General features: G+C 42.0%; 5 protein-coding genes across 8 annotated transcripts in view; 2 read left to right on the top strand and 3 right to left on the bottom strand.

Annotated features, from left to right (window-relative positions):
• Window positions 1–755, top strand: part of RWDD1 (RWD domain containing 1) — a 9,786-nt gene extending 9,031 nt beyond the window's left edge. For both annotated transcript variants that reach the window (XM_042796074.1, XM_032992882.2), the window contains exon 7: window positions 219–755. In XM_042796074.1, the coding sequence (XP_042652008.1) occupies window positions 219–331 (113 nt within the window). In that variant the 3' untranslated portion in view covers window positions 332–755. The remainder of the gene's footprint in view (window positions 1–218) is intronic.
• A 5,453-nt stretch (window positions 756–6,208) lies between these two features.
• Window positions 6,209–17,063, bottom strand: LOC104355665 (amine sulfotransferase). Its single transcript, XM_032992874.2, has 7 exons — window positions 16,999–17,063; window positions 13,160–13,329; window positions 11,533–11,741; window positions 9,411–9,537; window positions 8,726–8,820; window positions 7,638–7,818; window positions 6,209–6,829 (listed from the first exon to the last, which is right to left on the bottom strand). The coding sequence occupies exons 2-7, from the start codon at window positions 13,296–13,298 to the stop codon at window positions 6,705–6,707; spliced, it is 876 nt and encodes a 291-aa protein (XP_032848765.2). The 5' UTR covers window positions 13,299–13,329; window positions 16,999–17,063; the 3' UTR covers window positions 6,209–6,704.
• A 13,192-nt stretch (window positions 17,064–30,255) lies between these two features.
• On the bottom strand, window positions 30,256–40,060 carry ZUP1 (zinc finger containing ubiquitin peptidase 1). Of its 2 annotated transcripts, none has more exons than XM_042796108.1 (9): window positions 39,719–40,060; window positions 37,692–37,808; window positions 36,635–36,744; window positions 35,716–35,884; window positions 34,086–34,274; window positions 33,608–33,776; window positions 32,798–32,949; window positions 32,187–32,407; window positions 30,256–31,081 (listed from the first exon to the last, which is right to left on the bottom strand). In XM_042796108.1, exons 1-9 carry the CDS (start codon window positions 39,987–39,989, stop codon window positions 31,034–31,036), a joined length of 1,446 nt encoding a protein of 481 aa, XP_042652042.1. In that variant the 5' UTR covers window positions 39,990–40,060; the 3' UTR covers window positions 30,256–31,033. The 2 variants fall into 2 exon arrangements, with proteins under 2 accessions (XP_042652042.1, XP_042652043.1); XM_042796109.1 differs by having other exon boundaries at window positions 39,984–40,059.
• Window positions 40,061–40,184: 124 nt separating this feature from the next.
• KPNA5 (karyopherin subunit alpha 5) lies at window positions 40,185–61,737 on the top strand. 2 transcript variants are annotated; one of them, XM_032992856.2, is made up of 14 exons: window positions 40,185–40,323; window positions 42,462–42,595; window positions 44,856–44,957; window positions 45,038–45,137; window positions 45,888–45,982; window positions 46,813–46,944; window positions 47,846–47,934; window positions 49,120–49,219; window positions 50,868–51,031; window positions 52,097–52,175; window positions 53,141–53,266; window positions 54,382–54,509; window positions 56,124–56,302; window positions 58,003–61,737. In XM_032992856.2, exons 1-14 carry the CDS (start codon window positions 40,320–40,322, stop codon window positions 58,188–58,190), a joined length of 1,620 nt encoding a protein of 539 aa, XP_032848747.1. In that variant the 5' UTR covers window positions 40,185–40,319; the 3' UTR covers window positions 58,191–61,737. The 2 variants fall into 2 exon arrangements, with proteins under 2 accessions (XP_032848747.1, XP_032848748.1); XM_032992857.2 differs by lacking the exon at window positions 40,185–40,323 and adding an exon at window positions 43,178–43,291 and having other exon boundaries at window positions 42,482–42,595.
• On the bottom strand, window positions 61,729–66,052 carry FAM162B (family with sequence similarity 162 member B). Its single transcript, XM_042795856.1, has 4 exons — window positions 65,861–66,052; window positions 65,397–65,508; window positions 62,462–62,570; window positions 61,729–62,266 (listed from the first exon to the last, which is right to left on the bottom strand). The coding sequence occupies exons 1-4, from the start codon at window positions 65,985–65,987 to the stop codon at window positions 62,168–62,170; spliced, it is 447 nt and encodes a 148-aa protein (XP_042651790.1). The 5' UTR covers window positions 65,988–66,052; the 3' UTR covers window positions 61,729–62,167.
• Window positions 66,053–69,872: the final 3,820 nt, after the last annotated feature.

The following is a 69,872-nucleotide window of genomic DNA, read 5'->3' as shown; positions in this document are numbered from 1 at the left end:
CTTGAATGCGTTTTGATTTGAGTAAAAAAAGCTTCACTTCAGCTGTAAAAAGATAAAAATATGGCCTTTCATTTTCCATATGTATTTGATATGTAAAAAGCCAAGTAAGTTCACAGCTAACTACATTGAAGAACGAATATCAAAGTGTTGTGTATTTTGTCGTTCAGGTACTGGCTTTCTACTTGCATGAAAATAAATTCTTTTTCTGTCCTTTGCAGCTGGAAACAGCGTGGAGGTTGATGAATCTTTATTCCAAGAAATGGATGATTTAGAGTTGGAGGATGAAGAGGATGACCCTGACTACAACCCTGTTAATTTAGATAGTGATTAGACTTTTTTTGGACTGGCTCTGTCATCAGTATGGACATATGTAAGGAGAGAGGGGCAGGCAGGGAAGCCACAGCATCTGTGGTTTTAGTAATGTGTATTTTTTCTTTTTTTCCAAAGAAAAAAAAATATTTTAAATCCAGGAGAATGGTCTTCTGATGACTACCTTCACAAATAAATTTACTTTAATATTTCAAATTAAAAATTTGAGGAATATTGATCTGTCTGAAAATGCTACTTTATTTTCTCTTATTTTTTCCTTCCCACTTCTGTACTTATCCTTTGAAGAGATGTGACAACAAACAAGGTGGAAGGATATTACAGCAAGTGCTAAACACCCCTGCATCTGAAGGCTGAGCAGCTCTTCTGCTGTTTTCCACCTGGGACATACAGGGGCCGCTTTGGTGAATAAAAGGGATCACATACTATGCAGGGTTGTTTTTTTTTTCTTCTTTGTTTATTCTTCTGTGGAGTTCTATAACACTTCAGGTCAGTTCTGGTGCCCCAACCTATCAGCTGTAGATAGGCAGCAGTTGTCACCTTTTAATAAGGCATAGCCTTGTTAAAGTTTAATGGAAACTATTTCAGTACTACTAGAGTAAAATCTTTTGCTGCAGTGGAGGATAATAGTTTCAGAATGACTAGTTGAAGTCCATAGGAAAAAAAAATCAAAAGGAGCTGAAGTCCTCTTAAAAAGTTTGGTTGATTTGTTCAGAGAGGGTTGTGTGGTTGCTTTTTTTGGTTTTGTTTTTGTTTTTTTGAACTTGTGCATCAATGAACTTCCATTAAAAAAAGACAAAACAAACAAATAAACAACACTCTAGGAAAATTATTTTGCTTTTGGCAACAGACTATGTCAAAACACTATCAATGGAGTGCATATTACAGTACCAAGATTTATAGAGTGCTTATAGATTTGAATGTAATGGGTGTTTTAGGAGTACCTTGTGGCACCCTAGAAAGGCTAGCACGACGTACCGTAAAGCTACTCATCAACTTGAGGGTGTTAACCATCCCCTCCCACCTCCAAAAATACCCAAAACGCTGCGAGAACTGTAGTGTTTAAACGTGCTGTGTTTGAGGCTGCTTCAGCTAGCGGGATGACGGTATGGGTGAAGGCTTCAAAAGAACCAACAGGCACCTCAGTGGTTAAACACTGTGCTGAATTTTAAAATACTGGTGGTAGACTGCCTTGACTGTGGCAGCTTCAGCCTTTGAAGAGGGTTGCACTGAAGTATCACAATGCTTAGAGGAATAATGAATTTATGAATTTTAATATTTGGAAGTTCTGTATTCAAAATGAGAAATATAATTCTGGAAATAATTTGATGGTATCTAAGATTCTCTGCTCGTATCACTCAGGAACATCTGTCTAGGATGATCTCCTTTAATGTGCTTCAGTAGTCTTTCCGTATTCAAAATGAATGAGTTTCTAGTGGATAGAAGTAAATGTTCAAGTACCCTGTAAATATTTTTATAAATTAACCACGTGCCTCTGTTCCAACTGTCCTCTATTTGATCTTTTTAATTTTGGCTACTGAGAACTCTAGACAAGCACCTAGGTTTCAATGGTCATTGATGTTTCCAAGCAATAAGCAGGATCTGTGTTCCAGCAGAGTTACCAAATACATTAATTAGCTCACAGTTTTTCAGTATGATAGCAAATCTGACTTTTCCAAAGAATACGGTTGGATTGAAAGCTTCGTCGTGACTACATTCAGCTTCCTCTGTAATTGCTAGGATGCTTGAATTTCCTCTTCAGCCCTGAACTTAATTGGTTTCTAGTTTGTCTCAATTCAGCTGCAGAAAAAACATTTAACTCGTAAAGCTGCTTTCCATTTTCGGCTATGTACGTTTAAAACTGGCATTTTTTCCTAAAAGGAGTGAGTGAGTTCTCTTCAAACCTGGACTGAATCCAAGAATGCTGTGCAAAATGTGGTAATCTGAGAAAATTTTCCAAGTGGGTCACTAACAAGAATCATTGATGTATGAAAAAATGTTTCTCGTTAATGGTATTTCTAGAGGAATGAGATTTTTCTAGTCTATTTTCACACCAATATATTTATTGGTTTTCATGCAGAGGATGTGTAGCTTAAAAATGTTAAAACAATGTCAAACAAGTTAAAATATGAAAATGTGTTTTCACTGTTACATCTTCTATTTCAAAGCAGAGGAAATAATGAGGGTTGAAGTGACAAAAAGTTGCATGAATTCTGTTCCTCCAAGTCTTTGGAACAAGTTTTAGTGATTCAATCGGAACTTCAGGTTTGTTTAGCTTTGTTAGCAATTAACATCTGTGAAATAAAAGGGAATTTGACTGAGAGTAAGTTTGGCTACGTTTGCGTGTTTTAGTTTGCTGAGGTAAGGCTTTTTTTGTTGGAAGGAGTTTAGGTATTTAAAGTTTACTCACGCACTTTGGATGAGATTGAAGTCTAATTCATATTAATCTAATGAAAGTCCATTGACAAACTTTGATGGAATTTTCGTAATTCAAAATCATGGTGCTGACAACCTTGCTTGTATCTTGCTTTTAACTCCCAAAGTCCGAAGCGTACACTGATGCATGCAGGGAGATTATTATCCGCTGCAAACTGTGGTATGGGGACAGGCAATTCAGTTTTGATCATGCTGAGCTTCTTGAATAGTTGATGCCTGACCTCTGATTTTAATGAATGCAGAGGATGGTGCCCACCACATCAGGATGCTGCAGGAGTGCAATCTCAGGCACGCTGCAAAGCCTAGGGGCTTCACATCCAGGTTTTGATTGCGTTACGATGTGCGTTAAAGCAAACAAAGCATAAGGGTCGTATATACGTGTTTTGGTTTGGGCTTTTTGCCTGCCTTATTTTGGCCAAAACTGGGAAGCTTGAAATACATTTGCTGCGGGGAGAATCGACTTCGGTCTTTCTCCTAGGAGACTGACAACCAGCAGGCTACCTGCAGTTTTGAAACTGGTTGCTGAAGTAAATTCAAATCTTGTTGGACCAGAGAGTAAACTGTGCCTGGATCCAAGATGCTGATCCCCTGGATCCTGAGAGGAGGAGCTGTCAAGTGAGCGCTCGCTCTCCCTCATGTGGCAGAATCTGACAGGGCCTGAAATACTACATTTCAGGTTCTATTTTGGTTTTTTTTTTTTTTTTTTTTAATTAGGCCTTCGGCGACTTGCAACTTGGCTTGGAGTAGGAGGTAGAGGGAGGAGGCTTTTCGGGTTCAATTCTTCGACACAATTGCTTTTATTGCCGTGAACTCACTTTTACCTTTTGCACTGGCACGTTCCTGCAATCTGCAGTGACAGAGTGAGCCGATCCCGTGGGGCCGTGGCTTACAGCGGAGCGTCAGGTGTACGTGGCTTTCGTTCCTGACTGCCTGTTGCTGGAAAAAAAGAGTGAAGGTCAAGGTCCTACCTGTGGTCAGGAGTTCTGCTTGGACTTAGGGCAAACTCAGCAAGAGGCCTGCGTTAGGCTTCTGACTTTGAACTAGTTTTACCTTTTCTGTGGCCAGGGTAAATATGTACAGGTGGAAAAGGTCAGTGGTCCCCTTGTTCAACGTCAGGGGATGCAGTGGTTACGTAAGTCACGTAAGGGTAGTTTTGGGGTTTTTTTTATTTTTTTTTTTTTTGTAACTTCTTTTTGTTGTATTGGGGACGCAAAGTTCCAGAACGAAAGATGACCTGGCTGTACAGTTGAAGGACGTGGATACGTTCTTCTTGTAGGCTCATTATATGAGGTCACCTTTGGCTAATGGAAGCAGCTACACAGTGCCTGAAGGAATTCTGCAGAGAAAAAAAAAGCAGGAGATGTGTCAGAAGGCTAAAATAGATGGACTGAAAATTAAAAGAAAGAGCTGGTCCCTTGGGACCGGTGAAAGAAGGAAACCAACAAAAAAAAAAAAAAAAAAGAGCAATTATGTGAACTGGAAGAATATTTTACATTTTAGAAGGGATTTATGGGAAATCCAAGGTAAGATGCTCTGTGTCTAATCACAATGATTATTTTGAATGTTTTTTTTAAATTAGAAGTTGTACCCTGCTGTGGCTGGTTGCTAGGGCGTTGGTTCAATAGCAACCAAAATCTGTCACCATCGTTGGATGATGATTACCTCGTACCAGGAGGCAGGGACGAGGGTCCAAAACTCGCCTTCCCCACCAGGGAAGTGCAGTTGGTACCTGAAAAAAAAAGTTGGAACAAAAGGTTTCCTCCTCAGATCACATCCTTTCCCTCTGCCCTCCTGACTGAGGCTGTGCTGAAAGGGACGGAAGATTATTGGAGGGGGAAAAAAAAATGCTAGAGATCTACCAGAGACTGAACAGTGCGTGCATGAGGAGCTGTCTTGGTTTGGGCCTGGTTGGCAGCCAACCACCATGCAGCGACTTTCTCTCCCTTCTCTTCTGGCAATGAGAAGGGACAGAGAGCCAGGCTTGGGGTTCGAGATAGGACTGGGATGGGGGAAAATCCCCCTTTATGGTCATGAGCAAAAGGCAGACTCGTTAGGGGAAGGAAAAAAGAACATACATTTATTACAGACACTAACAACACATAACAGAGTAGGTCAGTGAGAAGCATTGCCACATCTTGAGAACACCTTCCCCCATCCCTCCCTTCTTCCCGGGCTCAGCTCTGCTCCCGATATCTCTACCTCCTCCCCCAGGGGCGCAGGGGCAGGGAATGGGGGGTGCAGGCAGTGCTGCCACTCCCTTCATGTTCGGTGAGGGGAGTGTCCAAAACTTGTTCCCCCCTGCTCCATCGTGGTCCCCCTCTCACAGGAGACAGTCCTCCACAAACTTTCTCTGACATGAGTCCCTCCCACAGGCCGCAGCGTTCCCCACACTGCTCCGTCATGGGTCACTAACTCCCTCCGACTGGATTCCCTCCCACGGCTGCAGCCCTTCCCGAGCTGCTCCGGCGTGGGACTCCCCCGCATGCTGCAATCCTCCCAGCACTGAATTACAGCAGCGGGGCTGCTGCTTCCCATGAGACCCCGGCCTTCTTCGGGCACAGCACCTTGATCAACCAGGTGAAAAACCACAGGTCATAAATCAATGTCTGCTCCACCGTAGATCTCCATGGGTGGCGGGGGGGGGCTGCCCTGCCGTCTCCCCACAGGATACAGGGGGGTCTCTGCTCCGGCACACCTCCCCCCTCCTTTCTTCCTCCATTCCCCCACTGACCTTGGTGTTCACTCAGCTGCCTCAACTCCTCACCAGTCCCCCTGCCCGTCACCACGTTCCTTCTTAAATACGTTATTGCAGCGGCGCAGCTGATGGGCTCAGTTTTGGTGCAGAAGTGGAGCTGGGGGAGCTTCGAGAAGCTTCTCCCAGGGGGCTGCCCCGATAGCCCCCTCCCCTGCTACCAAAAAACCCCACCACTCACTCACCCCAGGACAGGAGGAAAGGAACTACAGCGCTAGTTTGTGAATAATTTCAATGAATAGAGTTGAGAAATGTGCAAGAGTTGGGCCTCCCTTTGTAAGCAGCATAAAAGGCGTTAACATCCACAAAGGCAAATCTGTCGTAGACCAGATGCATGCCGCGTTGTTGAACTTGCAAATATTTTTTGAGTTGTTGATAGACAAAAATCTCGAGATACGTGTCTCTACTTACCTTCTCGGGGGAAGCCTAGGGGCAAGCCGCTGCATGGGGTTGAATCATGGGCGGGTTCATCATGACATTGTCAATGAATATATGAGGAATGACATAATCATAGATAGCTGGTAGGATTTAGCATCTGGCAAGTGTGGTAGAGTGGATGTTCACTTAAAAACTTCTGTGACTGTGGCTTGTGTTTTTTCTCAATATTTCAAGCAGCAAATTGGCAGACGTGACCTCGACAACCCGAACAGACAGTGCAATGAAGTGTTCCAGTCAATAAACAACACCAGATTATGCAACATAAAGGTCACTTTAATAGCAAATGGTCGAGTACTGGTGTTTAACAAGGAAATGGGAATTCAAACATATCAAAGCGTAATCTTACCTAGGAAGGTCAGTCTTACTTCTGGTCTGGACATTGAAGGTTCTATCAAAAGAAGCCTCACAAAATGCACAAATGGAACGTTTTCCAGAAAGATTTTAGCAACACCAATCTATCCTCACTTGGTTGTCTACAATTAAAGCCACTAATAATAATAATAAAAAATAAAAGCACATATGAAGAAAGGAAGTCAGATTACTAAGTTAGTTAATTAATAGACCTGGCATATTTACAAACAGGAAGGTGTTGTAATTGAATAACTTTGTCAGACAATTCACATTCTGTGACTGAGTTGTCATCATTATTATTTCTAGAACATAGCTGAAAACAGAGGTATTTTCTTCTTCCAGAACTCCACGTGTGTCCATCCAGTATAAACACCAAAGGATGATGAACCTCGAAACCAGCCTACATTTCATCGTTAATATCCCAGATGAATTTGATGGGCAGGGTCTTGATTTTCTCTCCAAGAACATTGTCAAACCTTTCATTCTGTGCCACTGTCATGAGGTTTTTCCAGTCTCCAACGGTGCCTGAGGAAAGAGGCAGCAAAAGGAGCTGAGAAGCAGAACGTGCACCTCGGTGAAGCCCACTGCAGACGGTGAGTGCTAGACCTGGGAAGCAATTCCTGGCTCCCTCGGCACCTCCCCGTTGCTGGCCTGCCGAGTGAGGCTCTGGGTGCTCTTTTGGGAGCACGGATCCAAATCTAGGTGCTGTGAATAAAACACAGCGTAGACCTGTAATCCTGACTCCTCGTGAAGTTACTAAAGGCATTTGTTCTGGTTTTTTACTGGTTCCTCTGGGATCAAAGAGGAAATTATGAAAAGCAACACCGGTTGTTTTTCTCTCAGGGCACCACTCTCTTTAATCTTTTGAGGTCTCCTCCTACACTGAACGTTAGGACATCATAGCAATGCCCAGGAGCCCAGGGATGTCAGGTATGGGCTCAGAGGGTAGGTGGTCAAGAAGGTCTATGCTCACAGAATTAAGGTGACTCTTGCCGTGAAAAGAAACAGTTAAAAAAAAAAACCAAACCAAACCAAACCAAACCAACACTATTTATCCCTGCCTCTGTACAACCTTTAAATCCTTTCCTGTATCTGACAGGGCTGTTACAAGCACATTACAATGAGTAAGTCATTACCTTTTTATCATCCATAGGAAAATACGGTGGAATCACCCGTGCCACAGCAATAAAACTGCTCTTACAGATTTAATTTGCCCCTAACCTGAAGTCTTCCTCTGAAAATGGGCCGTTCCAGCTGCGACTAAAAACCCTCGGTTCATATCACACCAAGAAATGTGGGGTTAGAGAGCTGCATTGGACTGCTTGCACTTTACCTTTCCGTAGAAAACTACCCTTGTCTTTGTCTATGATGTCATCTGGAAGGTTCTCATAGTTTGCCCTGGGATCTTTCCTCATGTTCTCAAATGTAGCTTGTCTCACAACACTGTCCACTTCTTCTTCGCTCAGCTTCCTGTCCAGGAAGTCGCAGATCTTTAGCACAGCGCTTCTGAGGTCCTGCAATAACATCACTTTTTGAAGAGCCCTGATGATCCAAAGAGCCAAATGCACGCAGCAGTGGAATACGGGACAATAAAGGACGTGCATTTGGGTGCAGAACGGACCATCGTTTTTATGTGAGCATAGTCTTTCTTGCTCGCATCAGTTGAATACAGGGAAGCAGTGATGCTGTAGCTCACTGCCACAGCGTGCACTTGGCGATGGGGAATTCTCTGTTCTGCTCCCCGTGTTGCAAACCCAGACCGGAGCTGGCGTTAGAGCCCTGGCAGCGTCACCCCCGGGATGGTGCCTGTCGCCGTGAAGGCACTCAGCCCGTGGGGGCTTTGTCAGTCTTGTTGTCCTAGCAAGGGGCTCGACCTGAGCAACCCCAGGCTCCAAAATCTGAGGGACCAGTGCGGTGGCATGTGACGCGGGCTGTGCTGCCGTGGCCAGGGCACGCCGGCGAGGAGAAGGGCGATCACCCCAGCGAAACAACAAGCCGCACAGAGGCGTGGGGCAGCCACCAAGCAGGCAACTGCTGGTCAGCAACCTGAGAGCTCGTCAAGTACTTTAAAACCTGCCTCTTAGGCACTTCTGTCCTTCAGTGGAACTGTCCTTACGAGCTCAGCATTCACGTCGAAGATACTTGCAGAAGTCTTGTTCTGCACTATTTCAGAAAGGTTTCTTTGGGGTGGCAGTGAAGATAACCACTGCCATATTGGATGGTGTTTTACCTAATAATTGTCTAGTAGTTGATAAGACCTTGAACGAGAGGGAGACAAATTACTTCATCCTCTCAGAAGGCTCAATTTGAATGTACTTTACAATGGATTGAGCACTTTCCAATACAAAGTGTAACTATCAAGAGCTGTCTGAAAATGCACTCAATATAGGAAGAGAATATCGTGATACTAATTGACCTCACCTTTTTCATTTCTTCAAAGGTAAGGAAGAGTATATTGAAGTCCTCTGCATGACTGTACCAGCCTGCAACGTGATCCAGCCACGAACTGGCAAGTACTTAGCAAGGGACATCATCGAAGCAAAGAAAATAAAGAGAAATACTATTAACAGCTAGCAGTACAACAGTAAAATTATCAGTCTCCTGGGTCTTTGAAAGGATTTTTAAAAATAATATTTTTTGATAATTTGAAGGATGTATGCTCCCAGTCTTTGTGACAGTTCTCCAACCTAATGTGACAAATCCCCATTTGTTTCTAGTCATCTGAACTAATACTGGCAGCAGCAAAAAAACCTATTTCTCTATCTTTGCTGTACCGTGTCTATTCTTATGGGTTCGGCTCCGCTAACCAAGTGCAGAAAGTGTTAAGAGATTTTCAGTCATAATGGTTATATTCTGAATCAGCATCCCATTCAGATAAAATAAGCAGCTTGCATGCTGTTGGGGAGCAGCAAAGCCATGACTACGCTACTCCCTTTGGACCAGCTTTCATCAGAAAAAGATGTCAAGCTCAGCCTCTGCAGCTTTGGATTCAGGTTACTGCATAGCTGAGGATCCTGGTAATTGATATTTCGTGATATAATTAATCTCCATTCAATCTCAGGCCATGGAATAGGATTCGGGCTCCTTAGTAAAAAAGATATCATACCTTTGCCAGCTAAAAATCTCTCCATAAAAATGTTGAAATCTGGTACTTCCTCGAGTGAGGATATGAACTTGGAGAAGTGATAGAAAGAAACCATAACATCCTTAGGGTTCCTGGTAATGTAAATAACCTGCAAAACAATAAGAAGACTAGTCTCTGAGATACGAAAGGACTCCATTACCCTGACCATCAGTGCATTTTTCCATACAGGTCCCATGAAAAATGCGTGAAAACCATTTGAAGGTGACAACCGCACGAGGTAAATTCTGGATAATGTAGTGCTGTCAATTTGTTGATAGGTGGTACTCCTGTAGCTGCAGCCGTTCAGTGCCAGCAGCTAACTCTCTTAGCAGGATCAGTGTTACGGGCTTCAGGGATACTGCTCACTTGTGCAAGGCAGTCAGGTTGTAACAACACCACCAGAAAACCATTAGGTTGGTTCAGCTTCGCATTTCTGCGTACGGTCATGATGAAATGGAGAATTTCTTGTAAATCCCAGCTTTGGTAGTGTTGACAGCATCAGTACTCTGTGACCTCAACTCCTGGCCTGTGGTGCTGGTGCCAGAGGCATCACGCAGACAGATTTTGAATGGCACATGAGTGGGAGCCCCGGCATCTTAAAAGAAGGAGCTGTTATGGGCAGGGGTTATTTTTGGCTCCTGCTGACTCCTGACCACACGAGAGCTGCTGCCTCAGGCAGAGACCAGGCACCACCAGTGAGATGGGCAGCCTTCTGCCTCTCAGCTGGCAGTGTGTGCCAGCTTCTACTCAGTTTCTGCTCCTTAACACTCAGACTCTAATTAGGAAGAGAAAACAGAGCTTGGCATATCACCCTTACAAGGTTGAAAAAGGTTTGCAGGGAGACACAGAAGAATCGTGATCTCAGACTGCCTTTCTAACTGGGTAAAATGACTACGTTTGATTCCTCCTTAATTGAAAATTTATCTGATTATCTTCAGCACGACCAGAACCATTATTTCCAAGGTGTATAAAATAAGGATTCCTAAACACACCGCAGGAAACTGAATAAACACCTAGTTCAAAAGCTCTGACGTGAAATCACAGAAGAAGTTACTCTGTGGCTTGATACAAACTATGACCAACCTGAGTGACGTATTCAAGCAAACACAGACCCACCCCCTGAATATTTTTCTGAAGTCACATTAATTTCCCTATTTTCTGACATGTGTGTCCTTGTGTGATTTGGGGGCAATTTTCTCATGCTTTGGGCGTCATTTGGATTTCAAATCTTCTGTGTGTGAGCTTGCCCTTCCAAAATTCACTGGCACTGTGAGGCAAATGGTGAGCACGTTGCCGTTTCCCGTTCCAGCAGTTATGGGTGACAGCAGCATCCTCCATAGCCCTTGCGGGCAGAGCTCTGCCGCGGCTCTCTGCTCACTCAGCCATGGGAAGCCCCTCGTCAGAAATAAGGGTGGAAGGGGCAGAAGTCATTGGGACCACTATAAGAAAGACTAGCAGAAGTACGAGATCCTTCGCGAGGGAGCAAAGTAACAGTTTGCTGCAAGGCAGCTCAGGCGATGCCTGACGTGCTGTTAGAAGTATATATCCCACATGTGTTTCCAGACTTGCCCATATGTCCATGTTCTGTCAGTGAGCCTTAGCGTAGCAGCTGGGTTACACCTGTGTCTAAGGAGGCATTTTCCATGGCAGACAGGCCCTGAGCCACGGCACAGTTCATGATGCAGCGTCCTATTCAGAAACCCACAGCACTGGGGAGCAAGAAAATGCAGTTCTCACATTCCCTCTCTACCTACTATAGGACCATCCTACTCATTTTTTCAGTGTGGGAGGCGTATTTTCAGACTTACAACTTTGCTGGAATCAGATGTTTTCACAAAGGGAAAATCACTGCAAGTCTTTGACCCTGACAGATCCTGTTGAGATATAACACCCCTCTCTCTAACAGCATTGGGGCTGAGTGATGTGATGAAAGGAATCACAAGAAATGGGCTTTAGAAGTTCCCGACCTCCCCATATATAAGGGGGGGATATTTATTCTGAGACATGGGGAACTGAAAGAGGAAGAAGGTAGGTTTTGGACCAATCCACTGAGGCAGAATGACATGATTGGTTTTAAGGAAACTGTAAAAATAGCATCACTTACACGTCCTCTTTTGTTCCTCAGGCCTCTTGGAACTAAGTAGTAAGGCAGGTGGGTGGCGAAAACACGAGGCAAAGGAAGAGCTGTGTAATCCTTATTGTCTGTCCTGTATTCCAACCATGGGATTCTCTGCATGTTGTCCATGTTTTCTGTTCCATTACGATGACCTTCATGAATTATTAAGCTCAAAATGTTCTGAGTCCACACAGTTCCTGAGAAGGAAACCTTTTTATTTGAACCTTGCTTGATTTTTCTTTTTCAAATTAAAGATAGCATATTGCCATGAGCCAGCTGGTAATGGTGGGAGGAAAATCCCGAGTGATTAGCCCACTCAGGCCATGAGCAGAACTGTTTAATTCCAGGTCCTCTGGCCTTCTCGGCACTTTACTAGCACTGGTTCCTTTCCCCTTCTATACCATAGGCCAGTAAAGATGGACACTTGAGAGATTTCAAATCAGTGCAGAAGAACATTGAATTATTGCTGTAGGTTGCCCTGAAGAAGCACAGGGAAAGGGAGCCATCTGAAACTGAAGCCTAGTTGTTAAGACCTCACCTGGGAAGGAAGCTCTTGGTTCTAGCGGTAAGACTGTATGCATGTTGTAGATTTAAAGTCACTGGGAGGGAAAAAGAAATAGCCCGAGGATTCGGAGAAACAATATCCAGTGATTTCGCAGCTGTCTTGCTCTGCTTAGCGTAATCAACCTGGACAATTTTTCTGCACAGTGGTAGAGATTCAGCAGAGGACTGGAGGTGACCTTAGATTGATAATTGGTGAGGAAGAAAGAGGATGGTGGGGCAGCATAAAGGAAAAGGTGTGAACGAGAGAGAGATGACATTCTGTGCAATTCATAACTCTAAGTCATCTTGCAACTCCTTCCTGTCCCAGGGTAGCCCATCACTTTGCCACCCAAAATTCCTACTCCCAAAGAGGTGTTCATCTCAGTGCTGTAACATCTTTACCCCTTAAATACTGCCCTCTCATCCTCCTTCCCTGCCTTACTGGGACAGCTCACCCTGGTGCTGCCTGACAATGAGCTAGCATTGCCTGGGCTCCCCGTCCCCTCTCTCTGTCACCCCTCCACAGGCTTCTCGTATCACAGCTACCTTAACCACGACCACACCTGGTGCTCCCTGCCACTCCTTCTGGGCTTTGCTCAAGAGTATCTTGAAAGGAAGCATACAGCATTGACCCACATTTGCCCTGATCTCCTGCTTGCTTGTAATTTGGACGCAGCGACCTCCAAACCGCCTTCCATGTGAGCCCACAAATCATTCCAGGTAACCCACAATCATCTCCAACACTCACGCACCCAGCCCTACCAGAACTATGTATGAGTTTTGTGAGGCAGAGGAGGACAGTTTGTTTCCTATGTAGCTTGCTCTGAGTGCACCTACGAGATTGAGTCCGAGAAGGAGGTAGACCAATTCAGTTGGACACAAGCAGGAACCCTGTGTCTGGCTGTTCAGGCCATGGCTATGCAGGGTTTGTACTTAATGCTACACCGCATATGCTCAGAGACAATTCAGGTCTAAAAGGAACAACTAACAACCCTAGGTCCTTCTGCAGTTAGATGGCTGAATAAAGGCAGATATTTTTTTTCCCCCCCTTTAGAAACAATTCCATTCTTACCTGATTTTGGGTAAGTAGCTATAAATATGTCACTATCTTTGATTTCAAAATCCTCCAGGGTAGCTACATACTCAGGTGAAGTTATTACACCAAAATAAAACCCTTTGTATTTGAATAGATATTCTTTCGATGGTTCCATTTTTAATCCGCTGTCTTTACAGGCGAATAACCTGCAATGAGAAAAGACGAAAATGATCTTGTTATATCTTGTTCAACAAACAAGTCATTCAAACAAAGAATCCACTGCTGGAAAATTTTAGCAAAATGCATTTCAGCAAAACTACGGAAACAGTACACCAAAATTTATCTTTCAATTTTTCACAAGAACGTCACTCAGGATAAATTTGTAATGAAAAAGAAATACCCTTTACTCATGTACAAGTGTACGCTACCTGCATGTAAAAACTGATGTGACTGAAGGCAACCTATGTAAAAATCGTTTGTCAAGATTCCTCTAGCATCTGAATGACTGTAGAGTTTTCTTTGGGATGTCAGTAGCTCTTGAACAGAGCTAGCTTAACTACCAGGCTCTCATTCTGAATTTTGTGACTGAAACAGTCTTCAGAATGTTTTACTACAATTTCTGCCTCCTACTGCTTCTTCTCTGACTCATTACTACTATTTCTCCCATAGTAAGCATAATTTCTGCAAACTAGGAAGGGTAATCATGAACACGTGTTTATTTCTTAAGCACGCCTACACTGGTTTTATGAGGTTGTACCTCATTAACACCACTGCCATATATTTGCCAGAAAAATACAACAAGCATCATTGTGGTGCCTAGGGAAGAGCAAACGCTTGGGGAGGTACAGGAAGAGCAACAGGGAGACTGAAGAGAGAGACCAGCTTTTGTAGCTGAGCCAAAGACAAATGCAGCATCTAGGTTTGAAGGTTTTGGTCTGTGTCTCTCCTGAAGTCTTTGAGCAGAGCAATTCGTCCATGGATTTCAGTGAGCTTGCCATCCTGGCGTCTCCCTCCCTGCTCCGTAGATGAATTATTTATTAATGCCATTAGACCACCTACAAGCCTCGGCAGAAATGACATAAACCAGTTCAACTCCAGACCCGGCTATCACAAGCGTTGCCTTATGCGGGTTCAAATCTTATGTGGGTTAAAATCTATTTGGAAAGAGACGCTTTCCTCTCTGGAATTTTGTCTGTGTTCCTGTCCCCTGCCTTCCGCTCGCCACGAGACCGTGCCCTCTCGGACTGCTGCGTTTGCCATTGCATCACCGTCGGGATGTCGCCACTGCTCCACCGTCAGGCCATCACCCTCCCCGAACGTGTCCCCCACGGCCTGTGAACTCTCTCTCTCTCTCTTGCCCCCCCCCCCCCGGCCTGGCCCTGAGCCTTCGGCGGGAGCGCTGCCCCAAGGACGTGCCCTCCCGCCCGGGGGGGCCTCGGAAAGCAGCCGGGGATCTCGCCGCTGGCACGGCTCCTCGGGCTGCTTGGCGGGACGGGGGAAGGGACACGGCGGCCACTGCCACGAGCGGGGACACTGTCCCGATCCGATATCGGGGATGTCCCGATTCGATATCAGGGAGGGTTCTTAAACGATCCCAAGAGCGAGATTAAGACACAAACGAGGTCAGATGCCGGGCAACCTTGTAATCTTTATTAAACAAGCGGCTGGTAAGAGCGATAGGACAGGGAGAAAGAGGAAGAGAGAGTCGGAATCCCTAAGCTAGAAAACGGTAGAGATGCGGCAAGATTAATCACCACCACCACGAGCCCGCGATGTCCCGTTGGCTCAGTCTCGGTGCAATCGATGATGGTCCAAGCTCCAAGCTCCGCCGAAGTCCACAAGAGAGATGTTTTGGGAGCCCACATGCACTCACACACACATACGTGCACGCACACACATACGCGTACACACACAAAACGCCCGCACGCAAGAAACGCGCCACCCGCACACAAGAAAACGCGCCCCTCAGTACAGAGTACGCAGTCCTTTTATCGCCTTAGTCCCCACGATTTCCTGGAAAAGTCCGCCCATTTCCACAGAGCTCGTTGTAATATGTGCCGCCCCGTGGACCTCCATGCGCGCATGCCCCGGCGGTCATGGTGGTCTCGCTGGCGAGGGTCGGCCCACGGTGCCTTCAGCCTCTGCCCATCTTCCTCGCCTCAATTTCCTCCCGACCACGCAGGTGCAGTCTGGCTGGTACTGCCAGGGATGTTGTTATTTGTGCTTCGGGCAGACATCGTGGTTTCTTCGGGGGCTACCCGTCTCCTTCAAGGCGTACTCTGTCGCATCAACAGGATGCGGAGGCCAGGAAGTGGTAGTGGTGCAGCAGCGATGTTGAGACAAAGAAAGTCCTACACAGTCTCCTACAGACACCCACTGCCCGCCCTGCCCCGGGCAGGCGGGCTGGGTTACCTCCAGCAGCCGCAGGAAGACACACGGACGTCCCTCGGATGGCGGCAAAGGCGGCGGCCGGCCCTGATCTAAACAAGTCCGTGGGCATACGGTGCTAGCAGGTTTTCAAACACGTGCCTTTGTTTCACTAGATCAATAAAATCTAGTTTCTCCAACGAGCACCTGCGCTCGGTGCCGTCAGACAACAACAGACCCCTTTGCTTCGGGTGGTGATGCACAAGCTCGGTTCTGCCGCCAAAGCCCTGCTGGCGAAGGGACGCGGCTGGACGTCTCCCACCTGGGCGTACCGGCCCCTGTGCTTGTGCTGCCCTCCTTCCACGCGTGCCGGTGGCGTGGGCCGCGGCCGGGGGCGGCGAGGGGAGCGAGGGGAGCGAGGGGAGCCGCCGGGGCGCGCAGCGAGGGGGCTGCCCGCCTCACCTCACCTGCCCGCGGCAAAGCCCGGGAGGCGCCTCAGCCCTCCTGGCGAAGCCGGCGTTTCACCGAAACAACCCCCCAACGAACCAGCCCCCTAAATGGAAAAAAAAAAAAAAAAAACCAAAAAAAAACCCCATGCTTAATAACAAAGGGATCAGTACACTCTTAAGTCCAAGCCGTGAACCCCACGCTTAATAACAAAGGGATCAGTACACTCTTAAGTCCAAGCCGTGAACCCCACGCTTAATAACAAAGGGATCAGTACACTCTTAAGTCCAAGCCGTGAACCCCACGCTTAATAACAAAGGGATCAGTACACTCTTAAGTCCAAGCCGTGATGCCAAAGCTGGGGAAGTCTTAAGAGCGCAAGGATTTGGAGAATGAGTAAAAACATATTACTGATACAGGAGACAGAGCAAGGACTTTGCGGAAAACGAAAAGGGGACACATGCAGTGGACAGTATACAGGAACCTTCTCGATCTTGTTCTGTCAAAACCACGAGTTTTTACACCACTTTGGGACAAAGGCGGTTGCACTGCTTGTTTCTTGCAGGTGTATGAATATACCGTGAAAAAAATACACCACGGAAAAAAAAAGCTTTTTCATGATCTAGTGTATTTGACACGTTCAGGCGTGCTCGTACCATCCAGCTAGGCATCTCAAAAACACATCTCAAAAATCTGCCTCCAAACGCAGACACAAAGGTGTCTGCCAGTTAGTCTCCTAAATCCACAGTGACCGCACGCTTTTACTCTGCTCAGTTAATTATCTCACAGCTGTGATGCCGCTTTCTTTGTTCAGTGATACCGAAAAGCCCATCTGAGACTCCAGTTTCCATACCAGCACTGAGAGCACCATGCTCCGGACAGCCATCCTCCTCTCAAGCAAAGAGCAGCTCTAGCCCCTAGTTCTCTGCAACTCTTTCCGGCAGTACGTGCTAAAATAGTCTACAAAAGAGGTATATCTATAATTATTATTTTACTAAGAAGTTAATGGAGCATCATTTAACTCGCAGATCTACCGTTCTAATAATTTCAGGCGTACTTACCGCCTCTGCTCTCTGCTCAGTGCCCACCGAGCCACATGCTACTACTTCCCAGCTTGGCGACCGCGAGTAATTCTAGAGATGCGTGAGCCGTCACGGCTCCTTTTTAACTGAGATGTGAACCCATGGACACTCTGCCCGTTGGTTTACTTTCAATATTTGCTTATCTTTAACGCAGACAGAGATTAGAGAAACAATGTAACTTGCAAAAAATTGGAAGCAGTCCAGAAAGATTTTTGAAGTTATTTAAAGGCTTATTTTAGTTTTTGTTCCTCTTCTTTTTTTTTTTTTTTTTTTTTTTTATCAACAGCATTACAGAGAAAGGTTGGAGAGGAGCAGAAGTTAATACTTTTTTTCACTGAACTTTTGCCTAAATTGTTTTTTATCTCCAAGCAAAACGTGACAGTAGTTGCAAAGAATAGACTGAATCCACTACTCCACTGAAGTAGTTAATCAGACCAGTCCAGCCTGGTCTCAGCCATGAGCCTGGAATGAGCTGCTCGGATTACTCATGCAAATGTGTTCATGTTAAGTTTTTTTGTGAGGTATAACTGAAATAAAATAACGTCTGAGACATTTCTCCCTGAAACCTATACTCCAACAAGATCTCAGAGAAGAACTTTTTGTTTCCCAGTTCTGCGTTGCGTTTTGTATAGGTTTGCTTTTTAACCTGAATCAGTTCCCTGGGTATTCCCCAAACTTGCCCAACCAACCGGTCAGGTTGATCAGCGTGAGAATGAGACAGAAGGAGGAGTAGGATTGAGGTCTTTTTCACCACAGAGGAAACGCAGTGAAAGATTTAGCCTGTCCTGCTTTGCTTTCTGCTCCAATCAGGCATATCTCTACCATTTTGCAACTTCAATTTCTCTTCTAAGTGTCTCATAATAATGAAAGACAACACCTTGTGTTCCCAAAACTACACGTGGAAGTGCTCCACCAGATGTTCCGGCCCCTGGCACATGGCTCTGAGGAATCTGAAGGGTAACAGTTACTGTCCCACACCAGCTTCGTGAACTGGCCAGGGAGGTTGTTGGCAAAGTGTGAGTTAGAGGAAGAAACAGTATTTTCCAGTGAAAACAAATAGCATTTAAAGCCATTTGGCCTTCAGACAGATAGTGAGTGGGGAAAGCATATGAATCCTAATGATATTGTAAAATGGCAGCATCCCAAAGTCAGGATTTGTCCCTGCTTGTCAGTAGCACTGAATTACAGTCTATCTGCAGTTAATTGAACATAGTGTTCACGTATATTATCTTTTCCAGGATAAACAGTCCATCGCAATATTAATAATTAACCTGGGATGCAAATACCTAAGGTGCTTATATTGTAGGTGCAGTTGCACAAAGTTCAGTTGGACACTGGGAAAGGAAATGTATTGTTTATTGCATAATATAAACAAAACCAGTGTTCTCGGTGCGATTAACATCTTAGGTCCTCTGGTTGTTTCCTGTGATACTTCGCACCAGTACATTTCTGCACATGCTAATCACAGTGCTTTCACAACCCTCTACAATGACAGCAAACTGATGTAGCTCTGGAGTTCTGTGTATAGACAAGAGACATACCTCCTGCTACCTACATTGTAAAATTAAAATGTAAAGCAAATGCCAAATTAGACACATGGAACCCCACAATAAGTTTCACGTAAGTTTCTGCAAAATACATTCAAAATATCATAGCAAAAAAAGGACAAATTAAATTAGACCACTTCAACACCGATTTTAGGAAGCTGCATAGGAACAGATTGCTGCCCACCAACTGAAGAAAAAAAAAAAAAACAAAAATAAAGGTTTGTAAGGCATTCCTTTATTTCAGACATGCCTCGGGCACTATTAGATACCAATAAGATCTAGTATTGACTCTTATTGCACAAAATCCATGCCAAAGATGCACCGTGCCTGAGTTACTAGAGAAGCTTCTCAGAAGGGCCACGGTCAGCATGGAAGGCTAAATGTGAACACTTTCTGCTCCCTCCTACAGGATTTCTGTCGCTGGCACACCCTGTCTCCCTCTTTCCTTCACTCCTGTAACTCACAACTGAACGTGTTTTACTTGTGTGTCTTGTACCCAAGTTCCCAAGTTCAGCAATATGACAAGGGGGTTTCATGTTGCCACAACAACTCTAAAATGCCACAAAATGGATTTGTCTTTGGAAGATGAGGTGTTCAGATGGTTTTGTTTGTATATCCCAACTAATGCACCAGAGCAGGATTCCAGCAGAGATGCTTAAGCAAGTCCTGTTAATTTGAGGGTACCTTTTTTTTTTCTTTCTGTGAGAGACAGTTTTCTCTCTTATAGCCACTAGTTTGTGTTTTGCACCCAGTTTTCTAGCTAGAAAGAGGGAAGCGTTTGATGCATTTTATACTGCAGAAAAATGAACAGGGTGAAACCGAGGCCTGAGAAGTTTTGGAAAGACTTACAGGGATGGTGTCAAAGCCATACAACCCCAAATGTATATGCTGTACAGTAGGTACAGCACATGAGTGGCATGTGAAAAGGAGCTGTTGCCAGGACGAAATGAATAGGCAGTGACAAAGACGATTGGGCTAATTTTTCTCAGCAAAGGATTTTGAAAGGTGAACCAAATAGATTTGCTGTTTGGTGAAACAGATTCTGAATTTTCTACTACTATGTGTATTATTTCCATGTTTTAACTTACTTCTGTGTGTTACCTTTCTTCTGGGAAAGCAAAGTAACATAAATTTCAGTGACTTAGCTGTGAGCTAGCTGCGAGTACTTGCTCCCTGACTCATGCGCTCCAGAGCGTACGTCAGTAAATATGAATTGCTGTGCTGTTTTCAAATGGATCAAAAAAAAATCCACTAGAAAACAAATTAGTCCAGCAAAAAAAAAAAAAGTGCTTGATCACAGCGATATTTTTTAGTCTTTAGATACAAAGTCATTTTAAGAAGTTGAGCTCTCAGGGGATGGGATGAATCTTGAGTAACACCTTGGTAAGGGAAGTGTGAGAACCAGGACAGGAGGTAGTCCAGAAAAGATCATTTTTGTTAAATGTTTTGCTTAAGTTTTTACTAGACCCTGACCCCCTGCTTCAGTACATTACTAGTCGAAGAAGGTCAGAGTTCTCAAAATACATAAAATGAAGAATAATATCAGCTATTTAGGCAAAGCATGCTAACAGTCTGAGCACAGGATTCCTCTGTTCTAGTTTCAAAGATAGTGTCTTCCTTTTGAGCACAAGGATTTGACTAGTGCTGCATTCTAGCCCGTTTTTCATAGGTTCTGCTTTTACTGGGAGATCAAAGTCGTAACCAAACTCAAAGATGAATCATTTACAAGGATGTGTTAAATTTTGAACAGAGAATCTGAGAACATCATGCCCATGAGAGCAGCTCTCAACTGGAAAACAGCTTTTTAAAAACTATAATGACTTTTTTTCCGATAGTTTAAAATATTAAATCCACGAGGGTAAGAGGAAAGTGAGAGGAATGTTTAAAAGTATAAGCATTTAAAGTTGTAAAATATCTCTGGCCTAAAACGTGTGACAAAACTGATGGCATGACAGCAAAATCACCTTTGAATTAGGCCTAAATCTCTCTTTTTTAACAGCCTAGCCACTTACCTTGGCCAGAACTGAGCACTGAACTCTCCATTTCACACAACACTATGGAGCCGTCTCCATGCATTTCCTGCCTCAGAGTAAATTATGCCTGTGGTGACTGTTACCCAGGTATTTAATTCACATTTGTGTGTGTGTGCACACATGTCTTAAGAGAAATTGAAAAAAGAAACTTGAAAAGGCCAGTGATTGAAGACCACAGTGTTCTTTTCCCTTAGTTGTAGCAGAGATCTAAAATCCTTCCAATTGCTCTGCGTGTCCAGTAGCTGAAAAGCATTACTCCAACTACACTGTTTTTCTGTATGCATAGCAAAAATTATCAGCTGGATATCTTATTACTTCTGTCTTGGCTGTTCCCCCTAAAAATTCTGTATCTTCTCCAGAAACCTCCCCTTTCTCAAGAACTGTTTAAAGTATTGCTGGTTTACACTCTCATAATATTGTTTGCTTAACCCTGCTACACTTCCTTGTATTCAAGGCATTTACAAGCACTTGTGTTTTACAGCTCTGCTTTTCTCCTTTTAGCCTGGTTCAACTTCCGATATATCAGCCTGACACTCTTGTTTGCCGTTAGAATAAAAACCTTTCTCCTTCAATCTGTTTGGAAAGGCCTCATAGTTTGCCTTGGGATTTGCCTTTCATATCTTTGGCTGTAACCTGTTCCCACCACAGTCTCGGGTTCATCTTTTATTCAGATTTTTCTTATCAGAGCTGTAGACCTCCAACACAGCATCTCTCAGATCCTGCGAAGGAAGGAGTAGATGGGAGCTGGAGGAGTATACCATTAAATAACCCATTCTACTCCATTCAAGACCAAGTTTGTCAAGGCACTTTGACATTTTACCTCTCAGTGCCAGTTTGAACACTGTTAAGTGCCAAAAGCTCTAGTTTGTAAAGAGAAGCTCTGGATAGCTCTGGATTAGAACCAATTAATAAAAAAATCTTTCTATGTTAAGTCTGCCTACTTTGAGACTTCTCCAAGTGAGGTGATGGGCTAATGCTGATTTTAGTCTTTAAAATCTTCAAATTTTTTTCCCTCAAAATTCTACAGACTCTCCAGTTTGTTAAACCACTGCAAAAGACACAGCCTTTTCTTCTGTGGAAAGGACACTGGCTTTTTTTCTGTGAAATTTAAGCTAGGATGCCACAAACTAAATTATATGTGACATAACCCACCAAAAGCAGAGCTGTAATCTTGTAGCCACCAGCTGTCCATGGAGGAATGAAAAATATTACCGCATTGTAAACTGCTGAACATCTGAGAATGGGGACAAGAGTCTGTACGTTTTTCACTGATAAGTCTTGCACAGTGTGATCCCACTTGGAATATGAGTTGTCCTATGTTATCATGTAGCCAGCAGTCCAGTTAAAGTTGCAGCTCATTGCCTACATTGCCCTGAAAGTTTGAGGTGAAAGGTAAATGAGAGAAAAGCTGTAGTGAAAACATGATATGAAAGTATATCCCTGTGAGGAAAATTAGTGCCTGAAAAGTGAACATCAAAAAAAAATTGCAAACTGCAGAGAATAGAATTCACTCCATAACCCTGCTTCTAAGGATAGCAAGGGAAGAGGTTTGAAAGGTGGTAAAAATCCTCGCTTGTTTGTTTGTTTATCGTGTCATTATCATGCGTACTTTTTTATCAATTATGGGTTATTTAATTATTCTTCTCTTACAGATGATTTACATCTTTTGACAAATACATTCTCTCTTCAATGCTGCCTCGTTCATGGATGGACCATATCATAGCTCTGAGACTGATACAGACATAGCTATAACTCAGAATATCCTCTTTCTTAGCCACAAGGAAATTAAGAAGGAGAAGACAAGGAATATCACTTTACTTAACATATTGTATCTATTTTTAATTTGCTTACACGACATAGTGTACAAGAGACTGAAATACATGAAACTCCTCAGTAAGTAAGAGCTATTGATCTGATTTGCATAAAGACTGGTTTTTTTTGAAGTTTTTGGAAAAGAAAATAATAAGTAACAGTACAGAATTAAGAACCAGGTAGTGACATTTGCAGAAAAATGTTCTGTGGGATTTAGATGTGGACTCCTCCTTGCACTCTAACATTTCCACAAGAAGAAGGAGGACGTGAGCTCATTCCTCACCATGTCTGTCACCCCCCAGCCCTTCCTTCTTGTCACTGCAAAACTGTAGGCGTGGTGCACCCAATATGAAGGTAGCTTTGTATATTTATGTAGCTATACAAGCTGCAAATGTGAACCCACTGTGATTTATAGCATGCAAATACACAAGTAAACCCTCTGGCAAAACCAGGTTCTTTATCAGACAATATCCAAGGGAACAGTGCCTTGAGCTGAAAGTTTTATTTGTCCATTTTGGTCTGCTTTTTTGTTTTCTTATTTTCTGTTGGCAGGATTAGGAGGTGGAGAAGGTAAGGCTTCAAAAGCTCCTAAATCCACCATTCAGGCATAGGAGAAGGAGGAGTTTATTCTGGGAACATGTGTTCAGGACAAGGGCTGATAATCTCTAAAGAAGTTGAAGAAACAACATTCTCTCCTAGCTCTCTGATCTTCCCTTTCCTGGAGCTAAATGGTAGAGCAAGTGCATAGGCGAATAAACGAGGTGGTGGTCTGTGTTACTTAAAATAAATTGGTGCCATAGATTCTTAGCCCTTATTTCCATGCCTTTTCCTCTTCAGAAAATATTAAACTCAAAATATTCTGAGCCCACATAGTCTCTTGAAGGAAAACAAAGGCCCCTGAAGGCTTTTTTATAATCACGTCATTTATTTAGGTGCAATAGCCCTTCATAAACACATCTCTTAACAGCTACCTTTGGTTTCAGATTATCTAAGTCAAAGTACAGGTTTAAAGGTAAAGAAGTGATAAACTCCTGCAATTCCTCTGTGCAGCTGAAAACCATGATATTTTGGTAAACTATGATAGCACCACAGGTCAGCCATGGCCTCACCTATCTTCTGACAAGCGCTATATTGCCAGCCTCCGGGACAGGGCAAGAGGGACAAAGAGCTGGATTTCCTCCCCGATTCCTCTGTATGCAGAAGCATCTCTGTCCATAGCACATGGAACAGGTCATACGTACATACATATCTTCTGGTTTAAAGCATTTGAAAATATCGTTTGATTTGTAGGAGCTTGAAAAATGTTGTGGACTGCCACGGACCAGCTCACGTGGTCATAAGGCCAGAGCTCAGCATAGACCCTGAGACAGTCAAGGCAGATGAAGGATTGTATCTAGAGGATACTACTATTGCATTATTTTCCTCTCAGTGCTGAACCAGAGGCTGAGCCCTTGTAAAAGATTGAAAAATACACTAGTTCTTTAGGAATAAGTTGCTTTCAAAACTCAACAGAGGAGATAATTGATTTTGCCATAACTCCTCTGACTTCTTCCTAGCAGAAACTGATGTCCTGGTAAGAGAACATATGAAAACAGAACAACGCTGTTTATAAAAACCTCATGGAGGAAGAGGGAAAATAAAATAAAATAATCTTTGCTTTTTGTGGAAAGCTTAGGTCCCCCTTGCTGTGGGCTTGTGAGAGGAGTCCGTGTGCTTTGGGATGGCATTTGCTGTTAATGTCCCTTCCCACCTCTCTCCCATCTGCCGGGAAGATGCCAGAGACCAGGCTCTTGCAACACGTGTCACTTTGTAGCACCGAGATGACTCTGGAGGGCAAAGGCAGGGACACTTGGAGCCTTTGTTAGCAAGGCATAGTGCATACAAGTAGACCAAACCACAACAAGCTGTGCGCGGCTTGGTCCCCCTCACAGGGCCTGTTCTCCATGGTGGAGAGATGGGACCTTGATGGACGGTCCTTCCTCCTGCCACAGCATGCCATTCAACCTACACAGTAACTCCTTTTACTATCTACGGACACATATTAGGCCCTATCAGAAGAGTTATATTTGGCAAGACAACAAAATCATCCTAGTTTCAGGTCACTTTGCCCCAGTTCCACGTCAAAGCTCCCCCCCCAGCAGCACTCTCATTTTAACAAGCTGGTAATATACTTAAGAGGTCCTACATATCAGCAGAAGATTCACCACGGCTGCAATTACCAGCAAAACAAAAGTTTAAAAGTGTATACCGTGCACAGGTAAGCAATGAAGAAGCCCGAGCCTCTAGGATTGCGTTGCCCAAGAGCGGCGATGGGAAGGCCTCTGGCACTGTTACGGCTGTTCCTGCTTTTAGCTGTGATGTGAACCTGGTGGGGACTAACTGTTTTTCCAGTGCCTCAGGGGGTCCAGAGGGATTACCCTCTGCCCAGGGGATATGCTCCTCCAGGAGTGCCATGGGGGAAGGCAGATACAGATGTTCACATTTTATTCACAGGGTCCTTTCGTTTGAGGAAGCAGGTTCCTTCACATTTAGTGTTGGGCTTTACCTGAAAGCATCTCAGAAGAGTTCTTTTTAAAAAATATTAATTGTTCTTTGAGTGCTTATTGCTGTTCACCTTTGATATAAGCATTGCGACTGTTCTTACCTTGTTCTTGTCCTGGGAAATGCCAAATTCATCCTTGTGTGCATACCAACCCTTTAAATGGTCAAACCAAGAGCTTCCCGCCACTGCTAGCAAAATAAGATGGCAAACTATGCTAATCAGCTATCCTGGAAGTTTGTACAATTATTTCCCGTGTGTTTTTAGAGGGCCACGAGAGGTTGTGAGTGGCTGGATGGAAGCCATGTGACAGTTTGCCTCAGTCTTTCTGCGACTCCGTACGGTCAATAGAAATGAAAAGACCTTTTGTCTACATGTCGTACATTAGACATTATAATAACAAGGTCCAAAAGACTCATCGTCAATCTTTGCCATTGACAAAATTCAAGAAATAAATTAGCAAATGAAGCGGCTCATGCGTGTTTGATGAAAAAGAATGAGTATAAAGAGACATGGAGAGTGAGGCACAACAAGTAGATGCTCTGTTTTCTTGTGCCTTCTTGTAAAAGCTCCAAAACAGATGGTTTGTTAGTCAGCTGAAACTGCGACCTTCCAATTTTTGTTCTTGTAAGTAACAGTCCCCCCTGAAAAAGAACAGGGAGGAACAAATTCCAAAGAGTCCATTGACGTAGAAGCCATCAATTAATGTACTTATCAGGTGATATAAATGTCTTCTATGGGTCTGCGAGAACAAGATCAACATATTTGGCTGTTTCTCCCTTAACCTTGGGCAGCAAATACTCTTTGCCTGTCCAAGTCCCACTTTTCCAGCAGAAGGAAGAAGTAAGTTTGCCTCCACTTTCAAGATTTAGACAGTTTCTTTCCTCCTACCTCTTCTCTCTCATTTAACATTAAGGACCTTTAATGCTGAAGTGACCTTCGTGTCATCGTCTATCACCCTCTTATGGTGTTCTTCATCGTGCCTAAGACAAATTCCTTCTAAATACCTACACATCAAGATAATTTTTGTTCTTCAAATCCCTTCTTCAGATGACACTGTGCTATGATGCCTGTAAACCACTCGCCAGCAGAAGGACAGTCATTGCTGTGATCATTGTCTATCACACTAATTCTATCTCCTTATTTCCTTCTTCTCCAGGACATGGCTATGTCCATCTGTTGTTCCTTGCCTTTTTTTTTTTTTAGATTGTAAATGCATTAATCCTCTGTGTGTATACTTGCGAGCATTCTGAACTTTGCCTAGGCTTTTAGTCTCGAGTATAAATTCATAATGGTTTTTATAAGGAACTGATAAATGAAATGTCAATAGTAAACGCTAATAAAATAACGTAAACTTTGGGACATTCTTCTTTCTGTCATACCACAGGCAAAACAAATGCATACACCCCACTACGCTGGCCACAGGTGAAAGCAGCAATGTACAAGACATTGTTGTGATCTCAAGAGAGAGGAATGAGCATTCAGACGGAGATATAAAGTGGAGAAAATGCCATTGTGTCAGTCACCCTGCTCCTGTGATTAGAACAAAAGCAGGTAAAGAAATAAACTTAAAGAATGCTGATGCATAGACACATGGAGAAAGGTTTTTTAACAGAACCAGCTGCATGTCAAACTGACCAGCCTTTACTTTTTTTTCTTGAAATTTCCAGGCAGTATCTGAAAGTTGCATAAAGAAAAAAATAAGGGAGCAGAGTCAAGACGAGCAGGATCAGTCTTACCGAGGTTTCATGATGAAACCTACGTGTAAGTCACAACTCCTGTTGTTCTGGCAATAGTTTTCACTGTACCACTATCAAAGTTTTCCTAAGTGCATCTCAACTGCTCATGTCCTTTTGGCACATCTCATTGTAGAAGTAGCTTATTGCTACTTATTGCTCAATACTTTCTACATAAAGGAGAAAGAAAAAAAAAGAAAAAAGAGAGTAACCCCTGTGCATCCACTAACCTTTACCCTGATCTAACAATAAGATTGCCATAACAAGTAGAGGATGGGAAAAAAAAAAAAAAATCTATTAATGTATGAACTACAGTGAACTTTTGGTATCTGAGTTTCATAAGCCAGGTAGGACAGTAACAGGGAACTACTGCCATAAACCTTGCCCACATAACATTGTTTTTGTATGAAAATGATAGGGAGAGGAAAAGGAAGAATCAGAGGGAAAAGAGAAATTGTGGAGATAAAGATTAGATAGAAGGGATTGAGAAATAATTAAAGGAGGATTTTTTTTTTTTTAACTTTTGGATTTTTTACTGAGGTGTATAGACGTTATTTATTCCACTTGAAAAAAAAAAATTAAGAAGTGAAACATCACATTTCCAGGATTCATTGTCAGTAATGGATGTGCTGCATGAAAAGCAGGAAACTTGATGAGTTTCATCATACTGATGTTTTGTTCCTTCCTCAAGCAAGAGCTTTATGATATTTTGTCTCCCATTTATTTAGGAGAAACTTACTATTTTACACAACAATAACTGCTTTGCTTGAGTGACAGTGGATAAACCCTTATCTTTTCTCTCTTCAGGAAATCCTCCAGATTTGATTTCTCTAACCTGATAATGATTTTGAAGGAATTAATAAAGATTAACTGATCCTTAAATTTTCTATAGACATCGATAGTCTGAAAGAAAAAATAATTTAACTCACAGAAGATATATTACCTCATGTCATGGTTTGAGCCCAGAGGGCAACTGAGCACCACACAGTTGCTCACTTCCCACTTCCCCACCAGTGCTGGGAAGGAAAAAATAAAGCAAAAGGTTCTGGAATCGAGATAAGGAAAGGGAGGGATAACTCATCCATTATGATCACGGGCAGGAAAAACCTAGGGATCACCAGCACCCATATTTTTCACCGGAACATCTAATCTGAAAATGCCTATCTGTAGAGCAATGTGAATTTGTATTAAATACTAGAATTACTAGAATACTAGAATTAGATTACTCGATTTTCCAAGTAACATTCACATTAAAGTCTCTGTAAGTTCTTAATATCATAATATATAAAAAAAATATTCGGCCAAGTCATATATAAGATAAATTGAATATAAATAGAGGAAAAAAGAATGAAACATTTTGCCCCTAAAATTTTGAATCTACAGTTTGACATTGTTCCCAAGGAGAAATTGACATTTTCAAAATCATGGCAAAACAATTACAGCTTCTGACAAACCCGAGTGGCAGTTATCACAACAGCCACTTGAAGCTTTTCTGAGAGTTAGTTTACTCCATGTAAAGAATAAACTGCTTCAGCACTCAATGGATAGCAGACTCAGGAGGCCTTTCAGCAATCAGGTTGTGCTCTGTCTGGCACAAGTTTGCCGACACTCCTTCACTGCTTTTTTCAGAAAATAGTTTGCAGCTGAACACAAGCAGGCAGGATTCCCTGCAACAAGAAGTCTCTGTGGTTTACTTCTGATTAGGGAAGCAAACTGCTCCTCCCCTTGCCCTGCTGCCTGGGAGGAGATAAGTGGATCAAAGTCCTTCCCGGAATTGCAGGTACACACCATCAGTTTCTTCACACAAGCAGTTAACCAAATATTCAGTGTCTTGCAATCAGATCCAAACAGGATCCAATTGTTTCTTTGAGGAAACTATTTGCAAAGAAGGTAAAAAGTGCAGCTTCTGTAGACTAAGGGAGTTTGACAAGAGGCAAGAACCCTTAAGCAGTTATTTTAGTCAGCATTGAGCCCAAATGGGCTCATTCTGTCTCAGGGCAAACTTTCGGTAGCTCTTCAGGCTAAGTCAATCCTGGGTCTCATTAGGGTCGTTACCCCACTGCTTTCTTTCCAGTGGTGCCCAGCTAAGGTTGGAAAGTTACCCCATTACCCTGCCCCAGCTGAAATTCCCTGAAAAGGCCTTTCTCATACCACGATCACCTTGGTCTGATCTTTGCATGGCGTTCCTAGTGTGAAGCTGAAACAAGTGAGACACCAGAAACTTAACCTTAACTTATCTGTAATTAGGCTTGACATTAGGATTAGACCCTCCCAGAGCGCGTCTTAAAAAAAAGAAGACACAAAAATCCCACCACAAACCAAACAAACACAAACCAACACACACACCCTCCAACAAATCAAAACAAAAAAACAAACACAACAAAATTTATTGGTATCTTGGCATAAGGTCATGCTTACACAAGGAAATAAATATCTCAAATGGTTGTTGCCAGGAATCACCACTGCAAGAGCCCTTGCAGATGGATTGGGTGACTCCCACTCTTCTGCTCACTTAAAATCTTGCTGCCCTATGGTGACAACGCAGGAATCAAACAGCACATACAAGCCGGTACAAAAAGGTCTTTCAAATTTGGCATGTTACTGAAAGCACTTCACTGAAACATCGGCTTAGTCCTGATGGCAGCTTGAACGCATAAGGGAAGAGCTGGGGCTGAGCTGCAATTTCTCTTTCTGAGGCTGACCTATCTGGGCACAGTGCCACCCTGGTGTGGAATCAGCAGAGCCTTAGCCAGGAATAGACTCAGCCCCGGACACAGAGGAGGTGAGGGAACAGCTCAGGAGGGGATGAAGTGTATCCAGGAGAGGTTAAATGATCACACGGCTGTCAAGCCTCCTGTGCCCTAAGAACACGTGCCACACAGACCAGAGCTGATGGTCCGCCAGTTCCCAGGGATTCTGGCCCTAGTCTCAGCCTCTGCCCTCTCCTAAATATTCAACCTTTTCACATGTTATAGGCAACTTTTACCTACCTACTAAAATGAACAATTTTTTCCTAATTAAAACATTTCATTTTCATGCACGTTTCAGAAAATTACCCATTTATGGGTTGTAATATCTTTGCCTGTTCGTATGTTTCGCTACTTCCAAAAATTACTAGTTCTTATGGCCAAAAGCATATTAAACTGAAAGAAACAGTTAACGGTAAGACTTCCTACACCTACACCTAGATGTTGATGTGTAAGAGTCTAAATGAAACGGAAATATCTAAGCTCTAGTTACAGCAAACAGATGCTATGGCATGATTCAGTTGCTTAAGCAAAGGCATCGAGTGCTATTTGCAGCACATTCAACCATCCCTCCCAGCCTCCAGCTGCCCCGCTGGAGAGGCACGCCTCCTGCACTCAGCCAGAGCAGCATGCCTTAGAGCAGGGTACCTCAAATGCTCCAATACGTGTCTCAGCAGACAGCTCCAGTCTCTTAAATGGCATTAACCCTGCACGATAGAGGCCCCGGTCAACAGTCACTTCAAGTGCCTGTTTGAGATAACCCAGAGACCTAGGAAATATAAAATACACACAAAAATAGAAATTAAAAGAAGCGTGAAATAATTTTTTTTTTTTTTAAAAAAGTGGGTTTTTTATTTTATTTATTCACTGTACAAGACATGTTTTCTTCCTATACCCCAGCAGATTGCCTTGCAGAAGCCCAAAAGCACGTGCCCCCCACTTTGGACACCCCTATCTTAGGCCGCAAAGCCACTGCTAACACTGATCCACCTCATCAGCACACATGTTCATGTCTACAAGGGATACCTCCAGAGAAGCCAGCTAACTGGAAAGAAGTTGAGTACTAAAATTAATCCCTGGTGGAACAGACTGTATTGTGAAATCGCTGAACTGCTTCTGTACTTTGCATATAGTTGCAGGAGAATTTGCTGAGGCGTAACAGATATTTGTTAATCACATTTGGTAAGAAAGAGCATTGGCCACAGAGGCAGCATAAATATATTTACAGAGGTAAACCATGACCAGGCACTCCAGTAAAGTAGTTCCATAGTATCTTTATCCACTGCTTGTTGACAGATAACTATGGTACACAGTTTGCTACAGGATGGTAGGTGTTGCTTGGTAACTTAAGCAACTAAGAAAATACCAAAATTTTCTAGTAAGACAAGGACTGTAATACTTCAGAGATACAGATTCATCCGGACGGCAGAGTTTTGATTAAAGATCAAAACTAGAAAGTTACTCCAGTGTTGTGCTTCTCCAGAGCCCCCGGACATTTATGGAGACATAGTTTAGATCTATAAATTGTTGAGTTAGAGTCACGGTCCAGAAGTTTAATGTTTTACATCCAGCAAATTCCAGAGAGTAATAAAGGCATCCTTTAAGGAATCTTCTCTGATGTTAAGACCCGAGAAGCATGGCAGCGAGCCTAAAAAAAAGGCAGGGAGAAAGGAAAGAGAATAGTTTAATGAACAAAAATACCGCTTTAAAGATAATTTCCCAAATTAGTAGTTTAGTAAGCTTAACAAGTATAACGAGTTACAGTTCATCTTAATTAAATGTGAGCTTTCAAGACAAAATTCTAAAGAACCTGATTTTTAAATATATATCAAATCTTTGAAAAAAGGAAAAAAAACCCAAAATCAAATAAAACCCCACACATAAATCCCACACAACACTTCTTTTTTACCGTGTCCTGAACTTAACATTTTTGCCAGTAGGAGGAAGAGAAGATGGCTGTGTTTCACTGATATTTCTGACATATTCAGGGCCAGAAGACACTTATGACCATACCTCATTTCAATATGCAGACATTAAATATGGTTGAGCAGGCAACTCTGTCACCTGTTATTTCATAGCTTAAATAAAATTCTGTCCTGAATCTTGAACGTGCTGAACAAGACATCGCAGAATCGGAACATGGGTCCTGAGAATCAATTTATGAGTGTAGGAAAGAGAAAGCTTAAGAAACAAAAAGTACTCCTAAGGTCTTGAAAAGTTACAATGCCCAAAGTGAAACATGTAGATAGGATTTATAAAGAATACCAGCAGCTCAAGCATGCAAGTTGTTCAGAGCTGTGTTTTAAATACACAAAGTCCTAACTATTTTCAGAAAGAAGAATGCACTAGTTCTAGTGCAAAAGCTGAGGTGACATTGTATGGCTGGGCCTCAGTATCTGTGCACCTTGTTCTTCAACTGTCAAAGGCTGATAGATAGCACACAGCTTCACATATATGTCCACAGTAGGTTATCTGGGAGAAAGTATTTTAAGAAAATAAAAAGGGAAAAAAAAAAAAAAGCCTAATTTACATGTGCAAACACCTGCAAGCTTCATAAAAGATTTAGAAGTTGTCAGTTACATCGAGGTGGCATGCATTTACATGAAAAACTTCTTTAGTCTTGATATCCTGTGATTACTCAATTCACAGAGTGTAAGCAGAAAGTAGCAGAGAAGGAAGAAAGTGAAGACATGAAAAAAATTCACCATGCAATATGCACATGCATTTGAGTATTAATTTTCCAAAATACTTACAGCTTTCTCTTCCGATGAGAGCACACCATCTACAGCCACTATCTGGTATTGCTTTTCTTTTAAGCTACCCACAAATTTCCGAAGTGGCTTGAGACCAGCACCATCATTGCTTTGTTTCAGCAGTTTCTGCATTTCTTGGGAAGGACATCCCGGGTCAAACAGTAGCAAACATAAGGTTCTATTCTTCTTCTCTTCTATTCCAACAACAGTACGACTGTGACCTAATTCCAAAATAGAGTTTCAGTATTTTAAGAACACATACATTCAATTCCGTGTAGCATACTACTTTTCTTTCAGCTCAAGGAAGGTATTACTTGAAATTGAATAACGTAGTTATGAGTAAAGAACAGATGTCAAAAAGCTGAGATCCCAGTCACTCCCAGCTCTTCCATCCAATAAAAATACAAACTTTATGTTACTCTTACAAAACTAAAAAAAGAAAAAAAAAAAAAAAAAAAAAAAAACAACAAAAAAACCCCAAACCAAACAACAAACAAACAGGAAATAAAGCCATGCCTTCAATTAAATGGAGGAATGTAAAATGCTACCCTGAATTGCAGCACATGTGAAAAAAAGACAGAGAACAGAAACCAGCATCCTGTGATACTGACCTTGATGTTGCAAGTAGATAGGTGGTTTGGAAGTACACACTAGCTTTGCACCACCTTCATTATCTGTAGAATAGTAACGCAAAACCCACTCGAATAAGCGAGGGTGTGTTCCCGTAGGGCCAGTTGGTTTGTGAAAGTCAATGATTTGACACCTACAGAACATTTAGAATGAAAAGAACAACAAAATTGCAAGCAGGTGGTTTGTTAAAACAACCTTTTCACATCTCAGTCCTTTCCTCCTGCACCAAACATGTTTTGTAAACAGCAATTCCAGGCCTCAAGTGCTGATTACCACCTTTTTTTTTTTTTAATACAGTAGTAGGGGACACATAATTACAAAGCAATGCAATATATACTGTTCAAAACTGGAAGATTTATTCTGTAGCAAAGAAACACTCTACTCTGTTCGGTCTAACAAGAACTTGTGAAGCTTTAAAAAATTACGTTTGATTTTTTGGTACAAGTGATACATGTGCACTAGAGAATCCACTTAGTTTTCAGAGTTATACAAGTGAATAGCTGAAATTCAGAACAACTTCTAGAGAAACTGAGAGTTTTTAATCAATGTCTGATTTTATGCATATGTGGCATAATTCTTCACCAAGTCTCAACAACTTAAGTAGTTATTCAATTTATGTACCTGCATTAGTTATACAGCTTTATGCTGCACTAAATCAGATCTGTTTATAGGCCAGTTAAATTTAAAGCCACTAAGGTGGCTTTGTCAGCACACTGTTGGCAATTTTGACCTTTAAAGGTACAGCACTTAAATCAGCAGTTAAAAATAACAACAAAGAGAGCAATATTTACTTTATCCTGAGACTGGTTAACAGTGAATAAATTTCACACGCTCCTATCCATGCTTTGGAACCATGTAATCTGTTGTTGAAGTGAGATGCCCCCTGAGGATCAAAGCCTTCTTTCCAGGCATCTTCAATCATGGACTGAATCTTTGGTATACTAGGAATTAGTGTGGTATCTGGAACAGAAAAGCTTTTGAATTGTGGTTACAGTTAATTAAAAATATTCAGTTTCTTTTATAAGTGGCAGTTGACGATACAAAGACGCACCAAAAAAAAAGTAACGAAAGCTAAAACTCCAACCACGTCATGCCTTGCCAGTATTCACCCCTCTGATTCTTTCCACAGCAAGCTGCAGTGGTATAACAAGCATTTAATAGGCACCACGGACACAGTAAGCCTTGCTGTGTAAATGAAAAGGTAAAAAAATGTCAGTAGGGATGCCATCCGAGGTATGCGAAAAAAAATAGGCGGTGCTTTTCTAATACCTCTCAAGCAGTCATTATACAAGCTGTTTTGCAACAGTGAGGAAAGGAGCATTTGGAAATTCCTGTAACCGCAACCCCAGCCTCTGTCGCCCAAAGATGAGTGGAAGTGATCGACTCCGGCTGAAAGCCAAACACGCCTCACGTCTTTGTTTTCGTTCCGATAGTACTTGCACAATGCTTCGATGACTCCTAAAGAAGACCAAATACAAAGTTTATCTATAAAACAAACTACAACATTTGCCAGAAAAAGATTCCTTCCCCAGCTTGGAACAGATACAGATTAAGACATTTTATCTTAAAATATCTAAGTGATTCTATGTCACATCTAGAATCTCAATCACAAAACCAGTGGACGTCGTACCTATTTCACTTTGATGGTCTTTGATGAATTCATGTGCTATGAAGCTTTGAGAATTGAAGCTACTTGTTCACTGCTGCTACACAGTGAATATTTTAAATTAAACACCTTGGACTATGTTATAAACTGTGATATGCACAGAAACTATTACAATGAAACAGGAAAAGTAATGTCACCAATAAAGCATTTCCATGTCACTGCCACCTCCAATAAAACATCCCCTTAAAAACATGGAAATACTTATGCATACTATGTAATTCTTTCATTTCCTCCAAATTATTTTTCCTGGAGAAACTAAGACAAGAAATGAATAGCACTGAATTTGAGAATTACTGTAAATATTTTTTTTTAAATCCACTGGCAGGATATGGCAAATCCCCCTTTGTTACGTGAAATAGCATGTCTGGGAATGCTCTCTCCAATTTGTATATGCAAATTCTCAAAAGCCCTTTATTGTCATGCTATTGTGAAGACAATCATTCCATCGCCATCACAAATTATTTTCTGAATTCCTCTCTGAAGTCTAAATCATTACCAAGAATGAAAACTGTAAATCACAGAATCACAGAACGGTTTGGGTTGAAAAGGACTTCAAAGATCATCTGGTTCCACCCCCCCTGCCCCGGGCAGGGCCCCCTTCCCCCAGCCCAGGGGGCTCCCAGCCCCGTCCAACCTGGCCTTGAACCCTTCCAGGGAGGGGGCACCCACAGCTGCTCTGGGCACCCCGGGCCAGCGCCTCACCCCCCGCACAGGGAACAATTTCTGCCTTAGATCTCATCTAAATCTGCCCTCTTTAAAACCATCACCCCTGCTCCTATCCCCACACCCCCTAATCCAGAGTCCCTCCCCCCCTCTCCTGTCCCCCCTTTAAGCCCTGGGAGGCCGCTCGAAGGGCTCCCCGGAGCCTTCTCTTCTCCAGGCTGAACCCCCCAACTCTCTCAGCCTGGCCTCATAAGGGAGGTGCTTCAGCCCACTGAGCATCTTTGTGGCCTCCTCTGGACCACTTGAGTAGATCTGTGTCCTTCTTATGTTGGGGGCCCCAGAGCTGGATGCACTACTCCCTGGTAGGGTCTCACGAGATCAGAGCAGAGGGGGGAAAAAAAATCACCTCCCTCTACCTGCTAGTCACACTTCTCTCAATGTAGCCTAGTATGCAGCTGGCCTTCTGAGCTGTAAGCGCATGTATTATTTCCACCCAATACATTTCATATAATAAATTTTATTTTGCCTAAAATGTACAGTCTTAGTTGTATATAATTTCAAAATTTTTACCTGAAGTCTTGGTTTTCCCATCATCTATACCAAAAGCCAAACATTCCATCATGTCAGCTTTTCTCTTGTGATATTCAAAAGGCTGCATCCTTCCTCTATCAACCTCCCTTTCCATATTCTTTAGGAATTGCTGCTTGTAGCCTCCAGAATTATCCATGCCATATTGTCTCTGTTAGGGATGGAATGTGCACGATTTAAATCACGTTTTTTTTAAACTGACATTTAGTGATTTTGAGAGGCTGCACACACAGTCAGTAACTTTGAAAAATAGTGAACTGTGAGACCAAGTCTTCAGATTTACGGTATTTTAGAGCTGAAGGCCTCGATAATAGAAATGTGGGACTAGGAAAGCCACATCCGAAAGAGCAGGCCTGTCCCTCTGCTCCCTCTTGGGCAGACAGCCCTTGGCACAGAGGCAGACAGTGGCCTGGAGGTAGTGAGAGTGTGAAACAAGCTCTCGGGGCTGTCAGGTGGGAGGGAGAGGGAAGCAGGACCTAGCAGGGGAGCGGCCACTGGAGCAGGAGATGGTATCCAGGAGGAGGATAGCCAGGATGCTCAGGGCTTCAGGCACTCTGCCTGAGGATATGCCCCAGGGCAGAGCACAGTATGAGGGGGCAGGCCTGGTGACTGCAGTGTGGCACGGACAGAGAGGGCCTGGCCCCAGCCCGAGCCAGCACCACTCAAAGCAGTAAAGCCAAGTAGCTCAAGGCTGGCACGCCCAGCACCTGTGCCAGGACGGGGGTTGCCGAGAGCTTGCGTTTGCCTGCAACCCGTTCCTGCACCACCACCTCAACACAGCCTGTCTGACTGCACAGGCCTGAGCTGGTACGGCCATTCCGGGTCATTACACTCCCAAGATACTCAAGCTTCTCATGGCACAACTGTTTAAAATTTTACCATTTAAAAAATACTACTGTACCTGCAGCTTTTTAAATTCTTCCCTCTCTTGCTTCTCCTCTTCTGATCTCTGCCATTTATCTTCCTCACTTTGGAGCCGTTGAGCCAGTTCTAGATCTCTTATGTTTCCACCTACCCAGGGATAACATTCCAAAAAGAGAAGGCTTGACCAGGAGGTTAACAATGCTTTGATGGATCATTTACTTATTTTTTAAAGATTCTTTTCTAAGCAGATACACATAAACACAACGAGGCATTAGTTTTAAAAGATGAATCCCATGTTACTTTGAGCTATTAGTAACAAACAGTAAACAGGACTGACTGCATTCAGTCTACCAAGACTCAGACTCTTCTCTTGGACAAAGTTTATGCAGTTACAGGAGCAATTACTTGGCAAATAATGCATGTACCTCTACTACTAAGAGCACAACTTTTGTTTACTATATTTCACTTCATCGTTAGCAAGAAGTCCTAGTTTCTTGAATACTACACACTTATTAGCTTCTGGGATCACTACCAGCAGTCTCCTAAAAGTGACAAAAACAAATTTAGGACCAGAGAACTGGATAGGGAGTCTCTAGGATTTTATAAGCCATGCTAATAAGTAAAATTAATTTTGATTCATTTACCTTATCACTACAATTAACCAATCAGGACAAGCATTTAGATAAAAGAATTGAGAAAAAACAATTGAAGTTTTTATAAGCAATGGCTTTTCAGCTCATCACACTGGAATGTGCCACTCTAAATTCCATGTATGTAAACCTTCTATAGAGCTAGAAGTATAACATGGCTGTCTCTTAAAGAATTTTCGCTTCAGGTTTTAGTTCTAACATACAGTACATTCCTTTAACAAGCATGCATAGACAAAGATTTCTTTTAGCATGTGTAATTAAGTAGAGCATTTGGGCAAGTGATAGGACTTGCTATTAACTATGTTAACTTTATTATGTATGCGTCCAGTTCTCTCTTTAAATACAGAATTATTTAGTTTAAATTTTGTCTGAGACTCTATACTGCAATATGGAAATATTTGTAAATGCTTCCAAGTATTATCAAGCCCGTATCCTTTCATGTACCTTCTGAAAAGCTATGTTCCTCTAAGTGTAAATCCACATGTTCTTCAAGAATCTGAATGTTTGTACAGGTAAGACTGCACATTGGACATTCATATAGCTGTTCACTATTTCCCGTGTCTGAAAAAGAAATGCAGTTTTCTGATTAATGCAATTCCTAGTTTTTGTGAGAATCATGCCCCAAATGATATACAGTCTAAGATAAATACACAGTAATGAACTTTGTGTTGGCATCAGAACTCCCCAGTGGAAGGCAGCAAATTCTAAACAGCTGTTACTCTCAACTATTTAAGAATTTGTATCTAAATACCTGACAAGACATATTTTCCTTCTATTAATCAAGTTTTGCCCCATATAGATCAGCATTTGCTATGACAATTCTCATATTAGGAGATGTTTAGTCTGAAATACCAAACTACTAATCAAAAGATCTGTCCTGCTAACAAAAGAACACTTGCTTACAAAACTTTAATGTTTGTGCAGTAACACAGCAGTTGGTGGGCAGAAAGAACAAAATAAAATGCGCTGTCATTCTTTGTTGGTCTTCCTGCATCTCCTCAAATAAACATTCTTTCTGCAGTTTTAGTATTATTATTGAAGAGTACCAGATAGAATAGGTAAGGATCAAAAGGACTTCAGGAGATCATCTAGTCCCTCAAAGCAAGTCAAGTTAAATAGGTTCAATTACACATGGCTTTTTCCAGTCAGTTTTCAAAGAACTACAAGGATAGACACTCCACAAGTTCCCCAGACAACTTACTGAAGTGTTTGACCACCCTCACAGTAAAAATAAATAAATAAATAAATAGCATTCTTGCATTTAAATGGCATTTGCTGTATTTCAACTTGTGCGGACAGCCTGTTGCCCTGTCACTAGGCACCACAGAGAAGAGCCTGACTCCACCTTCACTACCCTCCTTTTGAGCCCTTAGGATTTTACTTGCACCTTCCTGGGTTCACAAAACACAAGAATTAATATGCTGTATTAGCTGTTTCTAGAAAGCATTTGGCCAAGCTAAAAATTCCTGACTGGCTAGAGGGAAACTTGATAGTATGATAATCCAAATTTACCAGCAACATTTCGCATAACACTGCAAATATACAGGTTCCTGAAACACACTAGGTACATAAAACAAAAACACACTCAATGCAACTATTTTTAAAATAGAAACTGTCATGCAGGCAAGTAAGTTGTTTAGTCAAAAATATTATTATTTGCATCCATAGAATTAAGATATTATTCAACACAAAGATCTGTTCTGGTTGGAGTTTAAGTAAAACACCTTTTTAAACATAGACTATGCAACGTGCTCGATTATACTGCCACATTCTGCATCCTCATGATCACTAGTTTTTCTGGTCAGCTTGTTACATTAAGAACGTGGGTCTTCTAAGAGAATTACCCAGTATCAGAGATGCCGTTACTAAGTTGCTGAAATAGCTACCAGTAACTTCAGGCAGTCGGAATAAAACTCTGACCATGCTTAAAATAAAATACAGTATTTAAATAAGTATTTTCCTTACTCCAACTTCATCCCCCCAAAATATCCTTGTGGTCTCCAAACCGACGTTTGGCACTTCGGGATACTTTGGTGCTGGATCTTTCCTAAATCTCTGCTTCGGACCGAAAACTACCTTTCCCTAATGTGTACCGCAACTGCTCGACAGGATCTTCTCAAAGATGAGGCTTCAGGAGACCAGGTGCAACCTTTGCGACCAAACACACGTCCGACAGGCAAAAGCCACGTCCCTATCACAAAAACGCTTCGGGATTTGCTTTTTTTTGTTGTTGTCGCTGCTGTATTTTGGGCGCGCCAAGCGCCGCAGGTTCGCCCGCATCAGCGTTTCAGTTCCGCCCGCGGGGGGCGGGGGACGACTTTTCAAGTGACGCCCCCCCACCGCCTTCACCCGCTGTCCCTTTCCAAGCGACTTCACCCTCCCGCCGCCTCGGGGCCCTCCCGCCGGGATGAGAGCACAACCGCTCCGGTGCACCGGCAAGGAGCTCTCCGTTTCCCCCCCCCCCCGCTCACCTGCGGCCGGGGAGCCCCGCAGCCGCGCCTCCAGCTCCCGCCCCGCCGCCTCCCCGCAGAAGGGGCACTCGGACGGCCCCTCGGCCAGCTCGGGGCGGCGGGCACCCGGCTGCCCGGACTCCCGGTGGGCCGCCTCGATACGCCGCCGGAGCTCCTCCGGGCAGCCCGGGGCGTCCCCGGCGCCGCAGAACGAGCAGCGGGGCTGACAGCCCGGGTGCCCGGGCCGCCGCGCCGCCGAGGACGGGGCCCACCCGCCGCCGCGCACCAGCATCGCGCCGGCTCCCGGGAGGCGAAAGCGTCGCGCTTCCGCCCGGCGGCCGTCCCGCTTCTCACGTCACGGCACGTCACGTCGCCCAGCTGCCTGCTGGGAAGCGGTGGTTTCCCTTGGCGGGGTGGCGGGTGCCTGCGCGCGCAGGGCCTGCTGGGAACGGAGGGGGGGAGGCCGCCCCGCCCCCGCCACGCCCCCTCCCCCGCGGCCAGTGCGGCGCGCGGCGGGGCGGCGTCCGCCATCTTATGCTGCGGTCGGCTGCCGGTGCCGCGCTCCGGGGCGGAGCGGAGCGGGGTTTTGTCGCTCGGAGGGCGGCAGGGCGTCTCTGTCTCGATGGGTAAGAACGGCAGAGCGCTCAGAGGGAGCGGGTGGAGGTAGGAGGGGCTGCACACACACACACACACCCCCCCCCTCAAGTCCGGGGCGGGAGGCGGCGCGGTGCCCGTTGCTGACAGGCTCCCCGGCCAAGGCCGGTCTCCTGCCTGCTCGGGGCGCGGCGGGCGGCGCCGGGACGGGGGTCTTCCCGCGCTGTTTCCTCGGCCGGAGGGCTGCCGTCCTCCCGCCCCGCTGCCGGTGGAGGGGGCTCTGCCGGCTCCTCCCCGGGAGACGGGGGGGTGAAGCGCTTCGCTGGTCGCCCCTTCGCGCCCGGGGTGGGTGCCCTCTCAGCCGGCAAGGGGACCTGCGCCGGGGTCTTGGCCGGCTCGGAGCGTCTGGCCTCCCCCGGCGGTCGCGGAGGGGGCGGCGGTACCGCACGGCGCGGTGTTTAGGGAGCCTTATGTAGGCAGGGAGCGGAAAAAAAAAAAAAAACCAAAACACAACAACAGCTATTAGTAGGATAGGTCTTAGTCTAGGCACAACAAGTGGGCGAGGTGCGGGATGCGGTAGGTGGAGGAATTTAGTGTTAAAACGAGTTAGTTTTGCAGAGCAGAAGCGCGGACTTCCTTGGATTTAGAGGCAGGAGTCATGAAGCCTGAACAGATCGGGGACTGACAGTCTTTTTGCCATTACGGTGTCAGTAGCAAAACCCTTGTGAGAAGAATGAAGCTATAAATTCATAAGTTTTTCATTTTGAAAACAGCTTTGACTAGTTGAGCTTCCTCCTGGTTGAGCACCTGTAACTTTATAGAGCTGGCGACCTAAACTGGTTCACTTTGAACGCGTGCTTCTCTTGTTTGGTTCATTGCTTGGCCTGACAGTTTTATTGGCGCATCTAGATTAGCAACGCATGAATGATTAAGGAAGTGATGATGTTCTAGGACAAGTTAAGCCAGTAGTGTTGTTGGAAAAATTATCTTCTTAAATTGTACCTCGAAAGTTACATGACAATTACTAGAAAATTGCTTTAAATGGTGGCACACTCAGCGTTGTGGTGCAGAGACGGCAGTAATTTACTAAAATTCTTGAGAAGTAAATGTGTTTGGGTGAAACAGGCTGCTGAGTCCTTGGAGTGTCTTGACGCCAGCCCAAGTTTGCAGACTCTTTTCTTCTCATAGCTTGTGTTTATTGCTCAGCAGTCCTTGGTACTCCTGATATATATATAAAAAAAAAAAAAACGGTCTGAGCGTGGAAGTTGACAGAGAATTGTGCACAGCTCAAGAGCTGTAGTTCAGATGTTTTCTTGTGGAAGAATTCCAGACGAGTGAGAGTTCGTGTAGAGTCTTAAATCGTATTTTTGACAGTTATTTCTCAGATGAGGGCTACAGTTTTAGCTTTCAAAACTAGCACCATGCTATTAAAAACCTTTTTCAGTCAGTTTGATCATTTCAGTGACAGAATCATGTTTTATCACTTTTATCTTTTCACAACGGATATGCCTGAAATGACAATCAGATTCTAGTCCTCTAATCCATCAAAAAGACCTGTGAATTAGAATTCGTCAATCATTTTGTCAGTTTAAAATGGAAAAGGGTATGCCTATCTGGGTGCTTCTGACCCTTTCTTTTTCGGCGTACAGTTTTAGAAGGAAACACAGCATAACCTTCAGATCTGTTTCTGAGATGGGCATCATAAAAAAAAAAAAAAAAAAAAAGAGTGCAGGAAGATATTAAATGAGGTAGCAATAATTGTGGGTTTTCTTCTTGGATTTTTCCTTATTCTTTAATACATTTAATATCTCCGTGAGAGGAAGAAACATATTCATGTACTTGCTGACACAACCCAAATTTAGTGATATAATGGTTTTGCTTATTGTTTCTCAGTTTGCTCATAAGGCCCATAATTTCTTTTGCAGTATCTTATGCCCTTTAATGAAGTATCTGATCCCTGAGATGATCTGTAGTTTAATCTGCAGTTTAGAAATGCCTATCTGGGCAAAAATTTTTCTCTGACTTCTACCTTAGAGAGTTTTGATGAACTGGGTATTGCAAGCAGCTGCAGGAATACATAGCTGCTGCTGTATATACTTTTGTAGTACAAGAGATGGCAGGTTTGCCTTGCAAGGTTTGGCCTTTGGAGTAATTTTTCTTTTTTTAATAGACAACATGGCGAGCCCGGGTAAAGATAACTTCAGAATGAAAAGCTACAAGAATAATGCACTTAATCCCCAAGAAATGCGCAGACGAAGAGAAGAGGAAGGAATCCAGCTTCGAAAACAGAAAAGGGAAGAACAGGTAAGTATCTTGGTCAGCTGTTAACTGTTAAGTGCTTGTGAAGCTTAATTCGGATATGTGAAAGGACTTGAACAGACTCTTCCTGCGGAGGCAAATCCAGAGTGCCAGGTGGAATGTCTGTTTCTAGTGCAATCTTGGGGAGCACTAGGCACTTCTCAATAAGATCATAAAACAAAAAAGTGAACAGAAGCCCTCTTAAGTCACTAGGGCACGCAGAGGAGACACCTGTGTCTTAAGACTCATCCTTAGTCTAGGTTTAAACATGTAAGACTGGTCTGAAAGGATGCTCTTATTTGCAGTAAGGATTAGAAACTTTGCGTTCTCTTCCAGAGTTTGGGCCAAAGTTCTCCTGTTAGAAGGGAAAGGATTATTTTCATCTTTGAAGCTACACTTCAAATTGCCCAAGAGCTTTTCTACAGTAACTTAGTAAAGGGGCTACCAATTAGTGATTCCTGTATAATTTAATGGTTTGTAGTAGTTCCTATTACCAAAATGTTTAGTAGTTTCTTGCCAGGAAAGTAAGGAATGTAGTTTGTTTTTCTGCTTGGTCTAAAGTGGCTGAATTTGTCTCCCACAACCTAGAGAGTGTCCCAGGCACTGATCTACGGTCTTCTCTGAGGTGGGAATGCTTACCCTTCTCCTGGGAAAGTGGTGCTACTGCATGGAAAAAGAATTTAAATTAGTTGGGCCGGAGAGGTAAGAGTAAGAAGTAGTATGATACTGGAGCATTTACCTGTGAATGGGTAACTGCACCGCAGTTCCCACTGAAAGTTTTGTTTGTGTATTTTGTAGTAAATACTCCCTAGATAAATGGTGAACATAATGGGTGTTTCCTCTCCCGTGCTGACTGTTGTAACAATGAGAATACTGTTACGTTCTCCTTGATCTTAATTTGTCAGACTGGTGTTTTTCAGCTCTTCTTGAACTGGGGAGAACAAGTTTATGCAGGGAGATGAGGCTTCTTTTGCTCCAGAAGAAATTATAACTGGTAGATAGACCATGATCCTAAACAAAACCAGTTTATACATTTCAACCGAGAGCTTCTGTGTCCTTGTTGAGTGCTAGAAAGAATGGCTGGTCTTCCAAAGGAGGATTGTTGTTTCTTCTTCCTTTGTGGGTTTAAATGGCATTAAACCTTGTTTACATCCAGGATTGTGCCCAATCCAGAAGTGTGTTGAAGAAAGGAGGGAATGCCCTGTTTTCGGTTCCTGTTTGAACTATGGGTAGATGTAAACATGGAGTTGCTTCTGCAGTTTTGAGCATGTACAACAGCAGAAATCTAGGTGTCTGTAGACACACAGAGGACAAAACCATCAGCATTTAGTAGGACATTTCATTATTATGCTTACAGGTGAAATCTTAGTCAATGGACTGAGATTCTAACATTTATTTTTAAGGATACCAACATAATATTCTTAGAATTGTTAATTACAGTAGTTTTAAGTGTAGTACTGGATTAAAGATAAAAATTTAGGTTTGGTTTCTAGAAGAAAACAGATTAATGTGAATATTTTGCTTGTATGCCAGAAAACAAAGAGGCACTCATTAAACACAGCTTATTAAATACTACAGTGCAGGTACGTATTTTGAGCATAGTCAGTGCATGCAGCCAGTTGTAAAGTGATTTTTGGACATAGAGCATGTTTAATGTTACATAATTTGAAAGTTCCCCTTGAAGCTACGCTGTTTTTCTCCAACTATATTAAAATAATGTTTCGGTTTTAATCTTTCTGCAACTGTATATGAAATACAGGTGCTGTTTAATTGTCATGCAAAGAAAGTACATACTGCCTAGACCCTCCGTTGAAGGGAGGAATGCAGTGTGCTGAAACACAAACATTGCCTCTGTGTTGCTGATTTTATCCTATAAACTAAAAAAGGAGAAAGTAGCTTGTTGAATACTGTTTCCTGCTTAAAAATAAATTATGAGGGATAAAAGACTAAAAGTAGAAAGATACGTATCTTCTTTTTCTTACGTGTGGAAAAATTTATGGATCTGTGCTAATTAAAAAAACCTTCAGTTTTTAAGTGTCTCTCTGAAGTGTTGCAGTGCAGTTTATCAAGATACAGGTGTAGTAGTGTTTTTCTCCTTTATATTCTTTAAATTTTCATGTAGAATTCCAGTTGCATGGGTGCGTAGGAAGGTGAGTAGTTGACATTCTTTGACTAGTATTGGTGAAAGCATTTCTTCAAGTGTATGTCATCAGTGCTCACTCTGTGATAAGTTCTAATGTCTCCCAAAAATTTATTCTGTGTTTAGCTGTTTAAACGCCGAAACGTTTCTCTCCCGGGAAACGAAGAATCTATGGTAGAAAGTCCAATTCAGGATCCTGATGTCAGCTCTACTGTACCTATTCCAGAGGTAATTACTGTAGAGTGTGTTTAAAATGTTCTGTTAATGTGCATGGAACTAGACATAAGAAAAATGCCTTTCATTTTTAGGAAGAAGTTATTACAGTAGATATGGTGCAGATGATTTTCTCAGATGATCCTGATCAGCAGCTCACAGCAACTCAGAAATTCAGAAAATTGCTATCTAAAGGTAAATGAGTATTGCCTGATTTCTTTTTTTCGTTCCTTCTGTGTTGATAGTATGAAGTTTAGTCAGAATCAGTTAACCTTTAGTTTTGTTTTACTTTAAAATAGAGCTTGCTGAAACTTCTGGTTCTGTTTATAGAGAAACCGTGCCAAGTCTCTTCCGACCTAATGACTAAATACAGAAAGCTTCATTATTCTGATGTTAAGTCTTTCAGACAAAGTAACAAAAGCAAGGATATTTTGATTGAAGTGTCCAGGGCAGTAACTAACTGTGCACTAGCATTACTTACACTACTTGTTGCAGTGATTCAATTTCTGATTCTCAATCTGTAATTGAGGGGTGAAAAATTACACAGCTGCTGTTGAGACTGTAAGACATGCAGTCTTAAATTATTGCTGATATTTGTACAGCACAATAGGTAAAGGCATGCTTGGTCACTTAAAAGAGTATCTAATCACAATTGCTCTTCCACTGACCTGAACTTTGTAATGTGTTACTAGCATGCCAGTGGACAATAGTATGTGTTACTATTGTTATACATAATGAGGTATTTACTGTATTGTAGCACGCTCTGGAGATGATCCTGCAGTCTTCTAAAGTCAAAAGTTTAGCTCTTGCATTTGAGATTAAAATGATTGAATGTTACAAATTATAAGAACCAAGAATCATATTCATGTTTTGTGGCACACTGAAAGTAATTTATGTGGACTTTTTTGTTAGACTTACACAAATATGTTTGTTTATATTACCTAGAGCCTAATCCACCGATAGATGAAGTCATCCAGAAACCAGGAGTAGTACAGCGATTTGTGAAATTTCTAGAGAGGAATGAGAATTACACTCTGCAAGTGAGTTTGGTACTGATTGGGGGTTTGGAATGGGATCAGAAATTCCCAAAAGAGCTTTGGAAAGCGTGTGATTTTATTTTTTTTTTTAATAACCAAATTTAATTATTTTTTACCACCAAAGCTTTAAATTGTAGTTGTGTAAAATGTCAGTTATTGCCACTGGAATTGTGACTTGACTCTCGTGAATTTTTTAGTAGTCTTTAGGGTTATTGATGCAGCTGGTCAAATACTTGGGTGTTGAAAGCAGAATGTGTTCAAGAGGGTTTAGAGCGTGATATATTAAGATCATCAGCACGGATGTGTGAGCAGAATCTGTTTTGTTTGTGTTGAGTATATTGTAGTACTTTTCAGTTGAAATCTTTGACAATAAGAAAAAAATACAGGAAATTGAAAGACTTGTATGAAACCCTTTTAGGAAATCTTTGGAAAATGTGTAATTAATGATAGGAGTAACTATTTCTGTCTAATTGTGGTAGCCCATGCAATGCCACTTCGGTCTTGTGTACATTCGTATTAGAAGAATTAAACTTAATATAGAGTAAACAGAAGAGATTTGTATTAGTGAATAGAGATTTTGAGTCTTCCTTACAGTTAGTGCTGCAAGCTAAAACTTAAAAATAGTTTAGATACTGAAGGTTCTTATTTAATAGGGATTTTTGTCAATGCCAATTATTGTATAGAAAGTACAATAAGAGTAATAATTGCATTTCAGTGGAAAGGAAAAAAAGTGGGAAAATTAACCTCTGCAACTCTAGTGTCAAACTGCTTTTTATGAGCGTAAGTTTTACTCTGGAGTGGTTTAACATGGTGGTCTTTGTGTTCCTTAACAGTTTGAAGCAGCTTGGGCTTTGACAAACATAGCATCTGGAACTTTTCTACACACCAAAGTTGTAATTGAAACTGGAGCTGTTCCAATTTTTATTAAGCTGCTTAGTTCAGAACATGAAGATGTACAGGAGCAGGTAACTGTTTTCTTGGGGTGTTTTATTACAACTTTAAATTTATTTCTGAATTTTTTTTTTGGGTGTGTATGGTTAGAGAGAGGTTTTGAGCCCCATTTGCCTACTAGCCCATTGATCTGGCTCCAGGAAGATAAGAATTTACCTTTGGTGTGTTTTTTCCCCTCATGTTTTTTTCCTCTGATTCTTTCAGGTTTCTTTGAACCTGTTTTTTATTTCATGCTATTGTGCAATTTCAAGAGAGAATCTAATTTCTATTGTGGCGCTTACTAGTGGACAGGATTTAAAACGCCATAATAAAAATAATCTAGTAGAAAACAATGTGAATTTTTTTTTTTCCTAAGTTATCTTGCAGCTTTATTTCCTGCGTCCTTCTGTTCTTTCATCTCATTATGTTGCAGTCCTCATTAACATTTTCCTGAACTTCATTTTTTGTTTTGTCTGCTGTGGATTTGGGGGTTTTTTGTTTATGTTTGAGCAGCTCAAATTTACTGGCTTTCATTTAGCGTGTTTGAAAGTTTGTATAGTGAAAGTTCATGACTCAGCTTTTTTATTCCTCATACATTGTTTGCAACTTTGAGCAAGTTTTACTGAATCTATTACACATAGTGAGCAAATGTAACTATATTGAAAAGAGCATGTATATCCTTTTTATTGAAAAGTATGTGAATCAACGTATTTTCGTAACAGGAGACTTTCTTTTCTTGAAAGGATGACTTCAAGTGTAGGTAATTGACTTTGCGTGCATTCATGAAAAATGCAATATAGAAATCGGTAGTCTGCTGAAATTTCCTATTTGGAATCATACTGCTTTTGTTTATAATATTTGCTGTAAAAATGTACAGATCTGTAAAAGTTGATTTGCAAGCATGTATAAATTCACTTGGATGCTTTGCTTTTTTAGGCAGTGTGGGCTCTTGGTAACATTGCTGGTGATAATGCAGAATGCAGAGACTTTGTTTTAAACTGTGGAATATTACCACCCCTCTTGGAGTAAGTATTGTAAATTAATGCTGTAACTATAGGGTACAGGTATAGATAACTATAAACTTCAATTTAAAATTTATTTGAAAAGAATGTAAGCTTTTTTCAAAATTGAGGATTTCTTTTTTTTTATATATATTATCTTGCTATGAATCTCATGTTTTGGATTACCTGAGCTTCATGCATATCTTTAACTTAATTACTCCACGACTGGAAGCTTTCCAGCGTTTGCAAAAGGAGGGAATTGTTACTTCACAGGTATTGAAATTTCTGTATTGTGCAGAACTCTGTGTTGCCAGAGTTCTGGATATATAGGGTGGGAGAGATGATTTAATTCACACTTGCGTGTGTGTGTTTCCAACTGGCTGGGCAACAGACTTGTTTCCCCAGCTTTGTCCAGTAGCTCCAAGCTCCAGTCTTGCTATTTATCCATGTGCTTGTTGAGATGAGCTGGCAGAGTAGCTGTTACATGAGCTGTGGTACACCAGATTTCCCTAGGAGTATCATACCAGCACTTACTATATCCCTACAATAGAGCGTAAGAGAACTTCATCACAGGGAAAAAAAAATGTTCAATGTATTATTGCTTCAAATAATAAAATGCTTTAAAACATTTGTAAAATAACTTAGAATAATAGAGAATGTGATTACCTGCCTCAAGGATTTAAAGGATTAACAGTTTTAGACATTTTGGTATTTATTTGTAAGTGAACCTGATCTTTCAGTTGTTGAATCTTTCACATTCTATTCAGAAAAAAAGGTGTTAATTTTTTTAGAAGATCTTTTAAATTCTAACTTTTTATGGAACTTTTTATTATTATTATGATTATTAATTGCATTCTCTGAATGAAAACATCACAGTTAATTCAAGGGAGAGTTGCATCTTACGAGAGGCTGAGGCCCCTTCTGAAAACCTTCAGAAAAGATTAGTTGAATGATTTTTCACGTAAGCAGTGGTTTATTTTATATGATTTGGGAATTAGATGTCCGTGCAAAAATAATCTATTCAGATTCGGTTGATTCTAAGAAAATATTTATAGTATGTAAGCTATGAAGAGAAATAAATTGAAACTAGTGCCCAGTAATATGATCTGTTTTCCTGATTTGAGGTACTGTTGGTGGTAATAGTCATAAAAAGACTTAACTTTTCAATAATAAATGGTTATTTTTATTGTTGTTGTCTCTCTTTGGCAGACTGTTAACAAATTCAAATCGTCTTACAACGACTAGAAATGCAGTCTGGGCCCTCTCAAATCTCTGTAGGGGAAAGAACCCACCTCCAGACTTCAGTAAGGTATAATAAAGTGTTCATTTTGAGAAATCAGAAAGCTGAATCAGACTTATGTTTGTAATCTGTTATACCACACAGAATATTTGAATCTGGAGATAGACTCAATTTTATCTTTTTAATGTAATCAGGCAGTCTTGTCCATCTGTTGTATCTGCAAAAAAATCATCTATTTTGACACCTGTCAGCCATAAAATTCAATTACTTAAAAACTTGAGATTGTAGTTAGTCAGATGCAAATGGGCATTCACTGGTATGAAGTTACGGCCAAATAATACATTCAGCACTAAACCCCTTGGGGCTGTATTTTCTCCAAATCTGTTTTAAGGGATGTGAGTTACGACTGAAGCTTTTTAAAAATTTTTGTTTGTTTGTTTTATGATTGCAAGCGCATGCTGCAGGAATAAAATTTTGAATTTTCTGCTCTGTCAGGTACAGTTAAATCAGACTGCTGACAGAGATGTATGAGAGCCTGTATGTGCTCTCCTTCACTTCCTCTTCTCTCCAGCATGTGGTTATAAAGACAGGAAGACTGTAGAGGCTAGTAGGAGTATTAATTTCTGTAGGAAATTAATTTCTGGTAAGGTTAATGACATTGAAAGATTAAAAGAACTGAACACTGGGTATTCTGGTAGAAAAGACTGAGTTTAAATGATCATTAAAGATAATCTGGAGAGAATTTACATCTCTTGAAGCTTACCTCACAAGGTAGTAATTACTGTCATTGCTTCTTAATAATTCTTGGAGAGGTTTTAATGGAAAGGGGGGAATTTCTGATGTCAATTGAACACATCACAATTGCTCTGCTTAAGTTGCTTCCTTGAGTAGTGTTTTCTTCTGGTAGTAGAAAAACTGCAAACTTCCTTGCTGCTTAAACATAACTTCAGTGGAAGAGGATGCCCTGTAGGCAACTGCTAATAAGAATAGCTCCTTTGGGTTTCACCCTTTGCAATAGCACCAGTTGGACGCGTAAAAGAGGCTGAATTGTATAACTGATGTAAGATGAAGAATGAAATTCAACAAAGAATATGAAATTCCCAAGCTGTACAGCTGAAACCTCTCAGGTTCCAAGTGGCGTTAAGATGGTCTAGTTCATTTGGCTCTGTCTGTGTGGACTTGCAGGAGATTAAGGCCAGAGACTACAGTTGCAGGGAGAACTGAGGTCAGCTGTTGCTTGTTTGGTTTGGTTCAGTGAGCGTTGAGTCCTCTGGGAATGAATGACTCTTGAGTTTCTTTGTGGTAAAGCAATTGTAAATTGGTTATTGCAAATAACCTCCAGTATTCCCTCAAAAACAGCAATTCCAACAAATGTTCTGAGAAATTCTGTTCCCCGAGTGATTCCAAAAAACATCAGTAATTCCTGATCATCTGGCTACCTGTAAAAGCAGATGGTTTTTATTCAAGCTGAACAATTATATAGCTAATGTAGTATCTCTAAATACTGTGTGGTTGTGAATCAGAATTTACCCGCTTTGCCAGTTTGAACTGGATAGCTAGTTTAATCGGGAAGCGTTCCACCTAGGTCCTGATTCATTCATGAGCTCACGTGTTTTGGCAGGGGATAGTTTTGCACCTTTATGCCTTTGCAGAATGTTCTCTGAAACTTGAAAAATACAAACTGCCTAATTTTATGCAATATTTTTCTTTAACCTAGGTTGCTCCTTGCCTAAATGTTTTATCAAGACTGTTGTTTAGCAGTGACCCAGATGTATTAGCAGATGCTTGCTGGGCCCTCTCTTACCTTTCAGATGGTCCCAATGATAAAATTCAAGCTGTTATTGATTCTGGAGTGTGTCGAAGATTGGTAGAGCTGCTTATGTAAGTCTTCACCAAATAAATGTCATACAGTACTGTTAATAGTAATCGATTCCAAATGAGTTGTTTTTTCCTCAGGTCAAGTCTGAATTTATTTTGTGAGACGTGATGAACATGAATCCAGTCTGAAACCTTTTGGGTTGCTTGTTAGGTTGCCTGGGATTTTTCCTGATGCTGGCAGTGAAAAAATGTTTTCTCCAAAGTATTCCCTTCTATTCTTTAAAATTTAATGTAGGACCTCGTTTGCATGGAGGAATAGAAAGGTGAAGACTGAAGATCAAGCTTGAATTGTAAATTAATTTCTCATCTTATTTTTAATTTCACTGCTGTATTTTGTTTTCTTGCCCTTCTAGCAGATGTAGTTGCAAAACAGATAGTTCTTAGACTCACAGAGTCCAGGGGCAGGCTTGTGCCACTTCTGAACTGTTCCCCTATATTTGGATTATGGCTCATTATTTTCCTAGAAAGGGAAACTAAATCCCTGTGTTCACATGGGGACTGCAGAGTAGGTGAGGGTTAGTAGTTCCCAGCACTGACAGCTCAGCACAGTTCCCTGTGAAAAGCTCGTTTGTGTAGCTGTCAGGAGAGGGTGAGGTTGCTTTCTCTTCGTATGGAAGCCTTAGGTCAACTGAGTAGATTTCTTTCCCCACACACCTCAGTTGAATATGGGAATATGGGCTGCTTCTACTGGCTTCTAGGGCTATTGACTTGCAAAAGGAGGAAGCTCACTTACAGAGGGGAGCTGCTGAGTTTTAGTATACAGCTAATAAGGCCCCTTTTGTTTATGTGGCCACTGAATGATGCAGATTCTGGTATTGTATTCAGTAGTACTTGAGGTGGGTGAAGTGAATCTGCTGGACAGGTAGATTGCTCTGTTGTGTTGTTCCATAGAGATGCCCTTTCCTTGAATCAAGCAATTCACTTGTGGGCTAAACAAGGGGAAAGTGTAAGCAGTAATGTTTGGTAGAACTGAAAATTTAGCACCTTAAGTAAGCCACTGTTCACTAAAACTGCAAAATTATACTTTTAACACTTGGTAACATCAAGCAATTTAATATTTGTCTCCAGGCATAATGATTACAAGGTGGTATCCCCTGCATTAAGAGCAGTCGGAAATATTGTTACTGGAGATGATATCCAAACACAGGTAAGACTAGTTGATTTAAGAAAAATTAATTAGCGAGGCCAGAATTTTGGAAAGGTTGCGACAGAATACATGTCCAGTACAGGTATCTGCATATGTCAGTGAAGGGAGGCTCTGTACAAACCTATATTGTGAATTTGACAGTTTAGGTTGCTATTTTAAACATTAAGTTACTGCAAGAATAAACATATTTTTTTACAGCACTGTATGTAGTGGATTGCTTCATTCGTGCATGGTACTTTGACTGTTGCTTCCCTATTTTTTTTTTTTCCTCTCCTTATTGGGGATTCATTTATTTATTATCGTTCCCTTTTTTTACATCTTTAAACCCAGACAAAGTTTTCACTCGTAAGCAACTGTCATACTTGATTTGTCCGTTAATTTCTATGTGATAGTCTTACTGATGTAATTTGTTCTAGAGATTTATTTTTTAATTTTAGGCAATGGAATTGAGTTTGAAGCAATGCAGGAAATACTGACGGATCCTACTTCAAAGAAATCGTGTCTAAAAGGCTGACAGAACTAGTGTAAAGGGGAAATAAGGAAATAAGTTAATTACGTGATTTATTGTGAGCTCTGTAGGAGAGGATTTTGCGAAGGAATTAAATAGAAAATACCTGTCGAAAAATAAATGAACAAATAACTATACAGTTCAAATTTACACTTCTAAGCTATATTCTAGCCTTAAGCAGCCTTATTTAGTCTTGCCGTTGTCAGTCTTCTGGTCTGAACTTAATTGAGGGCAGATTCTTTCAAACTGCAGGATTGTCTGTTCACACACTAGAGCATCAAACACTGTAATTTTGCAGGATGTTACCTCTGATACTTTTTATAATATAAATGTGTTGCAAAATCTTCTTCCAAAGTAATCTGTAAAGTGATTTTATATATATATATATATATATGTATATTGCACAAGCCTATATATATCTCGTACAACCCCATTTTCAATTCTCAAATTATTTTAGGTGATTCTAAACTGCTCTGCATTACCCTGCCTCTTGCACTTGCTTAGTAGTCCCAAGGAATCTATTCGAAAAGAAGCCTGCTGGACTGTTTCTAATATTACTGCAGGAAATAGAGCTCAGATTCAGGTAAAGCCTGTATATTTGTTAACTTGATTGGTTTTGTTCTTATTTTTACTAGTTCACCTGGTTTTCCAGCACAAGGAAAAATATGTAGATACTACATTGACTCTGCATTATTTGTTTTAGTCCTGTCTATAATTTGACCTAACTTAAATATTTTCCTCTAAGTTTTGAAATATTATTATAAATAACTGAATACTTTAAAAATAACTGTCATGGTTTGTACTAGAGAAACTGATTAGCTTCTTTGAAAAGGATTTGGTTGGTGCTTATAAAACGAAAGAGAGGATATTTCTCTTAGGTCTGATCTCAACAGTTGTTATTTTTCCCTGTGGGAGCATCATCTACTGGTAAATTCTCTTAATTTTGGTCTGCACTGTAATATATATGTTAAAGTAATAAGCAGTTTTTCTTCTGAACTTGTTTTGTTTCAGCTTTTTTGAAATCTTGCACAAATTAGTCCGGTGAAAAGTGGACAGTTCTAACCATTTTGAAATGTTGAACATTTTGCTTGGGTAAAGGACCTGCATGATGTCATCAGTACAGAATTGTATTTTTATGGAAACTACTAAATCCTGACTATTGCTTCGGGTGTATGGAGTTACCTGAAAAAAGTTTCTGGTCAAGAAAAATGAGAATTCTGAATCAGAGTACATGTTTCAATATGTTTTGGTTTTTTTTTTTCCCCCGCTCTACTTCAACTGGAGATGAAAATGTGACTTCCTGATGTCATATAAAAAGCATAATATAGTCTCCATTTATAGACGTAGTCTGTCTATGGAGACTGCAAACCCAAATAAAATGGATACAGTGAAATTTTGTTCCAAGGCATGCTCTCGAGTTCAAAAACTCGGGTTTAGAGCTTATGTGATTTTTAAACATCCAGTAAGCAGTATTCTGTCCACCAGAGACAGAGAAATCAAAAAAGAAGATACTCAGATGGCTGCTGCAGCTCAGTGTTGGAATAGTTCTGAGTTCCAGTCTAGCGTTTCTAGTTTGCATGGTGCCATCTAACAAAACGTGGTTTGCATCACCGACTCTTCTAGTGAAGGGTGTTAATGTTCTTTGTGTATATTAAATCTTTCTTAAATATTGTAAAATATTACCGTTTCATCTCTTAGGCTGTTATAGATGCAAATATTTTTCCAATATTGATCGAAATTCTGCAAAAAGCTGAATTTCGCACCAGAAAAGAAGCAGCGTGGGCCATAACTAATGCGACATCAGGAGGAACACCTGAACAAATTAGGTAAGTTTGTATATGTTACCGTTTTCTCTGCATAACTTATCTTCTCGAAGGTATTTTTACTTCTGCGTTTGAATCTTGGCAAACATAGCAACAAAAACCTAAACACAGTGGTAATCCCTTGAAACTCTGTCTGTACAGGGACTAAACATGTCGAAATCCAGAAAACCGAGTGAAATATATGCAGTGGACTTAATAAATTGACTGATAGTGCTTTGTTTCAGTGGTAATTGCACCCAAAGCTTTGACGGGGTTATCTTCCAGAGTTGATAGTAGATTGTCCAACACAACTGGAACAGTTAATGAACAGTTTCAGTGTTTGAAAACGGAAAACTTCGGGACAGTTGTTTAGAAAACTTGTGTAATGGGATTGTGTATTTGCAGATAAACTTTAGGAATTTTAGTGGTTTCTTCATGTATTTTAAACTCACTACCAGTAGTACTTTAAAGCTGATACATAAACTCCTGACATTTTACTGTCAGCAGCTATTTATGCACTGCAAGGATTGGGTTTCTTGAACACCTAGAATAAAGTACTCTCTGGTTTTATAAATGACAGTGTATTATTTGAAAGCCAGAACTGAAAGCGATGTGGTAGATCTTCCAGCACATTTGGGTGACCTGCAATAAGTGCATGCTTATTTAAAATATAAACAGTCCTGATTTTCTTATAACCACTAAATGTTATCAGAGGTAAGGAAGGTTTGTTGGTGGTTTTTTTTGCTATTTGATTGCATGCATAATGTAACATCTTAAAATTTAGCATATTTTAAAAAAAAATTAATTCAGGATCTTCAAACAGTAAGTAAATGGGCACGTAATACCATAGAAGTGGCTTCTTGTCACAAAATACAGAGGTATTATCTGTGTTATGAAGTTTTAGCCCTCTTAATGTCCTCAAGATACTACTGTCTAACTGCAGGATAATTTAAAACTAATAAATAAAGTACATTTAAGCAACCTTTTGTTGCAGGCAAACATTACTGTGTCTTCATTTTACTTACACACTAGAAACGGGACACAGGTTCTGACTTACAAAAGTTCATACACAGTTTTGTGCAAAATTGGAAAATGAAATGGGATACTTGGAATCCCAATGTATTTCTTTTATATTTACAATTACGTCCTTCCCTTTATAGTAGGTAATGCTGATATCTTAATGGACTACTAGCGTGGACTATGGTAGCACAGAGCAGTATCCAATGTTCTTACCTGTCTCTTCACGTGTTTACTCAGTATTTTTGCCACTACAAAACTACAGATGCCTGAGAAAAGAACTTTCTGCTAAAACTAACTTTTTTTTCCTTATATTCAATTAAAGCCATCTGGAGATCATAAGTGAAAAGGAGTGGAAGAGACTACAAATTCCACAGTCCAGTTAGGAATATGCACATCTAATTTATCCTAATGAGAAAATTCACGTATTTATTCCATTTCAGACTAAGCTTATCTTGGTGTTATTGCATGTTTTAGATTTTTTTGTTTTGTTTTGTTTCACACACTTTATAGCAAAAATGATGACTAACAGTGATAGTCTGGCATGACAGAATAAATGCGCTGGATTTTCAGTCCTTCTTTTTCCCCCCACCCTACTCTGTTTTTTCTGCTGTTATAAAGGTATTTGGTAGCACTAGGTTGTACCAAGCCTCTTTGTGACCTCCTGACTGTGATGGATTCAAAAATAGTACAGGTGGCTTTAAATGGACTTGAAAATATCCTGCGTCTTGGAGAACAAGAGTCTAAGCAAAATGGAATGGGCATTAATCCTTACTGTGCCCTTATAGAGGAAGCATACGGTAAGAAATGACTTCTTGTAAAACTACATACCTGAACTTCCCTATTTCAGGTTGTGAAAACAAAAGCATTGTGAACCATTTTGAAGTTTATAGGTAAGTTTAATATAAGAATTACTTCAAGAATAAGTGGACATTAAGGTACCGAAGTTAAGGAATGTAACACGGTGGGAAAATGCAGGAAACCTGTGGAGGTTTGTCAGTGGTCAGTTTATGAAATGTCCTTCTAGAGAAGCATTCTCAGAAATATTTAACACGGGTGTCTTAGTCTATTGGAGCCATGGTTTTCATTAGTTTATCAGCCAAACCTATAAATATAGTTTTATTACTTTAATATCTAGTTCTGTCTGGTAGAGTTTCATTACCAACAGGGATTGTGAGATCAGCGTTTGTTTCACTTATTCCCAAAGTCAGATCAATTTTTAGCCCAGTAAGCATCAGTAACAGCAAAATCAGCTTCAGATCATAACATTAAATAAGTTTGTACTTATTTTGTGAAAGTATTTTGTTCAATTACTTAAGAGCTGTTGAATTAAACCACATTTTAAAGGCGGAGTATCAAAACTGAAATGACAATTTGTAGAATTTCATGACTAGACGCTTCCGATTTAACAAAATGTTAAAACTGCCTGATAATGAATCTGGCATTATTTATGGAGGGTTATCTTTTTGTCGCTCTGACAAAACAAAAATGGCAGACATTTGCATTTCAGAAAGTGCTAATAACAATGCTAGTTGACCACGTTATATCTGATTAGATGGTACGAACTTTTCTGTAACACAGCCTTTAAATCTGAGTTCCCTGTTACAGAATTTTGTTTCTAAAATCAAGTGCACACTTGGAGAAGTTACTTTGCAATCCAACATGTAAGAGGAATAAGTACTGAGTACTTTAATGGAATTTATCCTGTTGCAGGTTGTGAGTCCGTTCATAATTTCAACTATTGAGCACCTAGGTTCTTCTTTTCCTTTGCCAGTTAAGCGTAGGCTGCTGAAGCTGTAGCACGTAAGTTCATGTAGGGAAAACAGCTAATTATATCACCCTCATTGCTTTGGCCTTTGTAGTCACCACAAGAGTTCATAGGAGCTCTTTGTAACCCAAATTAAGTGAAAACTGAGTTATCATCATTAGCTAAAAAGGATTTTTGAGTCAGCCTGACTGACTGCCAAGCACTTAATTCTGCAGGAGAGCAGGGGTTATGCCCTCTAGCTTGCAAATGATAAGCCTTATCTCCAAATCTTTAAATTTGAAAGAAGGTACCAGACTGTGCCCAGTGATGACTCCATAATAGAGGATAGAATTCAGAGCTGGGAAGACTGAAAGATTAAAAAAAAAAAAGAAATGGGGATGTAGGTAATTGCTATAGCAAACAGTTTTATTTTGTGCTAATTCTAAATAGATTCAATTTCTTTGTGGGCATGGCGTATTTCTTTGTAGATACTACAGCTGCCTCCTCCTTATTTAGTTAATATTCTCTGAGCATAGTTTTAAAATTAGTTTGGACAGCAGAAAATGTAGACCAGAAATACATGGGATAGGAAATTCAGAATCAATGATAACAAATAAATTGAGATTATTTGGGATTGCATTTTTTTATCTAAGAAGTACCACTGTATTATAAACTAGACTGTAAGCTGTTTCCCTTCGAATTCATTACTCATTTAAGCAACTAGGTTTTCAAAATGTTTTGTTTTGAATTTAGGACTTGATAAAATCGAATTTCTTCAGAGGCATGAAAACCAAGAGATATACCAAAAGGCTTTTGAACTCATAGAGCATTACTTTGGTGTCGAAGAAGAGGACTCGACTATTGCACCTCAGGTGGATGAAAGTCAGCAGCAGTTTGTGTTTCAGCAGCAGGAGGCTCCAATGGAGGGGTTTCAGCTGTAAACGACTGAAGCGAAGACAGGCATAAAATCTCAACACTTGTAGGGTTTGGGGTTGTTTTTTTTTTTTTTTTTCCCCAGAGGTCTCTCCTTTATGGCCAAAGTTAGATGAAAAGTTGAGTATGTTTTGCAGAAATAGATGAAGCAGCAGCTCATGCACTTTTATATATTGCGTTGTTACAACTGTTCTTTGTTTTGTGTTTGTGTTTTTCATTATCTCTTATGTACAGGAAACAACTGTGAGTAATCATGTCTAAGGGAAAGCATTAAATGTGATTTAACAAGAACTGTTAAGCTAAGACTTGGTAGGATTTTAGGTAGTGGTTCTGAAATTTTCATGTAGTCTCAAACTGCATATCAGCAATACAGTTACTGACAGTTGCATTTTTGGCAGTAGGCTCGACTTGCCCAGTCTCTATCAAATCTACCTCTTGTATTGAAGCAGAAACATTGCTTCAGAACTAAGGCATGAAATAAAGATGAGCTTGTAAGAAGCTGAATTGGAATGTGAAAAATATTTATTTAAATTGTGAAACTTTAATGCATTACTATACAACACACTGTTGGAATTTATTTGTAAAATGTATTTAAAGGCATAATAGAGATACATATATAATGCTAATTACCTAATATTGAATATATGAAAAAGCTTTTTCATAATTATATGGAAAGAGGACTATTTCAGAGGTTTTCAGATTGGAATCAGCAGAGAGCTTGCTGGTCATTTGATGTTGGCTCTGCAATGAAAGCTGCTCAGTGGCATTAAAGGTCAGCCACAAACGCCGCACGCTGAGGCGGAAGCAGTTGCTGCAGTCACCCCACGAGTGCTGCACTTGGGAGTGACAGAGACGGTGGTTTGCACAAGTCACCCAGCAGATGGGTCTCCAGCTGCCTCCTGTCAAACCGTGGTAACACCACTTGAGTTTGGGAAACATTGCAACGCTTGCCTTTCTGGTACAGTAGCTTCTTAAAAGTTTAGACAGCGGGTGTTATTTTTTTGACCAGATACGCTACTACCCCTTGAATTGTTCTGGAAGTTACCTAACGCGATCGTCTCTCGGTGAGACAACAGAAATACTGCAGTAAAGAATGAATGGTGAATCACTCCAGTTGAAGGAAAAGCTTGTGGTACTGTAAATAGCATTACGTGGACACCAAAATTAACTAGAAGTTACCGTCATCTAAATATTTAGGCTCTACAACATACGGTGTTTGCTGTTAAACACTAAAGGAAATAGAATTCTAGTATTTGCATTAACAGTTTTGAATACAGAAAAATGTATGCTCTGCTTCGACTTGCATATAAGTAGTGTTTCTGGTGTATTAGTAGTAGATTTCATTTGGCGAAATTGATACTTTGGGTTAACTCTGAAGTATGATTATTTTTTATTACCTGTAGTTAGTGTATTAACATCAGACTCCTGGGTTAAGTGAAATCCTTGATATACGGGAGCATTTCATGCTTCATCAAAAGCTGCAGTTTAAACTTCAAATTACTTACCCCATGGCACTGTGCTTGTCAGTAAACAATATTTTAATGCACTGAGAAATACAGGTTAAAGGTGGTATCACTTACAGTACCATTTTATATTTAGAATTTTTTTTACATGCAAGTTCAGATTCTCAGATGTTTCACTTTGATGTTACAGCAATATATACTATATTGTAATTGAATGTGGGACTTGAAGTGGATTTTCTAAGATTAATGGTCAAGTTTTGACTAAGATGTAACTGGGAGGGAAGAAACCTCTTTTTGAAGTCTTTTTAGTGGAAGATAGAAGTGCAAGATGTGTATATAGGAGTGCTGTTACTTTATGAACCTCTGAATAATGAGATATTTTAGCAAATGACACTTTAAACCTAGATTTGTACAGCATACAACAGTTTTGAATAGTGTGATAATATTGAGTACAGCTGCCAAATTTTCATATAACGTTCAATGATGGTATTTGTGCCCTTTTTATTCTCATAGTTTTAGGTTTTCATATACTGACCTTCCTTCTTCCCTCCCCTCCCAGTCTGTTCAAAGTACAGGGTAACAATCATGAAAAACTACCAGGATTACTAGCAAATGCTGAATTTCAATGTTCTTCTAGTGTAAGAAAATTATTCAGGTAACAGGGTATTCCATGGTTTCTAACAACCTTGTTTTGATAACATAACCAGCTGTGCCTGCTTTTTATTTGGAGAACCCTGTAAAAACTGCATTTATAAGCCTCTCTAATTGAAACCAAATCTGAACTATACAAATCTCGATTAAAAGACTTGAAAATGAAGAAAAAGAGGGGACATTTAAAGTATTATATTTGTTTTGAAAGAATGTCTTCAGTTTTGTGGATATATTATTCTATATGTGTGAATGGTTAGTGACTGCACTTTACACATTTAGATAAACTGTATTTCATGCCTCATGCATTTAAATGTAACGGTTTAAAAGGGAACTAAAATTGACGGACTTTGGCTAATGAAAATCATTATTTAAACTCAACATTTGGTTTACCCTGAAATTGTTAAAAAATAATAACGAAGATCCTTCTTTAAAGGATAATCGTAGGGGATGGCCTCCTCTTTTATCACTGGGTTTACATCACACTTCATTAAAAGCAGATAAACGAACAGTATAAAACCAGAGCTGATGACTCACGGTCCCCTCCGGGGTAGTCATTTGCAGGTAGGGCTGTGAATAAGATGATGTTGCCTAAACAGCTGAAACCAGTGTGGGGAATAAAAAAAAAAAAAAAAAAGCCTGAGAAGAAAACCTCTTTAAGTTTGGTATTTTACATGGCATCTGAAGTGCCCATCAGTTACAAAGTCTTTAAAAATAGAGGGCTTTGGTTTCTGCAGTTTTGCTTTTAACTAAAAGGGTACCATTTGTTCTGCTTAAATGTGAATACTAACTAGCTAATCTATGCAACTATGCAAAGCATAAGATTTTGTTTTTTAGTTCCCTACTCTTGATACACTGAATCATATCCAATTTTTTCATTGTTGCACTTTTGTCCGAGGACGGGTTCATACAGCTTTTTAATTTTCTACTCTTTGCTTTAAACACTGTTGCTAGTAGCAATCAGAAAATAGTAATAATGTTGGCACAGAAATAAGTTAGCTGTAGAACAAGTTTGCAACTGGAAGATATTTATTGTCGGGTCTGTCTTTAAAAAAAAAAAAAATAAAAAAAATAAAAAAAATAAAAAAAGAGAAAAGATGCACTATTGTCTTTCCTCCACGGTTAGTTCTCAGTTGGTTTAAATTTATTAAATTGTACAACTGAGGAATTTTGCCACAGGTTTGCCAATTGATACGTGAAGCTTAACTGTGACCTCAAGAGTTCACTGAACTCTGGAATGAGAACTTTCAGTTACTTACAGCACAATATCTGCATATAACGCGTGGGAACTAAAATACCTGTACTAACTTCAGATAGTGATAGTGCATCTTTAAATCCAGGCCAAAGGCCTCTTACTGTAACGGAACGCAGGAGTGGTATGCAATATTATGGAATGTTAAATCTCCAACCACCATACAGAAACCAATAAAACCTATTTTACAGACGCTTATTGTATTTATTTAGCGGGTTCTGCAAGCTCATGAATGTGAATGCCGTTTTGGGTGAGGGAAACGAATTCAAGCGGGTGGACCTGTGCGCCGGAAAACTCCGCGCCGCCGCCAGCCGGAAAACGTGGGGTTTAAACGTGCGTTGTAAATACCCGAGCGGCCGTACCTGCTGCCCTTCGGGCCCCACCTCCTCTCCTTTGAAATTAATTACTGCTTGTAATCGCACGCAAAACACTCAAGCTCATGGTAATTACAGGCAACAGGTACATCTGGGATCCCTCCGGGGAGAGAGACTTGCCGTTTCTTTTTGTGATCCGGTACGTGCCCTCGGTGGCTCCCGCGCGGTTAACGCTACAATTAGGGGTGAAATTTCACTGCTGGCTCTCGGCCCCAGTTAATTTTGCTCCTCCGAGGACCCAGCTGCGGTTACTTCGTCTTCGACTCCGCCGCCAGCGCCGCCTCCCTGCGCCACTTGGCCTTCTTCGCCAAGTTCCAGCTTGTTAAGGACTCGTGCCGCGCAGCGGCCTGCGGAGGGAAAAAAAAAAAAAAAAAAAATCCACTTTGCAGGAGTAACAACGCAGCCAGGGGGGGCCAAGTGCCCCACCTGGGGAACAGACGTTAGCTGGAAGGAGGGGAGGGGTGGGCCCCCGTCTTGTTTTTCCACAGAATTTCGTCACGGTTAACTAGGTGATGGGATAACCAGCCAGCGCCCCTACTCACCTTCTTAGCCGAGGCGATCACCGCAAAACAGGCAACAATCGAAAGTCCAATCATGATGTAACAAGCTTTAACTCGAGCTTTGTTTCTCGCCCTGTCTAGCATCTCCGGCCTGCAGTTAAAGGTAATTGAATCGTCACAAGCCCCTGAAGTAGCTCTTCTTCGAAAACAGCGCAGATACGACAGCACAATTGAAAAATAAAAATAGAATTAACTTCTAAAACCAGCATCTTCAGCTTGCTGTGATTGGTTATGGGCCACCCAAGAACTTGGCGTTTTCCAGCCCTGACCCCTTCCCAATGGAAAAGCAACATTTAATGGATTTAAGCTGATATTTTTTTATTTTTAAGCTGGGGAAAAAAAAAAATGAAAAAAAAATGAAAAGTTGCTCATGCAATAAATACTTGCATTTAAGTACTTGGGGTAAATACACCAGAAATCATACCTTAAGCTCTTTTACTATGTTTAAATAAAGAAAAGGTTTTGTCTATTTTAAACAGATGGAGAAGTAGAGGTGGTGTCACCCAGATGTAGTGAGAGCAACTTCCTCCTATTCAAAATTAACTTTAGAAAGTTATCACTGTCATAACTAACGGCTTCAGGTGGTGCCCTGTATACTATAGCCTGGGGCCTGCATACGTGGATAGGTGATTAAAAAGAGTTTGCAGTGCCCCGAGTTAAGGGGTTTTAGCTCTTTAGCCGAGCAGCAGCTGCTGTCAGCCTTCTCCCCGTTACGGGAACGCGCCCCTCGAGGCCGAGCTGCGTGGTCGGGTTTGCGGGGCGTCAGGGGCAGAAGCAGTGAAAAGCTCTGCCCTGCCCCTCCCTGCCACGCTGCCCTTGGGACTTTCAGCCCAGTCTTTCTCCCACCCGGGCATTATACTTGGGAGTTTAGGCAGTTTTTTTTAAGATTTTTCGTTAGCTTGTACAGTTTTCAGATGTTTGTTTTTCAGACGTTCAGGTGCTGGCTGCGCACTGTTCCCCTTTCGTAAGGGAGTGCTGTATGAAGGCATATTCGTAAGATATCAAATATAAATATAATACACAGTTATGGTTTTATGCATATATATGTATATAAAGGATAGTTGCATAAAGAATTGACGCGTGTTGTTCGTAAGATATCAAATATAATACACAGTTATGATTTTATACATATATATGTATATAAAGGATAGTTGCATAAAGAATTGACGTGTGCTGTGAGGAGGGACCTCGAAACATTCTCTTCCCCCCCCCCCGCCCCCCCAAAAAAACACCTGTAGCTTTCCTTTAGAGAGGATGGGCAGCGGGATGGGGCAGAGCTGGAGTTTCTCTGGTGGAAGGGCCAAGGGACCATCCTTGCCCAGCTCACACCACGTTTCTTGCAGAGGACTGGCAGCTCTAAGCAGCTGTTTTTGTTGTACACGACCGTCATCTTTAAAACAAACCGCCCGTTGGACTAGCACATAAAAATCATTAATCCACTAATCCATTTGTGGTAAAAAACCATAAATGTTATTAGTCTGTCCTATTAGCCTAATTATATTTCACAGTGCACTAATTGATACTCTTCTGAAGCAGATTTTCACTTTCTCCCTGCTTTCTGCCTCGGCTTTAAGGAAAACAGACCTGATTATGTTCTTCCCTAATTGCACATTAGGGCCTTTGCTACTCAATCCTTAATCAAGACTCTGGGTAAACCTCTGCTGAAGTCAGTAGCGGCTGTTTTAAAACAACAACAACAAAACCCCACAACAACCTTGAAGAAGGACTGCACATCCGACCCTCAGCACAAACTATCTTCAGCAGCTACCTTGTTCACAGGTAGCAATTATCCTGCAGTAATTTTTTTTTTTTTTTTTTTTTGAAAAATAAAGCAGTGACACAGCCCAGCTTCAGCGTCTCACAATTAACTTCTTCCAGTGTGTTTTTATGATCTCACTGCTCTCAAACGACTTTGCTCACCCAGAGAGCACAAAGTGGTGAGGCTCGCTTGCCGGGCCAGCTACCGCACAGGAGCGAGGGATTTGCGTGTGTGTGTGTATGGGCAGGGACTGGAAAACACCTGTGGCTTTATAAACGCCTCCCGACACAGCTTTTAAGGGCTTCTGAGACCTGTCCCAACCTTTCTCTAGGGGAAGATTGTGGAACTAACACCGCTCAAGTGAGGTTGGACGGTTGGGAAAGCCACTGTCCTGCTCCGCAGCCACCCGCGGAACTGCCGACTCCGCGCGCGCTCGACGTTCCACCCCGGACCGGGACGCACGGCGGCGGTAAGAAGTCGTGGCCTGGAGAGAGATGTCTCACACGCTGCCCAACGCCCCAAGAAAAAAGGCAGCAGTGGGCATTAGAGGGGTTCCACGTGTTCAGTGACCCTCGGGGACGCCAACTTCCAGCGAGCCAGCGAACCACAGAATCAGCGTGGTTGGGGTGGGAAGGGGCCTTCAAAGCTCACCCAGACCACTGGGGTCAGCAAGAAAGGGAGGCTAAGGCTATGTCAAGTACTCGGTTTTCCCTCCTGGGGGATGTTTCTCTCATCACTTCCTTCTCTGTTTTCCCTCAAATTCTTTAATAAATCATAATTTGTGGGATGTAATCATTCGGCGACAGTCAGCTCCCTTAGAACTGTTTATGGGAACCATAAACAGAAAATATTGTTTACCAATAACATCCTTCTTTGACTGCACGTTAGGAATAAACAAAATAAACAAGCCAGTAAATAAATATAACCGAGACTATCTACTCAGATGGATCCAGTTCTTAATCCCAGGCTCTGGGGACCCCAGTAAGGAACATTTTTTCATCTTAACCCCTAACCAGGACAGGAAACTCTTTTGCCCTCAAATTCGTTTCCAAGTTTCCCGTGTTGATTCAAGCTTTCTGGAAAAGCTTTACATCAGGCTCACACCGTCACTTTCCCTTCAGCTCCACGTTCCCCTTGGACAAGAGCAGGGGCACTTACGGGATCCTCGAAGGAATCTCTTCTTCAGTCTTGAAACGCCCAGTCCAGAGGAGGATTTTTTTGTCGAACGTCGATGGTTTGTAACTTGCAACCACCTTATGAGCCTGCTCAGCTTAAAGAGGAGGGAAAAAAAAAACCCACTTCATCAAACCACGCGCTAAGAGGGAACGTCGGGGGGTAGTAACGCGTGGGAGGGGAAAAACCCCCACCCGTCGTTAGAGTAACCCGGGGCTTACGCTTCGCGCCACGCAGAGTTCTCTCCACGCGGCCTCCTCAATGCCCACGCACGCAGGGTGTTGTCTCCGCGGGTCTGGCTCGCCCTCCCCGCACCCGGCGGCTGTGGGTACCCACCCGCGATGCCGTCCCCCCCCCCCCCCCCGCGGCGCCCAGCCTGCCGCCCGCCGCCAAAACCTCCCGCCCCCCCCCCCCCCCCGGGGCCGCCTCGGAGCCGGCCCCGCACTTACCGCGGGTGGTGCCCGGGTCGCGGGTGGGCTCCCCGCCGGCGGCCGCAGCTCCCGCTCCCCGCGGGGCGGGCAGGCGGAGCGGGGGGGCGGCCAGCAGCCGCCCGGGCCGGAGGCACAACGGCAGCATGGCGTGGGCAGCGGCGCGGCGTGGGCAGCGGCGCGGCGGGACCCTCTGCCGCGGGACCCTCGGCCCCCGCCGAGCCCGCCCACCGCCCCCCGGGGGCGGGGAGGGGCGGGGGCGGCCGCCGGGAACGGGGCTTGTTGGAGGGGGGGGGGGGTGGGTCCTCCCACGAAGCCGCCCCCCCCCCCCGCTCACCTCGGGGGCTGCATCGCCGGCGGGGGGGGCTGCAGCGGCTCCGGTCCCAAACGCGGTTAAAGAAGCAGCCGCGGGGGGCTCCGCGCCGCGCGGGGGGCCCACGCCGGTGTTTCTGTCGCGTTGACCCTTTCGGCAGGTTCAAGCGGACTGATTCTCGTCACGCGCTTTTCTGTTTGCTTGAACTGAAAACGTTTTGGTTTGTTGGGGTTTTTTGGGGGGGTTGGTTGGTTGGTTTTGGGTTTTGTTGGGTTTTTTTTTGTTTGGTTGGTTGGTTTTTTTTTCCCCTTTCACGTCCTGGACAGAGTAAACCTTTATTAAAATAAATAGGTAGACAGACAGATTAGATTAGATAGATTAGATAGATAGATAGATGATAGATAGATGATAGATAGATAGATAGATAGATAGATATATAGATAGATAGATAGATAGATAGATAGATAGATAGATAGATAGATAGATAGATAGAATTCAGTACAAATATATCCTTGAAAAAAAATCAGAAAAGTCAGCACAGAATACATATTTAATAAGCAACAGCCTGCGGTTTAACTAATTACCTAAATAAGTATAATTCAGTACAAAAATATCCTTGAACAAAAATAATTCAGAAAAGTCCACCCAGAACACACGTTTAGTAAGCAAGAGCCTGCGGTTTAACTAATTACCTAAATAAATATAATTCAGTGCAAAAATATCCTTGAAAAAAAAGAAATCAGAAAAGTCTGCCCAGAACACATATTTAGTAAGCAAGAGCCTGTGATTTAACTAACTGGGATTCTGTGCAACCATCTCCTTGAAAAAAAAAAAAAAAAAATCAGAAAAGCCCAGCCAGAATACATATTTAGTAAGGAACAGCCCGTGTCAGCACACTACCAGGGACAGTGTGACACAGTGTCCCAGCAGAGGTGAGCCTGCTGCCCGGGGACGGGTCACTGCCTGGCACCGGCTGAAGTCCTGGGCTCGGTGTGGTGGCACGGATGGGGGGGTCTTCAACTGTTTGCAGCCAAAACCCTCCAGTTATCCTTTTGCAGGAGCAGAACCAGAGGTAAGCAGCTTTTTCTGAAAGCAAAATGTTGGCTAGAGGAAATCAGAAAATTGTCACCAAAGTGAGTTTTAACATCCTTGATATTAAAACTCTGTTAAAAATGCTGCTTGGACAACATTTAATTCTGGAAAGGTATTCAAAAAAACACTTTCTTTTCAGTAAGTCATCTCATGTTGATGTTTTCTTACTTACACGTGTACAGTTTCCATTCCAAAATGATTAAAGTAACAAAATGTCCTTATTATTGGTAAAACATCAAAGCCATTCCAACCCATTTAACTCATACTAACTTAAAAAAAAAAAAAAAAAAATCTTCCCACATTCTATTTCAGAACAAAATTTCTCTTTGCAAATGAGCCATTATCTAAACAGAACCCGGCTCCCAGCATCAAAGCTCCACACCAGCTTTCTCATGTCCTTGTAAAAAAAAAAAAAACAAAAAAAAACCACAAAAAACTGAAAAAAACCACCCACTATGTATCCCCACACCCCTCCACACCCCCCACACACACTTTGAGCAGCTCTGCCCTATTTCAGAGTGTTGTTGAGATGAAGGCACAGCAATAGAAATGACCTAGAGGGTGATATTGGGGTTACAGTCTGCCCGTAGCCCCTTTAACTTTTTCCTGCTCCAAGAGAGCCACGCTGTGTCGAGCAACACTCCTTGTCTCTGGAGACACAGCTGGGAAGGGCAGGAAGAGCCAGCACATCTGGGCTGGGCTGCTCAGCATCATACGCCACAAGCAGCATCCCAGACACTGCTGTTAGTTGCTAGTCATGCTGATAATTGTCATAAACTGTTCGTAAAAAAAAAAAAAAAAAAATGGGAACTGTTCGAAAGTCTCAGACAACTCGAGTGGGATGGCTTGTGGGGGGTGGAAGCAGGGCAAGATCTGTGGAGGTGGGGGGGTGGGTCCTTTCCCTCTCTCTCCCTGGTGTTGCTGCCTGGAGACAGAACTTGCCCAGCTGTGCTGGGGCAAGCCAAAGAAAATGAGAACCTTCTGGAATTCCTGATTGCACAGGTGTAAAAAAGACTATAAAAAGATGACATCCCCACCTGTGTTTTTGTTGACCCACCACCTACGGATCAAGCTTGCTACTCTACAACAACACAGGATCCAAAGCGTGGTGATTCCCCTTTTCCTATTCCCCCTTCTTCTCTTTTATCTTTCTCTCTCAATCTCCTTCTTACATATATTCAGGTATATAAGTTTTGTACAAATTGGGACGGGTTGTTAGGAAAATAGTCTCTTAGTGCCTTTATTCATTCATGGAAGGTTATCAGTTGATTGTTGACAAATTGTCTCACTTCACTCACTCAAACTATCAGTTAATAAAGGTAACAGCTAAATTGCTCCTCTGAGTCATTGTCATGGAGTCAACCCCACCCTACAGCTCTGCTGAGCAGAGACAGGATTGTCCACCTTGTCCCCCCACTACGCAGACCCCTGGGGAATTAAAAAGATTCACCCCCCCCTCGTAACCCACCCAGTGGGACGAGACAGTGACCCACACATTTAGAATCAATGTAGTTCCAATGGCTGTTGGCTGAGCTGCAGGGAGGAAGCCTGGAGCTCACAAAAGTGGTTCCCGGTGCTCAGCAAAGAACTGCAGAGCAGAGAACTGCTCTAAATATTCTGGGCAGCTGAAAGGCATCCACACAGCTAGAGATACTGAAATCTTGATGGAAATATGCCACTGGAGGAGAGGACTAGAAAAACTTGGTGGCCTTCACAGTCTTAATTCTCTCTAGAGATATTGTGTACTGTGTGATATGAGCTTCAGAATGCATTATTTAGCATGATTAGCAAAGAATGGCATAAAACCCCAAAAGGTGAAATAGTGGTTACGTCCAGAGCAGCCTCCCACTGATCTCAACAAATGGCATTTCCACGCTTGACTTCTCTGTGGACAGCACTGTATTTGGGGACCATGTGTCCTCCCTATTGCTCTTGGAGATGGAAACCTTGCAGGTGGGCACATATATACGTTAGCAGTTCAAAAAGTGGTGTTGGGATCTTTCTGAAGTAAGGGAGCAGAGCGTGCTCTGAGCGAGGAAGAGGAGCCGTCCCCTTTGGCCCCTGTTGAGGTTTGAGCACAGAGGGCAACTGAGCACCACGCAGCTATTCACTCACCCCTTCCCCCTCAGGAACATAAAGGAGAAAATAAAGCAAAAGGCTTGGGAATCTAGATAAGGACAGGGAGGAGTGCCTCACCCATTATAGTTACAGGCAAAAGACAGACTCTTTAGGGGAATTAAAAAAGAACATCACTTTAATTCAAACATTAACAAAACCAACACTTAACAGACAAGGTGGGACAATGAGAGGTGCCACCTCATCCAAAAACCATCTCCCCCACCCCTCCCTTCTATCCAGACTCAGCTCTGCTCCCAGTGTCTCTCCCTCCTCCCCCAGCGGCGCAGGGGGCAGGGGATGGGGGTTACAGCCAGCTCCTGCTCCTTCCTTCTCGGGATGGGGGGTGACCGCCACACATCCCCGCCTGCTCCCCGGGGCTCCCCTCTCACTGCAGACAGCCCTCCAGGAACCTTCTCCACAGCGAGTCCTCCCCACGGGCCGCGGCCGTTCCCAAGCTACTCCAGCGTGGGTCCCCCCCGCGCGTTGCCGTTCTCCCAGCGCCGAACCACA

The sequence above is a fragment of the Tyto alba genome, unplaced genomic scaffold (assembly GCF_018691265.1).
Source record: "Tyto alba isolate M040663 unplaced genomic scaffold, T.alba_DEE_v4.0 Super-Scaffold_22, whole genome shotgun sequence".
NCBI classification, from domain to species: Eukaryota; Metazoa; Chordata; class Aves; order Strigiformes; family Tytonidae; genus Tyto; species Tyto alba.
Note: the sequence above shows the minus strand (reverse complement) of the source record. Positions and strands in the feature narration are given on the sequence as shown.

Coding starts and splice junctions, on each gene's coding strand:
- FAM162B (XM_042795856.1), bottom strand. CDS start 65,987: ATGCTGCCGTTGTGCCTCCGGCCCGGGCGGCTGCTGGCCGCCCCCCCG. Junction 65,509..65,860: donor CGACCCGGGCACCACCCGCG/GTAAGTGCGGGG, acceptor CTCCTCTTTAAG/CTGAGCAGGCTCATAAGGTG. Junction 62,571..65,396: donor GAGATTCCTTCGAGGATCCC/GTAAGTGCCCCT, acceptor CTTTAACTGCAG/GCCGGAGATGCTAGACAGGG.
- LOC104355665 (XM_032992874.2), bottom strand. CDS start 13,298: ATGGAACCATCGAAAGAATATCTATTCAAATACAAAGGGTTTTATTTT. Junction 9,538..11,532: donor TGAGGAACAAAAGAGGACGT/GTAAGTGATGCT, acceptor ATTGTTTTGCAG/GTTATTTACATTACCAGGAA. Junction 8,821..9,410: donor GAGATTTTTAGCTGGCAAAG/GTATGATATCTT, acceptor TCCCTTGCTAAG/TACTTGCCAGTTCGTGGCTG.
- ZUP1 (XM_042796108.1), bottom strand. CDS start 39,989: ATGCTGGTGCGCGGCGGCGGGTGGGCCCCGTCCTCGGCGGCGCGGCGG. Junction 37,809..39,718: donor GCGGGGCTCCCCGGCCGCAG/GTGAGCGGGGGG, acceptor TTTCTTTTTCAG/ACACGGGAAATAGTGAACAG. Junction 35,885..36,634: donor AAGAATTTAAAAAGCTGCAG/GTACAGTAGTAT, acceptor CATCCCTAACAG/AGACAATATGGCATGGATAA.
- KPNA5 (XM_032992856.2), top strand. Junction 45,983..46,812: donor ATGAGAATTACACTCTGCAA/GTGAGTTTGGTA, acceptor GTTCCTTAACAG/TTTGAAGCAGCTTGGGCTTT. Junction 51,032..52,096: donor AGATTGGTAGAGCTGCTTAT/GTAAGTCTTCAC, acceptor ATTTGTCTCCAG/GCATAATGATTACAAGGTGG.